Here is a 71,433-nt window from a genome sequence, read left to right on the forward strand (position 1 = left end):
TGCAGGGCCTCTGTCAGTCCTGGGTTTGTTGGACTAGCGCCAGACATGAGAAGTGCGCCTTTGTGGGACAGGTGAATAGTGCGGATCCTGTTTCAGTCTAAAGACTGAAACAGGATCCGCACTTTTCACCGTTCCTTTCAGAATCATTTGATTCATCAGCTAGGAATGCCGTTTGCTTCTCCAGACCAATGGAAGGCTAGGCCAAAGTAACTCGATCTTTCCAAGAGGTGTGTGGCCCAACTTTTGAAAGAACCGCTAAGTGGAGAACTATTTGGTTTTTTTCCGAAGCACTTTTCACCGTAATTGTCCTAAGGTTGGTCTCTGCATCCTTAAGCATACCAGTGTCTTCACAGACGAAACTGGCTGAGGCCCAGTAATCTTGGCATTTCCAATAGTTGGTCCTAGAGACTACCAAGAAAGTGTTCTTTTAAGTATTATTCCATTGTGGTTTCAGCATTATTTTCAGAACCCGAGCAGGGTTCTCGCATTAGCATAAGAATCCTGCCTGGTAGGTGAGATTTCTGGGTGGGGTGTAGGTGCGGGGCTTCTGTCAGCCCTGCCTTTGATTTGTTTACCTCCAGAGTTGGAAAGTGCATATTTGCGTGAGATGGGAAAAGTGTGGATCGTGCTTCAGATTTCATCCTGACACTTTGAAATGACCAGTGTGTTGGTAATTATTTGCCATTTCCATGGCGTTTGGCCCCGTAATAGTCATGAGGTCGGTCTCTGCATCCTGAAGCCTATGATGCTTTTTGCAGAGAAACCTCTGCTGAGGCCCAGGTAACTTGCTATTTCCCATAGCTGGCACAGGAGCCTTGGAAGATAGGATTGTTTTCAGTATTATTTCACCATTTTTTCACCACTGTTTGAAGAACGGGAGCCCTTTTCAACCGTTAGCGGAAGAATCCTTCTTTGGAGATGAGATATTATTCTGGGGTGGCAAGTGCAGGGCCTCTGTCAGTCCTGGGTTTGTAGGACTAGCGCCAGACATGAGAAGTGCGCCTTTGTGGGACAGGTGAATAGTGCGGATCCTGTTTCAGTCTAAAGACTGAAACAGGATCCGCACTTTTCACCGTTCCTTTCAGAATCATTTGATTCATCAGCTAGGAATGGCGATTGCTTCTCCAGACCAATCGAAGGCTAGGCCAAAGTAACTCGATCTTTCCAAGAGGTGTGTGGCCCAACTTTTGAAAGAACCGCTAAGTGGAGAACTATTTGGTTTTTTTCCGAAGCACTTTTCACCGTAATTGTCCTAAGGTTGGTCTCTGCATCCTTAAGCATACCAGAGTTTTCACAGACGAAACAGGCTGAGGCCCATTAATCTTGGCATTTCCAATAGTTGGTCCTAGAGACTACCAAGAAAGTGTTCTTTTAAGTATTATTCCGTTGTGGTTTCAGCATTATTTTCAGAACCCGAGCAGGGTTCTCGCATTAGCATAAGAATCCTGCCTGGTAGTTGAGATTTCATGGTGGGGTGTAAGTGCGCGGCTTCTGTCAGCCCTGCCTTTGATTTGTTTACCTCCACAGTTGGAAAGTGCATAGTTGCGTGAGATGGGAAAAGTGTGGATCGTGCTTCAGATTTCATCCTGACACTTTGAAATGACCAGTGTGTTGGTAATTATTTGCCATTTCCATGGCGTTTGGCCCCGTAATAGTCATGAGGTCGGTCTCTGCATCCTGAAGCCTATGATGCTTTTTGCAGAGAAACCTCTGCTGAGGCCCAGGTAACTTGCTATTTCCCATAGCTGGCACAGGAGCCTTGGAAGATAGGATTGTTTTCAGTATTATTTCACCATTTTTTCTCCACTGTTTCAAGAACGGGAGCCCTTTTCAACCGTTAGCGGAAGAATCCTTCTTTGGAGATGAGATATTTTTCTGGGGTGGCAAGTGCAGGGCCTCTGTCAGTCCTGGGTTTGTTGGACTAGCGCCAGACATGAGAAGTGCGCCTTTGTGGGACAGGTGAATAGTGCGGATCCTGTTTCAGTCTAAAGACTGAAACAGGATCCGCACTTTTCACCGTTCCTTTCAGAATCATTTGATTCATCAGCTAGGAATGCCGTTTGCTTCTCCAGACCAATGGAAGGCTAGGCCAAAGTAACTCGATCTTTCCAAGAGGTGTGTGGCCCAACTTTTGAAAGAACCGCTAAATGGAGAACTTTTTGGTTTTTTTCCGAAGCACTTTTCACCGTAATTGTCCTAAGGTTGGTCTCTGCATCCTTAAGCATACCAGAGTTTTCACAGACGAAACAGGCTGAGGCCCAGTAATCTTGGCATTTCCAATAGTTGGTCCTAGAGACTACCAAGAAAGTGTTCTTTTAAGTATTATTCTGTTGTGGTTTCAGCATTATTTTCAGTACCCGAGCAGGGTTCTCGCATTAGCATAAGAATCCTGCCTGGTAGTTGAGATTTCTGGGTGGGGTGTAGGTGCGGGGCTTCTGTCAGCCCTGCCTTTGATTTGTTTACCTCCAGAGTTGGAAAGTGCATAGTTGCCTGAGATGGGAAAAGTGTGGATCGTGCTTCAGATTTCATCCTGACACTTTGAAATGACCAGTGTGTTGGTAATTATTTGCCATTTCCATGGCGTTTGGCCCCGTAATAGTCATGAGGTCGGTCTCTGCATCCTGAAGCCTATGATGCTTTTTGCAGAGAAACCTCTGCTGAGGCCCAGGTAACTTGCTATTTCCCATAGCTGGCACAGGAGCCTTGGAAGATAGGATTGTTTTCAGTATTATTTCACCAATTTTTCACCACTGTTTGAAGAACGGGAGCCCTTTTCAACTGGTAGCGGAAGAATCCTTCTTTCGAGATGAGATATTTTTCTGGGGTGGCAAGTGCAGGGCCTCTGTCAGTCCTGGGTTTGTTGGACTAGCGCCACACATGAGAAGTGCGCCTTTGTTTGACAGGGGAATAGTGCGGATGCTGTTTCAGTCTAAAGACTGAAACAGGATCCGCACTTTTCACCGTTCCTTTTAGAATCATTTGATTCATCAGCTAGGAATGCCGATTGCTTCTCCAGACCAATCGAAGGCTAGGCCAAAGTAACTCGATCTTTCCAAGAAGTGTGTGGCCCAACTTTTGAAAGAACCGCTAAGTGGAGAACTATCTGGTTTTTTTCCGAAGCACTTTTCACCGTAATTGTCCTAAGGTTGGTCTCTGCATCCTTAAGCATACCAGTGTCTTCACAGACGAAACTGGCTGAGGCCCAGTAATCTTGGCATTTCCAATAGTTGGTCCTAGAGACTACCAAGAAAGTGTTCTTTTAAGTATTATTCTATTGTGGTTTCAGCATTATTTTCAGAACCCGAGCAGGGTTCTCGCGTTAGCATAAGAATCCTGCCTGGTAGTTGAGATTTCTGGGTTGGGTGTAGGTGCGGGGCTTCTGTCAGCCCTGCCTTTGATTTGTTTACCTCCAGAGTTGGAAAGTGCATAGTTGCCTGAGATGGGAAAAGTGTGGATCGTGCTTCAGATTTCATCCAGACACTTTGAAATGACCAGTGTGTTGGTAATTATTTGCCATTTCCATGGCGTTTGGCCCCGTAATAGTCATGAGGTCGGTCTCTGCATCCTGAAGCCTATGGTGCTTTTTGCAGAGAAACCTCTGCTGAGGCCCAGGTAACTTGCTATTTCCCATAGCTGGCACAGGAGCCTTGGAAGATAGGATTGTTTTCAGTATTATTTCACCATTTTTTCACCACTGTTTCAAGAACGGGAGCCCTTTTCAACCGTTAGCGGAAGAATCCTTCTTTGGAGATGAGATATTTTTCTGGGGTGGCAAGTGCAGGGCCTCTGTCAGTCCTGGGTTTGTTGGACTAGCGCCAGACATGAGAAGTGCGCCTTTGTGGGACAGGTGAATAGTGCGGATCCTGTTTCAGTCTAAAGACTGAAACAGGATCCGCACTTTTCACCGTTCCTTTCAGAATCATTTGATTCATCAGCTAGGAATGCCGTTTGCTTCTCCAGACCAATGGAAGGCTAGGCCAAAGTAACTCGATCTTTCCAAGAGGTGTGTGGCCCAACTTTTGAAAGAACCGCTAAGTGGAGAACTATTTGGTATTTTTCCTAAGCACTTTTCACCGTAATTGTCCTAAGGTTGGTCTCTGCATCCTTAAGCATACCAGAGTTTTCACAGACGAAACAGGCTGAGGCCCATTAATCTTGGCATTTCCAATAGTTGGTCCTAGAGACTACCAAGAAAGTGTTCTTTTAAGTATTATTCTGTTGTGGTTTCAGCATTATTTTCAGTACCCGAGCAGGGTTCTCGCATTAGCATAAGAATCCTGCCTGGTAGTTGAGATTTCATGGTGGGGTGTAAGTGCGCGGCTTCTGTCAGCCCTGCCTTTGATTTGTTTACCTCCACATTTGGAAAGTGCATAGTTGCGTGAGATGGGAAAAGTGTGTATCGTGCTTCAGATTTCATCCTGACACTTTGAAATGACCAGTGTGTTGGTAATTATTTGCCATTTCCATGGCGTTTGGCCCCGTAATAGTCATGAGGTCGGTCTCTGCATCCTGAAGCCTATGATGCTTTTTGCAGAGAAACCTCTGCTGAGGCCCAGGTAACTTGCTATTTCCCATAGCTGGCACAGGAGCCTTGGAAGATAGGATTGTTTTCAGTATTATTTCACCAATTTTTCACCACTGTTTGAAGAACGGGAGCCCTTTTCAACTGGTAGCGGAAGAATCCTTCTTTCGAGATGAGATATTTTTCTGGGGTGGCAAGTGCAGGGCCTCTGTCAGTCCTGGGTTTGTTGGACTAGCGCCAGACATGAGAAGTGCGCCTTTGTTTGACAGGGGAATAGTGCGGATGCTGTTTCAGTCTAAAGACTGAAACAGGATCCGCACTTTTCACCGTTCCTTTCAGAATCATTTGATTCATCAGCTAGGAATGGCGATTGCTTCTCCAGACCAATCGAAGGCTAGGCCAAAGTAACTCGATCTTTCCAAGAGGTGTGTGGCCCAACTTTTGAAAGAACCGCTAAGTGGAGAACTATTTGGTTTTTTTCCGAAGCACTTTTCACCGTAATTGTCATAAGGTTGGTCTCTGCATCCTTAAGCATACCAGTGTCTTCACAGACGAAACTGGCTGAGGCCCAGTAATCTTGGCATTTCCAATAGTTGGTCCTAGAGACTACCAAGAAAGTGTTCTTTTAAGTATTATTCTATTGTGGTTTCAGCATTATTTTCAGAACCCGAGCAGGGTTCTCGCATTAGCATAAGAATCCTGCCTGGTAGTTGAGATTTCTGGGTGGGGTGTAGGTGCGGGGCTTCTGTCAGCCCTGCCTTTGATTTGTTTACCTCCAGAGTTGGAAAGTGCATAGTTGCCTGAGATGGGAAAAGTGTGGATCGTGCTTCAGATTTCATCCTGACACTTTGAAATGACCAGTGTGTTGGTAATTATTTGCCATTTCCATGGCGTTTGGCCCCGTAATAGTCATGAGGTCGGTCTCTGCATCCTGAAGCCTATGATGCTTTTTGCAGAGAAACCTCTGCTGAGGCCCAGGTAACTTGCTATTTCCCATAGCTGGCACAGGAGCCTTGGAAGATAGGATTGTTTTCAGTATTATTTCACCATTTTTTCACCACTGTTTGAAGAACGGGAGCCCTTTTCAACTGGTAGCGGAAGAATCCTTCTTTCGAGATGAGATATTTTTCTGGGGTGGCAAGTGCAGGGCCTCTGTCAGTCCTGGGTTTGTTGGACTAGCGCCAGACATGAGAAGTGCGCCTTTGTTTGACAGGGGAATAGTGCGGATGCTGTTTCAGTCTAAAGACTGAAACAGGATCCGCACTTTTCACCGTTCCTTTCAGAATCATTTGATTCATCAGCTAGGAATGGCGATTGCTTCTCCAGACCAATCGAAGGCTAGGCCAAAGTAACTCGATCTTTCCAAGAGGTGTGTGGCCCAACTTTTGAAAGAACCGCTAAGTGGAGAACTATTTGGTTTTTTTCCGAAGCACTTTTCACCGTAATTGTCCTAAGGTTGGTCTCTGCATCCTTAAGCATACCAGTGTCTTCACAGACGAAACTGGCTGAGGCCCAGTAATCTTGGCATTTCCAATAGTTGGTCCTAGAGACTACCAAGAAAGTGTTCTTTTAAGTATTATTCCATTGTGGTTTCAGCATTATTTTCAGAACCCGAGCAGGGTTCTCGCATTAGCATAAGAATCCTGCCTGGTAGTTGAGATTTCTGGGTGGGGTGTAGGTGCGGGGCTTCTGTCAGCCCTGCCTTTGATTTGTTTACCTCCAGAGTTGGAAAGTGCATAGTTGCCTGAGATGGGAAAAGTGTGGATCGTGCTTCAGATTTCATCCTGACACTTTGAAATGACCAGTGTGTTGGTAATTATTTGCCATTTCCATGGCGTTTGGCACCGTAATAGTCATGAGGTCGGTCTCTGCATCCTGAAGCCTATGATGCTTTTTGCAGAGAAACCTCTGCTGAGGCCCAGGTAACTTGCTATTTCCCATAGCTGGCACAGGAGCCTTGGAAGATAGGATTGTTTTCAGTATTATTTCACCATTTTTTCACCACTGTTTGAAGAACGGGAGCCCTTTTCAACCGTTAGCGGAAGAATCCTTCTTTGGAGATGAGATATTATTCTGGGGTGGCAAGTGCAGGGCCTCTGTCAGTCCTGGGTTTGTAGGACTAGCGCCAGACCTGAGAAGTGCGCCTTTGTGGGACAGGTGAATAGTGCGGATCCTGTTTCAGTCTAAAGACTGAAACAGGATCCGCACTTTTCACCGTTCCTTTCAGAATCATTTGATTCATCAGCTAGGAATGGCGATTGCTTCTCCAGACCAATCGAAGGCTAGGCCAAAGTAACTCGATCTTTCCAAGAGGTGTGTGGCCCAACTTTTGAAAGAACCGCTAAGTGGAGAACTATTTGGTTTTTTTCCGAAGCACTTTTCACCGTAATTGTCCTAAGGTTGGTCTCTGCATCCTTAAGCATACCAGAGTTTTCACAGACGAAACAGGCTGAGGCCCATTAATCTTGGCATTTCCAATAGTTGGTCCTAGAGACTACCAAGAAAGTGTTCTTTTAAGTATTATTCTGTTGTGGTTTCAGCATTATTTTCAGTACCCGAGCAGGGTTCTCGCATTAGCATAAGAATCCTGCCTGGTAGTTGAGATTTCTGGGTGGGGTGTAGGTGCGGGGCTTCTGTCAGCCCTGCCTTTGATTTGTTTACCTCCAGAGTTGGAAAGTGCATAGTTGCCTGAGATGGGAAAAGTGTGGATCGTGCTTCAGATTTCATCCTGACACTTTGAAATGACCAGTGTGTTGGTAATTATTTGCCATTTCCATGGCGTTTGGCCCCGTAATAGTCATGAGGTCGGTCTCTGCATCCTGAAGCCTATGATGCTTTTTGCAGAGAAACCTCTGCTGAGGCCCAGGTAACTTGCTATTTCCCATAGCTGGCACAGGAGCCTTGGAAGATAGGATTGTTTTCAGTATTATTTCACCAATTTTTCACCACTGTTTGAAGAACGGGAGCCCTTTTCAACTGGTAGCGGAAGAATCCTTCTTTCGAGATGAGATATTTTTCTGGGGTGGCAAGTGCAGGGCCTCTGTCAGTCCTGGGTTTGTTGGACTAGCGCCACACATGAGAAGTGCGCCTTTGTTTGACAGGGGAATAGTGCGGATGCTGTTTCAGTCTAAAGACTGAAACAGGATCCGCACTTTTCACCGTTCCTTTTAGAATCATTTGATTCATCAGCTAGGAATGCCGATTGCTTCTCCAGACCAATCGAAGGCTAGGCCAAAGTAACTCGATCTTTCCAAGAAGTGTGTGGCCCAACTTTTGAAAGAACCGCTAAGTGGAGAACTATCTGGTTTTTTTCCGAAGCACTTTTCACCGTAATTGTCCTAAGGTTGGTCTCTGCATCCTTAAGCATACCAGTGTCTTCACAGACGAAACTGGCTGAGGCCCAGTAATCTTGGCATTTCCAATAGTTGGTCCTAGAGACTACCAAGAAAGTGTTCTTTTAAGTATTATTCTATTGTGGTTTCAGCATTATTTTCAGAACCCGAGCAGGGTTCTCGCATTAGCATAAGAATCCTGCCTGGTAGTTGAGATTTCTGGGTGGGGTGTAGGTGCGGGGCTTCTGTCAGCCCTGCCTTTGATTTGTTTACCTCCAGAGTTGGAAAGTGCATAGTTGCCTGAGATGGGAAAAGTGTGGATCGTGCTTCAGATTTCATCCAGACACTTTGAAATGACCAGTGTGTTGGTAATTATTTGCCATTTCCATGGCGTTTGGCCCCGTAATAGTCATGAGGTCGGTCTCTGCATCCTGAAGCCTATGGTGCTTTTTGCAGAGAAACCTCTGCTGAGGCCCAGGTAACTTGCTATTTCCCATAGCTGGCACAGGAGCCTTGGAAGATAGGATTGTTTTCAGTATTATTTCACCATTTTTTCACCACTGTTTCAAGAACGGGAGCCCTTTTCAACCGTTAGCGGAAGAATCCTTCTTTGGAGATGAGATATTTTTCTGGGGTGGCAAGTGCAGGGCCTCTGTCAGTCCTGGGTTTGTTGGACTAGCGCCAGACATGAGAAGTGCGCCTTTGTGGGACAGGTGAATAGTGCGGATCCTGTTTCAGTCTAAAGACTGAAACAGGATCCGCACTTTTCACCGTTCCTTTCAGAATCATTTGATTCATCAGCTAGGAATGCCGTTTGCTTCTCCAGACCAATGGAAGGCTAGGCCAAAGTAACTCGATCTTTCCAAGAGGTGTGTGGCCCAACTTTTGAAAGAACCGCTAAGTGGAGAACTATTTGGTATTTTTCCTAAGCACTTTTCACCGTAATTGTCCTAAGGTTGGTCTCTGCATCCTTAAGCATACCAGAGTTTTCACAGACGAAACAGGCTGAGGCCCATTAATCTTGGCATTTCCAATAGTTGGTCCTAGAGACTACCAAGAAAGTGTTCTTTTAAGTATTATTCTGTTGTGGTTTCAGCATTATTTTCAGTACCCGAGCAGGGTTCTCGCATTAGCATAAGAATCCTGCCTGGTAGTTGAGATTTCATGGTGGGGTGTAAGTGCGCGGCTTCTGTCAGCCCTGCCTTTGATTTGTTTACCTCCACATTTGGAAAGTGCATAGTTGCGTGAGATGGGAAAAGTGTGTATCGTGCTTCAGATTTCATCCTTACACTTTGAAATGACCAGTGTGTTGGTAATTATTTGCCATTTCCATGGCGTTTGGCCCCGTAATAGTCATGAGGTCGGTCTCTGCATCCTGAAGCCTATGATGCTTTTTGCAGAGAAACCTCTGCTGAGGCCCAGGTAACTTGCTATTTCCCATAGCTGGCACAGGAGCCTTGGAAGATAGGATTGTTTTCAGTATTATTTCACCAATTTTTCACCACTGTTTGAAGAACGGGAGCCCTTTTCAACTGGTAGCGGAAGAATCCTTCTTTCGAGATGAGATATTTTTCTGGGGTGGCAAGTGCAGGGCCTCTGTCAGTCCTGGGTTTGTTGGACTAGCGCCAGACATGAGAAGTGCGCCTTTGTTTGACAGGGGAATAGTGCGGATGCTGTTTCAGTCTAAAGACTGAAACAGGATCCGCACTTTTCACCGTTCCTTTCAGAATCATTTGATTCATCAGCTAGGAATGGCGATTGCTTCTCCAGACCAATCGAAGGCTAGGCCAAAGTAACTCGATCTTTCCAAGAGGTGTGTGGCCCAACTTTTGAAAGAACCGCTAAGTGGAGAACTATTTGGTTTTTTTCCGAAGCACTTTTCACCGTAATTGTCCTAAGGTTGGTCTCTGCATCCTTAAGCATACCAGTGTCTTCACAGACGAAACTGGCTGAGGCCCAGTAATCTTGGCATTTCCAATAGTTGGTCCTAGAGACTACCAAGAAAGTGTTCTTTTAAGTATTATTCTATTGTGGTTTCAGCATTATTTTCAGAACCGGAGCAGGGTTCTCGCATTAGCATAAGAATCCTGCCTGGTAGTTGAGATTTCTGGGTGGGGTGTAGGTGCGGGGCTTCTGTCAGCCCTGCCTTTGATTTGTTTACCTCCAGAGTTGGAAAGTGCATAGTTGCCTGAGATGGGAAAAGTGTGGATCGTGCTTCAGATTTCATCCTGACACTTTGAAATGACCAGTGTGTTGGTAATTATTTGCCATTTCCATGGCGTTTGGCCCCGTAATAGTCATGAGGTCGGTCTCTGCATCCTGAAGCCTATGATGCTTTTTGCAGAGAAACCTCTGCTGAGGCCCAGGTAACTTGCTATTTCCCATAGCTGGCACAGGAGCCTTGGAAGATAGGATTGTTTTCAGTATTATTTCACCAATTTTTCACCACTGTTTGAAGAACGGGAGCCCTTTTCAACTGGTAGCGGAAGAATCCTTCTTTCGAGATGAGATATTTTTCTGGGGTGGCAAGTGCAGGGCCTCTGTCAGTCCTGGGTTTGTTGGACTAGCGCCAGACATGAGAAGTGCGCCTTTGTTTGACAGGGGAATAGTGCGGATGCTGTTTCAGTCTAAAGACTGAAACAGGATCCGCACTTTTCACCGTTCCTTTCAGAATCATTTGATTCATCAGCTAGGAATGGCGATTGCTTCTCCAGACCAATCGAAGGCTAGGCCAAAGTAACTCGATCTTTCCAAGAGGTGTGTGGCCCAACTTTTGAAAGAACCGCTAAGTGGAGAACTATTTGGTTTTTTTCCGAAGCACTTTTCACCGTAATTGTCCTAAGGTTGGTCTCTGCATCCTTAAGCATACCAGTGTCTTCACAGACGAAACTGGCTGAGGCCCAGTAATCTTGGCATTTCCAATAGTTGGTCCTAGAGACTACCAAGAAAGTGTTCTTTTAAGTATTATTCCATTGTGGTTTCAGCATTATTTTCAGAACCCGAGCAGGGTTCTCGCATTAGCATAAGAATCCTGCCTGGTAGTTGAGATTTCTGGGTGGGGTGTAGGTGCGGGGCTTCTGTCAGCCCTGCCTTTGATTTGTTTACCTCCAGAGTTGGAAAGTGCATAGTTGCCTGAGATGGGAAAAGTGTGGATCGTGCTTCAGATTTCATCCTGACACTTTGAAATGACCAGTGTGTTGGTAATTATTTGCCATTTCCATGGCGTTTGGCACCGTAATAGTCATGAGGTCGGTCTCTGCATCCTGAAGCCTATGATGCTTTTTGCAGAGAAACCTCTGCTGAGGCCCAGGTAACTTGCTATTTCCCATAGCTGGCACAGGAGCCTTGGAAGATAGGATTGTTTTCAGTATTATTTCACCATTTTTTCACCACTGTTTGAAGAACGGGAGCCCTTTTCAACCGTTAGCGGAAGAATCCTTCTTTGGAGATGAGATATTATTCTGGGGTGGCAAGTGCAGGGCCTCTGTCAGTCCTGGGTTTGTAGGACTAGCGCCAGACCTGAGAAGTGCGCCTTTGTGGGACAGGTGAATAGTGCGGATCCTGTTTCAGTCTAAAGACTGAAACAGGATCCGCACTTTTCACCGTTCCTTTCAGAATCATTTGATTCATCAGCTAGGAATGGCGATTGCTTCTCCAGACCAATCGAAGGCTAGGCCAAAGTAACTCGATCTTTCCAAGAGGTGTGTGGCCCAACTTTTGAAAGAACCGCTAAGTGGAGAACTATTTGGTTTTTTTCCGAAGCACTTTTCACCGTAATTGTCCTAAGGTTGGTCTCTGCATCCTTAAGCATACCAGAGTTTTCACAGACGAAACAGGCTGAGGCCCATTAATCTTGGCATTTCCAATAGTTGGTCCTAGAGACTACCAAGAAAGTGTTCTTTTAAGTATTATTCCGTTGTGGTTTCAGCATTATTTTCAGAACCCGAGCAGGGTTCTCGCATTAGCATAAGAATCCTGCCTGGTAGTTGAGATTTCATGGTGGGGTGTAAGTGCGCGGCTTCTGTCAGCCCTGCCTTTGATTTGTTTACCTCCACAGTTGGAAAGTGCATAGTTGCGTGAGATGGGAAAAGTGTGGATCGTGCTTCAGATTTCATCCTGACACTTTGAAATGACCAGTGTGTTGGTAATTATTTGCCATTTCCATGGCGTTTGGCCCCGTAATAGTCATGAGGTCGGTCTCTGCATCCTGAAGCCTATGATGCTTTTTGCAGAGAAACCTCTGCTGAGGCCCAGGTAACTTGCTATTTCCCATAGCTGGCACAGGAGCCTTGGAAGATAGGATTGTTTTCAGTATTATTTCACCATTTTTTCTCCACTGTTTCAAGAACGGGAGCCCTTTTCAACCGTTAGCGGAAGAATCCTTCTTTGGAGATGAGATATTTTTCTGGGGTGGCAAGTGCAGGGCCTCTGTCAGTCCTGGGTTTGTTGGACTAGCGCCAGACATGAGAAGTGCGCCTTTGTGGGACAGGTGAATAGTGCGGATCCTGTTTCAGTCTAAAGACTGAAACAGGATCCGCACTTTTCACCGTTCCTTTCAGAATCATTTGATTCATCAGCTAGGAATGCCGTTTGCTTCTCCAGACCAATGGAAGGCTAGGCCAAAGTAACTCGATCTTTCCAAGAGGTGTGTGGCCCAACTTTTGAAAGAACCGCTAAGTGGAGAACTTTTTGGTTTTTTTCCGAAGCACTTTTCACCGTAATTGTCCTAAGGTTGGTCTCTGCATCCTTAAGCATACCAGAGTTTTCACAGACGAAACAGGCTGAGGCCCATTAATCTTGGCATTTCCAATAGTTGGTCCTAGAGACTACCAAGAAAGTGTTCTTTTAAGTATTATTCTGTTGTGGTTTCAGCATTATTTTCAGTACCCGAGCAGGGTTCTCGCATTAGCATAAGAATCCTGCCTGGTAGTTGAGATTTCTGGGTGGGGTGTAGGTGCGGGGCTTCTGTCAGCCCTGCCTTTGATTTGTTTACCTCCAGAGTTGGAAAGTGCATAGTTGCCTGAGATGGGAAAAGTGTGGATCGTGCTTCAGATTTCATCCTGACACTTTGAAATGACCAGTGTGTTGGTAATTATTTGCCATTTCCATGGCGTTTGGCCCCGTAATAGTCATGAGGTCGGTCTCTGCATCCTGAAGCCTATGATGCTTTTTGCAGAGAAACCTCTGCTGAGGCCCAGGTAACTTGCTATTTCCCATAGCTGGCACAGGAGCCTTGGAAGATAGGATTGTTTTCAGTATTATTTCACCAATTTTTCACCACTGTTTGAAGAACGGGAGCCCTTTTCAACTGGTAGCGGAAGAATCCTTCTTTCGAGATGAGATATTTTTCTGGGGTGGCAAGTGCAGGGCCTCTGTCAGTCCTGGGTTTGTTGGACTAGCGCCACACATGAGAAGTGCGCCTTTGTTTGACAGGGGAATAGTGCGGATGCTGTTTCAGTCTAAAGACTGAAACAGGATCCGCACTTTTCACCGTTCCTTTTAGAATCATTTGATTCATCAGCTAGGAATGCCGATTGCTTCTCCAGACCAATCGAAGGCTAGGCCAAAGTAACTCGATCTTTCCAAGAAGTGTGTGGCCCAACTTTTGAAAGAACCGCTAAGTGGAGAACTATCTGGTTTTTTTCCGAAGCACTTTTCACCGTAATTGTCCTAAGGTTGGTCTCTGCATCCTTAAGCATACCAGTGTCTTCACAGACGAAACTGGCTGAGGCCCAGTAATCTTGGCATTTCCAATAGTTGGTCCTAGAGACTACCAAGAAAGTGTTCTTTTAAGTATTATTCTATTGTGGTTTCAGCATTATTTTCAGAACCCGAGCAGGGTTCTCGCATTAGCATAAGAATCCTGCCTGGTAGTTGAGATTTCTGGGTGGGGTGTAGGTGCGGGGCTTCTGTCAGCCCTGCCTTTGATTTGTTTACCTCCAGAGTTGGAAAGTGCATAGTTGCCTGAGATGGGAAAAGTGTGGATCGTGCTTCAGATTTCATCCAGACACTTTGAAATGACCAGTGTGTTGGTAATTATTTGCCATTTCCATGGCGTTTGGCCCCGTAATAGTCATGAGGTCGGTCTCTGCATCCTGAAGCCTATGGTGCTTTTTGCAGAGAAACCTCTGCTGAGGCCCAGGTAACTTGCTATTTCCCATAGCTGGCACAGGAGCCTTGGAAGATAGGATTGTTTTCAGTATTATTTCACCATTTTTTCACCACTGTTTCAAGAACGGGAGCCCTTTTCAACCGTTAGCGGAAGAATCCTTCTTTGGAGATGAGATATTTTTCTGGGGTGGCAAGTGCAGGGCCTCTGTCAGTCCTGGGTTTGTTGGACTAGCGCCAGACATGAGAAGTGCGCCTTTGTGGGACAGGTGAATAGTGCGGATCCTGTTTCAGTCTAAAGACTGAAACAGGATCCGCACTTTTCACCGTTCCTTTCAGAATCATTTGATTCATCAGCTAGGAATGCCGTTTGCTTCTCCAGACCAATGGAAGGCTAGGCCAAAGTAACTCGATCTTTCCAAGAGGTGTGTGGCCCAACTTTTGAAAGAACCGCTAAGTGGAGAACTATTTGGTATTTTTCCTAAGCACTTTTCACCGTAATTGTCCTAAGGTTGGTCTCTGCATCCTTAAGCATACCAGAGTTTTCACAGACGAAACAGGCTGAGGCCCATTAATCTTGGCATTTCCAATAGTTGGTCCTAGAGACTACCAAGAAAGTGTTCTTTTAAGTATTATTCTGTTGTGGTTTCAGCATTATTTTCAGTACCCGAGCAGGGTTCTCGCATTAGCATAAGAATCCTGCCTGGTAGTTGAGATTTCTGGGTGGGGTGTAGGTGCAGGGCTTCTGTCAGCCCTGCCTTTGATTTGTTTACCTCCAGAGTTGGAAAGTGCATAGTTGCCTGAGATGGGAAAAGTGTGGATCGTGCTTCAGATTTCATCCTGACACTTTGAAATGACCAGTGTGTTGGTAATTATTTGCCATTTCCATGGCGTTTGGCCCCGTAATAGTCATGAGGTCGGTCTCTGCATCCTGAAGCCTATGATGCTTTTTGCAGAGAAACCTCTGCTGAGGCCCAGGTAACTTGCTATTTCCCATAGCTGGCACAGGAGCCTTGGAAGATAGGATTGTTTTCAGTATTATTTCACCAATTTTTCACCACTGTTTATAGAACGGGAGCCCTTTTCAACTGGTAGCGGAAGAATCCTTCTTTCGAGATGAGATATTTTTCTGGGGTGGCAAGTGCAGGGCCTCTGTCAGTCCTGGGTTTGTTGGACTAGCGCCAGACATGAGAAGTGCGCCTTTGTTTGACAGGGGAATAGTGCGGATGCTGTTTCAGTCTAAAGACTGAAACAGGATCCGCACTTTTCACCGTTCCTTTCAGAATCATTTGATTCATCAGCTAGGAATGGCGATTGCTTCTCCAGACCAATCGAAGGCTAGGCCAAAGTAACTCGATCTTTCCAAGAGGTGTGTGGCCCAACTTTTGAAAGAACCGCTAAGTGGAGAACTATTTGGTTTTTTTCCGAAGCACTTTTCACCGTAATTGTCCTAAGGTTGGTCTCTGCATCCTTAAGCATACCAGTGTCTTCACAGACGAAACTGGCTGAGGCCCAGTAATCTTGGCATTTCCAATAGTTGGTCCTAGAGACTACCAAGAAAGTGTTCTTTTAAGTATTATTCTATTGTGGTTTCAGCATTATTTTCAGAACCGGAGCAGGGTTCTCGCATTAGCATAAGAATCCTGCCTGGTAGTTGAGATTTCTGGGTGGGGTGTAGGTGCGGGGCTTCTGTCAGCCCTGCCTTTGATTTGTTTACCTCCAGAGTTGGAAAGTGCATAGTTGCCTGAGATGGGAAAAGTGTGGATCGTGCTTCAGATTTCATCCTGACACTTTGAAATGACCAGTGTGTTGGTAATTATTTGCCATTTCCATGGCGTTTGGCACCGTAATAGTCATGAGGTCGGTCTCTGCATCCTGAAGCCTATGATGCTTTTTGCAGAGAAACCTCTGCTGAGGCCCAGGTAACTTGCTATTTCCCATAGCTGGCACAGGAGCCTTGGAAGATAGGATTGTTTTCAGTATTATTTCACCATTTTTTCACCACTGTTTCAAGAACGGGAGCCCTTTTCAACCGTTAGCGGAAGAATCCTTCTTTGGAGATGAGATATTTTTCTGGGGTGGCAAGTGCAGGGCCTCTGTCAGTCCTGGGTTTGTTGGACTAGCGCCAGACATGAGAAGTGCGCCTTTGTGGGACAGGTGAATAGTGCGGATCCTGTTTCAGTCTAAAGACTGAAACAGGATCCGCACTTTTCACCGTTCCTTTCAGAATCATTTGATTCATCAGCTAGGAATGCCGTTTGCTTCTCCAGACCAATGGAAGGCTAGGCCAAAGTAACTCGATCTTTCCAAGAGGTGTGTGGCCCAACTTTTGAAAGAACCGCTAAGTGGAGAACTATTTGGTATTTTTCCGAAGCACTTTTCACCGTAATTGTCCTATGGTTGGTGTCTGCATCCTTAAGCATACCAGAGTTTTCACAGACGAAACAGGCTGAGGCCCATTAATCTTGGCATTTCCAATAGTTGGTCTTAGAGACTACCAAGAAAGTGTTCTTTTAAGTATTATTCTGTTGTGGTTTCAGCATTATTTTCAGTACCCGAGCAGGGTTCTCGCATTAGCATAAGAATCCTGCCTGGTAGTTGAGATTTCATGGTGGGGTGTAAGTGCGCGGCTTCTGTCAGCCCTGCCTTTGATTTGTTTACCTCCACAGTTGGAAAGTGCATAGTTGCGTGAGATGGGAAAAGTGTGTATCGTGCTTCAGATTTCATCCTGACACTTTGAAATGACCAGTGTGTTGGTAATTATTTGCCATTTCCATGGCGTTTGGCCCCGTAATAGTCATGAGGTCGGTCTCTGCATCCTGAAGCCTATGATGCTTTTTGCAGAGAAACCTCTGCTGAGGCCCAGGTAACTTGCTATTTCCCATAGCTGGCACAGGAGCCTTGGAAGATAGGATTGTTTTCAGTATTATTTCACCAATTTTTCACCACTGTTTGAAGAACGGGAGCCCTTTTCAACTGGTAGCGGAAGAATCCTTCTTTCGAGATGAGATATTTTTCTGGGGTGGCAAGTGCAGGGCCTCTGTCAGTCCTGGGTTTGTTGGACTAGCGCCAGACATGAGAAGTGCGCCTTTGTTTGACAGGGGAATAGTGCGGATGCTGTTTCAGTCTAAAGACTGAAACAGGATCCGCACTTTTCACCGTTCCTTTCAGAATCATTTGATTCATCAGCTAGGAATGGCGATTGCTTCTCCAGACCAATCGAAGGCTAGGCCAAAGTAACTCGATCTTTCCAAGAGGTGTGTGGCCCAACTTTTGAAAGAACCGCTAAGTGGAGAACTATTTGGTTTTTTTCCGAAGCACTTTTCACCGTAATTGTCCTAAGGTTGGTGTCTGCATCCTTAAGCATACCAGAGTTTTCACAGACGAAACAGGCTGAGGCCCATTAATCTTGGCATTTCCAATAGTTGGTCCTAGAGACTACCAAGAAAGTGTTCTTTTAAGTATTATTCCTTTGTGGTTTCAGCATTATTTTCAGAACCCGAGCAGGGTTCTCGCATTAGCATAAGAATCCTGCCTCGTAGTTGAGATTTCTGGGTGGGGTGTAGGTGCGGGGCTTCTGTCAGGCCTGCCTTTGATTTGTTTACCTCCAGAGTTGGAAAGTGCATATTTGCGTGAGATGGGAAAAGTGTGGATCGTGCTTCAGATTTCATCCAGACACTTTGAAATGACCAGTGTGTTGGTAATTATTTGCCATTTCCATGGCGTTTGGCCCCGTAATAGTCATGAGGTCGGTCTCTGCATCCTGAAGCCTATGATGCTTTTTGCAGAGAAACCTCTGCTGAGGCCCAGGTAACTTGCTATTTCCCATAGCTGGCACAGGAGCCTTGGAAGATAGGATTGTTTTCAGTATTATTTCACCATTTTTTCACCACTGTTTCAAGAACGGGAGCCCTTTTCAACCGTTAGCGGAAGAATCCTTCTTTGGAGATGAGATATTATTCTGGGGTGGCAAGTGCAGGGCCTCTGTCAGTCCTGGGTTTGTTGGACTAGCGCCAGACATGAGAAGTGCGCCTTTGTGGGACAGGTGAATAGTGCGGATCCTGTTTCAGTCTAAAGACTGAAACAGGATCCGCACTTTTCACCGTTCCTTTCAGAATCATTTGATTCATCAGCTAGGAATGCCGTTTGCTTCTCCAGACCAATGGAAGGCTAGGCCAAAGTAACTCGATCTTTCCAAGAGGTGTGTGGCCCAACTTTTGAAAGAACCGCTAAGTGGAGAACTATTTGGTATTTTTCCGAAGCACTTTTCACCGTAATTGTCCTATGGTTGGTGTCTGCATCCTTAAGCATACCAGAGTTTTCACAGACGAAACAGGCTGAGGCCCATTAATCTTGGCATTTCCAATAGTTGGTCCTAGAGACTACCAAGAAAGTGTTCTTTTAAGTATTATTCCGTTGTGGTTTCAGCATTATTTTCAGTACCCGAGCAGGGTTCTCGCATTAGCATAAGAATCCTGCCTGGTAGTTGAGATTTCATGGTGGGGTGTAAGTGCGCGGCTTCTGTCAGCCCTGCCTTTGATTTGTTTACCTCCACAGTTGGAAAGTGCATAGTTGCGTGAGATGGGAAAAGTGTGTATCGTGCTTCAGATTTCATCCTGACACTTTGAAATGACCAGTGTGTTGGTAATTATTTGCCATTTCCATGGCGTTTGGCCCCGTAATAGTCATGAGGTCGGTCTCTGCATCCTGAAGCCTATGATGCTTTTTGCAGAGAAACCTCTGCTGAGGCCCAGGTAACTTGCTATTTCCCATAGCTGGCACAGGAGCCTTGGAAGATAGGATTGTTTTCAGTATTATTTCACCAATTTTTCACCACTGTTTGAAGAACGGGAGCCCTTTTCAACTGGTAGCGGAAGAATCCTTCTTTCGAGATGAGATATTTTTCTGGGGTGGCAAGTGCAGGGCCTCTGTCAGTCCTGGGTTTGTTGGACTAGCGCCAGACATGAGAAGTGCGCCTTTGTTTGACAGGGGAATAGTGCGGATGCTGTTTCAGTCTAAAGACTGAAACAGGATCCGCACTTTTCACCGTTCCTTTCAGAATCATTTGATTCATCAGCTAGGAATGGCGATTGCTTCTCCAGACCAATCGAAGGCTAGGCCAAAGTAACTCGATCTTTCCAAGAGGTGTGTGGCCCAACTTTTGAAAGAACCGCTAAGTGGAGAACTATGTGGTTTTTTTCCGAAGCACTTTTCACCGTAATTGTCCTAAGGTTGGTCTCTGCATCCTTAAGCATACCAGTGTCTTCACAGACGAAACTGGCTGAGGCCCAGTAATCTTGGCATTTCCAATAGTTGGTCCTAGAGACTACCAAGAAAGTGTTCTTTTAAGTATTATTCTATTGTGGTTTCAGCATTATTTTCAGAACCCGAGCAGGGTTCTCGCATTAGCATAAGAATCCTGCCTGGTAGTTGAGATTTCTGGGTGGGGTGTAGGTGCGGGGCTTCTGTCAGCCCTGCCTTTGATTTGTTTACCTCCAGAGTTGGAAAGTGCATAGTTGCCTGAGATGGGAAAAGTGTGGATCGTGCTTCAGATTTCATCCAGACACTTTGAAATGACCAGTGTGTTGGTAATTATTTGCCATTTCCATGGCGTTTGGCCCCGTAATAGTCATGAGGTCGGTCTCTGCATCCTGAAGCCTATGATGCTTTTTGCAGAGAAACCTCTGCTGAGGCCCAGGTAACTTGCTATTTCCCATAGCTGGCACAGGAGCCTTGGAAGATAGGATTGTTTTCAGTATTATTTCACCATTTTTTCACCACTGTTTCAAGAACGGGAGCCCTTTTCAACCGTTAGCGGAAGAATCCTTCTTTGGAGATGAGATATTTTTCTGGGGTGGCAAGTGCAGGGCCTCTGTCAGTCCTGGGTTTGTTGGACTAGCGCCAGACATGAGAAGTGCGCCTTTGTGGGACAGGTGAATAGTGCGGATCCTGTTTCAGTCTAAAGACTGAAACAGGATCCGCACTTTTCACCGTTCCTTTCAGAATCATTTGATTCATCAGCTAGGAATGCCGTTTGCTTCTCCAGACCAATGGAAGGCTATGCCAAAGTAACTCGATCTTTCCAAGAGGTGTGTGGCCCAACTTTTGAAAGAACCGCTAAGTGGAGAACTATTTGGTATTTTTCCGAAGCACTTTTCACCGTAATTGTCCTAAGGTTGGTGTCTGCATCCTTAAGCATACCAGAGTTTTCACAGACGAAACAGGCTGAGGCCCATTAATCTTGGCATTTCCAATAGTTGGTCCTAGAGACTACCAAGAAAGTGTTCTTTTAAGTATTATTCTGTTGTGGTTTCAGCATTATTTTCAGAACCCGAGCAGGGTTCTCGCATTAGCATAAGAATCCTGCCTGGTAGTTGAGATTTCATGGTGGGGTGTAAGTGCGCGGCTTCTGTCAGCCCTGCCTTTGATTTGTTTACCTCCACAGTTGGAAAGTGCATAGTTGCGTGAGATGGGAAAAGTGTGGATCGTGCTTCAGATTTCATCCTGACACTTTGAAATGACCAGTGTGTTGGTAATTATTTGCCATTTCCATGGCGTTTGGCCCCGTAATAGTCATGAGGTCGGTCTCTGCATCCTGAAGCCTATGATGCTTTTTGCAGAGAAACCTCTGCTGAGGCCCAGGTAACTTGCTATTTCCCATAGCTGGCACAGGAGCCTTGGAAGATAGGATTGTTTTCAGTATTATTTCACCATTTTTTCACCACTGTTTCAAGAACGGGAGCCCTTTTCAACCGTTAGCGGAAGAATCCTTCTTTGGAGATGAGATATTATTCTGGCGTGGCAAGTGCAGGGCCTCTGTCAGTCCTGGGTTTGTAGGACTAGCGCCAGACATGAGAAGTGCGCCTTTGTGGGACAGGTGAATAGTGCGGATCCTGTTTCAGTCTAAAGACTGAAACAGGATCCGCACTTTTCACCGTTCCTTTCAGAATCATTTGATTCATCAGCTAGGAATGGCGATTGCTTCTCCAGACCAATCGAAGGCTAGGCCAAAGTAACTCGATCTTTCCAAGAGGTGTGTGGCCCAACTTTTGAAAGAACCGCTAAGTGGAGAACTATTTGGTATTTTTCCGAAGCACTTTTCACCGTAATTGTCCTAAGGTTGGTCTCTGCATCCTTAAGCATACGAGAGTTTTCACAGACGAAACAGGCTGAGGCCCAGTAATCTTGGCATTTCCAATAGTTGGTGCTAGAGACTACCAAGAAAGTGTTTTTTTATGTATTATTCTGTTGTGGTTTCAGCATTATTTTCAGAACCCGAGCAGGGTTCTCGCATTAGCATAAGAATCCTGCCTGGTAGTTGAGATTTCTGGGTGGGGTGTAGGTGCGGGGCTTCTGTCAGCCCTGCCTTTGATTTGTTTACCTCCAGAGTTGGAAAGTGCATATTTGCGTGAGATGGGAAAAGTGTGGATCGTGCTTCAGATTTCATCCAGACACTTTGAAATGACCAGTGTGTTGGTAATTATTTGCCATTTCCATGGCGTTTGGCCCCGTAATAGTGATGAGGTCGGTCTCTGCATCCTGAAGCCTATGATGCTTCTTGCAGAGAAACCTCTGCTGAGGCCCAGGTAACTTGCTATTTCCCATAGCTGGCACAGGAGCCTTGGAAGATAGGATTGTTTTCAGTATTATTTCACCATTTTTTCACCACTGTTTCAAGAACGGGAGCCCTTTTCAACCGTTAGCGGAAGAATCCTTCTTTGGAGATGAGATATTTTTCTGGGGTGGCAAGTGCAGGGCCTCTGTCAGTCCTGGGTTTGTTGGACTAGCGCCAGACATGAGAAGTGCGCCTTTGTGGGACAGGTGAATAGTGCGGATCCTGTTTCAGTCTAAAGACTGAAACAGGATCCGCACTTTTCACCGTTCCTTTCAGAATCATTTGATTCATCAGCTAGGAATGGCGATTGCTTCTCCAGACCAATCGAAGGCTAGGCCAAAGTAACTCGATCTTTCCAAGAGGTGTGTGGCCCAACTTTTGAAAGAACCGCTAAGTGGAGAACTATTTGGTATTTTTCCGAAGCACTTTTCACCGTAATTGTCCTAAGGTTGGTCTCTGCATCCTTAAGCATACCAGAGTTTTCACAGACGAAACAGGCTGAGGCCCATTAATCTTGGCATTTCCAATAGTTGGTCCTAGAGACTACCAAGAAAGTGTTCCTTTAAGTATTATTCCGTTGTGGTTTCAGCATTATTTTCAGAACCCGAGCAGGGTTCTCGCATTAGCATAAGAATCCTGCCTGGTAGTTGAGATTTCTGGGTGGGGTGTAGGTGCGGGGCTTCTGTCAGCCCTGCCTTTGATTTGTTTACCTCCAGAGTTGGAAAGTGCATATTTACGTGAGATGGGAAAAGTGTGGATCGTGCTTCAGATTTCATCCAGACACTTTGAAATGACCAGTGTGTTGGTAATTATTTGCCATTTCCATGGCGTTTGGCCCCGTAATAGTCATGAGGTCGGTCTCTGCATCCTGAAGCCTATGATGCTTTTTGCAGAGAAACCTCTGCTGAGGCCCAGGTAACTTGCTATTTCCCATAGCTGGCACAGGAGCCTTGGAAGATAGGATTCTTTTCAGTATTATTTCACCATTTTTTCACCACTGTTTCAAGAACGGGAGCCCTTTTCAACCGTTAGCGGAAGAATCCTTCTTTGGAGATGAGATATTTTTCTGGGGTGGCAAGTGCAGGGCCTCTGTCAGTCCTGGGTTTGTTGGACTAGCGCCAGACATGAGAAGTGGGCCTTTGTGGGACAGGTGAATAGTGCAGATCCTGTTTCAGTCTAAAGACTGAAACAGGATCCGCACTTTTCACCGTTCCTTTCAGAATCATTTGATTCATCAGCTAGGAATGCCGTTTGCTTCTCCAGACCAATGGAAGGCTAGGCCAAAGTAACTCGATCTTTCCAAGAGGTGTGTGGCCCAACTTTTGAAAGAACCGCTAAGTGGAGAACTATTTGGTATTTTTCCGAAGCACTTTTCACCGTAATTGTCCTAAGGTTGGTGTCTGCATCCTTAAGCATACCAGAGTTTTCACAGACGAAACAGGCTGAGGCCCATTAATCTTGGCATTTCCAATAGTTGGTCCTAGAGACTACCAAGAAAGTGTTCTTTTAAGTATTATTCTGTTGTGGTTTCAGCATTATTTTCAGAACCCGAGCAGGGTTCTCGCATTAGCATAAGAATCCTGCCTGGTAGTTGAGATTTCATGGTGGGGTGTAAGTGCGCGGCTTCTGTCAGCCCTGCCTTTGATTTGTTTACCTCCACATTTGGAAAGTGCATAGTTGCGTGAGATGGGAAAAGTGTGTATCGTGCTTCAGATTTCATCCTTACACTTTGAAATGACCAGTGTGTTGGTAATTATTTGCCATTTCCATGGCGTTTGGCCCCGTAATAGTCATGAGGTCGGTCTCTGCATCCTGAAGCCTATGATGCTTTTTGCAGAGAAACCTCTGCTGAGGCCCAGGTAACTTGCTATTTCCCATAGCTGGCACAGGAGCCTTGGAAGATACGATTGTTTTCAGTATTATTTCACCAATTTTTCACCACTGTTTGAAGAACGGGAGCACTTTTCAACTGGTAGCGGAAGAATCCTTCTTTCGAGATGAGATATTTTTCTGGGGTGGCAAGTGCAGGGCCTCTGTCAGTCCTGGGTTTGTTGGACTAGCGCCAGACATGAGAAGTGCGCCTTTGTTTGACAGGGGAATAGTGCGGATGCTGTTTCAGTCTAAAGACTGAAACAGGATCCGCACTTTTCACCGTTCCTTTCAGAATCATTTGATTCATCAGCTAGGAATGGCGATTGCTTCTCCAGACCAATCGAAGGCTAGGCCAAAGTAACTCGATCTTTCCAAGAGGTGTGTGGCCCAACTTTTGAAAGAACCGCTAAGTGGAGAACTATCTGGTTTTTTTCCGAAGCACTTTTCACCGTAATTGTCCTAAGGTTGGTCTCTGCATCCTTAAGCATACCAGTGTCTTCACAGACGAAACTGGCTGAGGCCCAGTAATCTTGGCATTTCCAATAGTTGGTCCTAGAGACTACCAAGAAAGTGTTCTTTTAAGTATTATTCTATTGTGGTTTCAGCATTATTTTCAGAACCCGAGCAGGGTTCTCGCATTAGCATAAGAATCCTGCCTGGTAGTTGAGATTTCTGGGTGGGGTGTAGGTGCGGGGCTTCTGTCAGCCCTGCCTTTGATTTGTTTACCTCCAGAGTTGGAAAGTGCATAGTTGCCTGAGATGGGAAAAGTGTGGATCGTGCTTCAGATTTCATCCAGACACTTTGAAATGACCAGTGTGTTGGTAATTATTTGCCATTTCCATGGCGTTTGGCCCCGTAATAGTCATGAGGTCGGTCTCTGCATCCTGAAGCCTATGATGCTTTTTGCAGAGAAACCTCTGCTGAGGCCCAGGTAACTTGCTATTTCCCATAGCTGGCACAGGAGCCTTGGAAGATAGGATTGTTTTCAGTATTATTTCACCATTTTTTCACCACTGTTTCAAGAACGGGAGCCCTTTTCAACCGTTAGCGGAAGAATCCTTCTTTGGAGATGAGATATTTTTCTGGGGTGGCAAGTGCAGGGCCTCTGTCAGTCCTGGGTTTGTTGGACTAGCGCCAGACATGAGAAGTGCGCCTTTGTGGGACAGGTGAATAGTGCGGATCCTGTCTCAGTCTAAAGACTGAAACAGGATCCGCACTTTTCACCGTTCCTTTCAGAATCATTTGATTCATCAGCTAGGAATGCCGTTTGCTTCTCCAGACCAATGGAAGGCTAGGCCAAAGTAACTCGATCTTTCCAAGAGGTGTGTGGCCCAACTTTTGAAAGAACCGCTAAGTGGAGAACTATTTGGTATTTTTCCGAAGCACTTTTCACCGTAATTGTCCTAAGGTTGGTGTCTGCATCCTTAAGCATACCAGAGTTTTCACAGACGAAACAGGCTGAGGCCCATTAATCTTGGCATTTCCAATAGTTGGTCCTAGAGACTACCAAGAAAGTGTTCTTTTAAGTATTATTCTGTTGTGGTTTCAGCATTATTTTCAGTACCCGAGCAGGGTTCTCGCATTAGCATAAGAATCCTGCCTGGTAGTTGAGATTTCATGGTGGGGTGTAAGTGCGCGGCTTCTGTCAGCCCTGCCTTTGATTTGTTTACCTCCACAGTTGGAAAGTGCATAGTTGCGTGAGATGGGAAAAGTGTGTATCGTGCTTCAGATTTCATCCTGACACTTTGAAATGACCAGTGTGTTGGTAATTATTTGCCATTTCCATGGGGTTTGGCCCCGTAATAGTCATGAGGTCGGTCTCTGCATCCTGAAGCCTATGATGCTTTTTGCAGAGAAACCTCTGCTGAGGCCCAGGTAACTTGCTATTTCCCATAGCTGGCACAGGAGCCTTGGAAGATAGGATTGTTTTCAGTATTATTTCACCAATTTTTCACCACTGTTTGAAGAACGGGAGCCCTTTTCAACTGGTAGCGGAAGAATCCTTCTTTCGAGATGAGATATTTTTCTGGGGTGGCAAGTGCAGGGCCTCTGTCAGTCCTGGGTTTGTTGGACTAGCGCCAGACATGAGAAGTGCGCCTTTGTTTGACAGGGGAATAGTGCGGATGCTGTTTCAGTCTAAAGACTGAAACAGGATCCGCACTTTTCACCGTTCCTTTCAGAATCATTTGATTCATCAGCTAGGAATGGCGATTGCTTCTCCAGACCAATCGAAGGCTAGGCCAAAGTAACTCGATCTTTCCAAGAGGTGTGTGGCCCAACTTTTGAAAGAACCGCTAAGTGGAGAACTATTTGGTTTTTTTCCGAAGCACTTTTCACCGTAATTGTCCTAAGGTTGGTCTCTGCATCCTTAAGCATACCAGAGTTTTCACAGACGAAACAGGCTGAGGCCCATTAATCTTGGCATTTCCAATAGTTGGTCCTAGAGACTACCAAGAAAGTGTTCTTTTAAGTATTATTCTATTGTGGTTTCAGCATTATTTTCAGAACCCGAGCAGGGTTCTCGCATTAGCATAAGAATCCTGCCTGGTAGTTGAGATTTCTGGGTGGGGTGTAGGTGCGGGGCTTCTGTCAGCCCTGCCTTTGATTTGTTTACCTCCAGAGTTGGAAAGTGCATAGTTGCCTGAGATGGGAAAAGTGTGGATCGTGCTTCAGATTTCATCCTGACACTTTGAAATGACCAGTGTGTTGGTAATTATTTGCCATTTCCATGGCGTTTGGCACCGTAATAGTCATGAGGTCGGTCTCTGCATCCTGAAGCCTATGATGCTTTTTGCAGAGAAACCTCTGCTGAGGCCCAGGTAACTTGCTATTTCCCATAGCTGGCACAGGAGCCTTGGAAGATAGGATTGTTTTCAGTATTATTTCACCATTTTTTCACCACTGTTTGAAGAACGGGAGCCCTTTTCAACCGTTAGCGGAAGAATCCTTCTTTGGAGATGAGATATTATTCTGGGGTGGCAAGTGCAGGGCCTCTGTCGGTCCTGGGTTTGTAGGACTAGCGCCAGACATGAGAAGTGCGCCTTTGTGGGACAGGTGAATAGTGCGGATCCTGTTTCAGTCTAAAGACTGAAACAGGATCCGCACTTTTCACCGTTCCTTTCAGAATCATTTGATTCATCAGCTAGGAATGGCGATTGCTTCTCCAGACCAATCGAAGGCTAGGCCAAAGTAACTCGATCTTTCCAAGAGGTGTGTGGCCCAACTTTTGAAAGAACCGCTAAGTGGAGAACTATTTGGTATTTTTCCGAAGCACTTTTCACCGTAATTGTCCTAAGGTTGGTGTCTGCATCCTTAAGCATACCAGAGTTTTCACAGACGAAACAGGCTGAGGCCCATTAATCTTGGCATTTCCAATAGTTGGTCCTAGAGACTACCAAGAAAGTGTTCTTTTAAGTATTATTCTGTTGTGGTTTCAGCATTATTTTCAGTACCCGAGCAGGGTTCTCGCATTAGCATAAGAATCCTGCCTGGTAGTTGAGATTTCATGGTGGGGTGTAAGTGCGCAGCTTCTGTCAGCCCTGCCTTTGATTTGTTTACCTCCACAGTTGGAAAGTGCATAGTTGCGTGAGATGGGAAAAGTGTGTATCGTGCTTCAGATTTCATCCTGACACTTTGAAATGACCAGTGTGTTGGTAATTATTTGCCATTTCCATGGCATTTGGCCCCGTAATAGTCATGAGGTCGGTCTCTGCATCCTGAAGCCTATGATGCTTTTTGCAGAGAAACCTCTGCTGAGGCCCAGGTAACTTGCTATTTCCCAAGCTGGCACAGGAGCCTTGGAAGATAGGATTGTTTTCAGTATTATTTCACCAATTTTTCACCACTGTTTGAAGAACGGGAGCCCTTTTCAACTGGTAGCGGAAGAATCCTTCTTTCGAGATGAGATATTTTTCTGGGGTGGCAAGTGCAGGGCCTCTGTCAGTCCTGGGTTTGTTGGACTAGCGCCAGACATGAGAAGTGCGCCTTTGTGGGACAGGTGAATAGTGCGGATCCTGTTTCAGTCTAAAGACTGAAACAGGATCCGCACTTTTCACCGTTCCTTTCAGAATCATTTGATTCATCAGCTAGGAATGGCGATTGCTTCTCCAGACCAATCGAAGGCTAGGCCAAAGTAACTCGATCTTTCCAAGAGGTGTGTGGCCCAACTTTTGAAAGAACCGCTAAGTGGAGAACTATCTGGTTTTTTTCCGAAGCACTTTTCACCGTAATTGTCCTAAGGTTGGTCTCTGCATCCTTAAGCATACCAGAGTTTTCACAGACGAAACAGGCTGAGGCCCATTAATCTTGGCATTTCCAATAGTTGGTCCTAGAGACTACCAAGAAAGTGTTCTTTTAAGTATTATTCCGTTGTGGTTTCAGCATTATTTTCAGAACCCGAGCAGGGTTCTCGCATTAGCATAAGAATCCTGCCTGGTAGTTGAGATTTCATGGTGGGGTGTAAGTGCGCGGCTTCTGTCAGCCCTGCCTTTGATTTGTTTACCTCCACAGTTGGAAAGTGCATAGTTGCGTGAGATGGGAAAAGTGTGGATCGTGCGTCAGATTTCATCCAGACACTTTGAAATGACCAGTGTGTTGGTAATTATTTGCCATTTCCATGGCGTTTGGCACCGTAATACTCATGAGGTCGGTCTCTGCATCCTGAAGCCTATGATGCTTTTTGCAGAGAAACCTCTGCTGAGGCCCAGGTAACTTGCTATTTCCCATAGCTGGCACAGGAGCCTTGGAAGATAGGATTGTTTTCAATATTATTTCACCATTTTTTCACCACTGTTTCAAGAACGGGAGACCTTTTCAACCGTTAGCGGAAGAATCCTTCTTTGGAGATGAGATATTTTTCTGGGGTGGCAAGTGCAGGGCCTCTGTCAGTCCAGGGTTTGTTGGACTAGCGCCAGACATGAGAAGTGCGCCTTTGTGGGACAGGTGAATAGTGCGGATCCTGTTTCAGTCTAAAGACTGAAACAGGATCCGCACTTTTCACCGTTCCTTTCAGAATCATTTGATTCATCAGCTAGGAATGGCGATTGCTTCTCCAGACCAATCGAAGGCTAGGCCAAAGTAACTCGATCTTTCCAAGAGGTGTGTGGCCCAACTTTTGAAAGAACCGCTAAGTGGAGAACTATTTGGTATTTTTCCGAAGCACTTTTCACCGTAATTGTCATAAGGTTGGTCTCTGCATCCTTAAGCATACCAGAGTTTTCACAGACGAAACAGGCTGAGGCCCAGTAATCTTGGCATTTCCAATAGTTGGTCCTAGAGACTACCAAGAAAGTGTTTTTTTAAGTATTATTCAGTTGTGGTTTCAGCATTATTTTCAGAAACCGCGCAGGGTTCTCGCATTAGCATAAGAATCCTGCCTGGTAGTTGAGATTTCTGGGTGGGGTGTAGGTGTGGGGCTTCTGTCAGCCCTGCCTTTGATTTGTTTACCTCCAGAGTTGGAAAGTGCATATTTGCGTGAGATGGGAAAAGTGTGGATCGTGCTTCAGATTTCATCCAGACACTTTGAAATGACCAGTGTGTTGGTAATTATTTGCCATTTCCATGGCGTTTGGCACCGTAATACTCATGAGGTCGGTCTCTGCATCCTGAAGCCTATGATGCTTTTTGCAGAGAAACCTCTGCTGAGGCCCAGGTAACTTGCTATTTCCCATAGCTGGCACAGGAGCCTTGGAAGATAGGATTGTTTTCAGTATTATTTCACCATTTTTTCACCACTGTTTCAAGAACGGGAGCCCTTTTCAACCGTTAGCGGAAGAATCCTTCTTTGGAGATGAGATATTTTTCTGGGGTGGCAAGTGCAGGGCCTCTGTCAGTCCTGGGTTTGTTGGACTAGCGCCAGACATGAGAAGTGCGCCTTTGTGGGACAGGTGAATAGTGCGGATCCTGTTTCAGTCTAAAGACTGAAACAGGATCCGCACTTTTCACCGTTCCTTTCAGAATCATTTGATTCATTAGCTAGGAATGCCGATTGCTTCTCCAGACCAATCGAAGGCTAGGCCAAAGTAACTCGATCTTTCCAAGAGGTGTGTGGCCCAACTTTTGAAAGAACCGCTAAGTGGAGAACTATTTGGTATTTTTCCGAAGCACTTTTCACCGTAATTGTCATAAGGTTGGTCTCTGCATCCTAAAGCATACCAGAGTTTTCACAGACGAAACAGGCTGAGGCCCAGTAATCTTGGCATTTCCAATAGTTGGTCCTAGAGACTACCAAGAAAGTGTTTTTTTAAGTATTATTCCGTTGTGGTTTCAGCATTATTTTCAGAACCCGCGCAGGGTTCTCGCATTAGCATAAGAATCCTGCCTGGTAGTTGAGATTTCTGGGTGGGGTGTAGGTGCGGGGCTTCTGTCAGCCCTGCCTTTGATTTGTTTACCTCCAGAGTTGGAAAGTGCATATTTGCGTGAGATGGGAAAAGTGTGGATCGTGCTTCAGATTTCATCCAGACACTTTGAAATGACCAGTGTGTTGGTAATTATTTGCCATTTCCATGGCGTTTGGCACCGTAATACTCATGAGGTCGGTCTCTGCATCCTGAAGCCTATGATGCTTTTTGCAGAGAAACCTCTGCTGAGGCCCAGGTAACTTGCTATTTCCCATAGCTGGCACAGGAGCCTTGGAAGATAGGATTGTTTTCAGTATTATTTCACCATTTTTTCACCACTGTTTCAAGAACGGGAGCCCTTTTCAACCGTTAGCGGAAGAATCCTTCTTTGGAGATGAGATATTTTTCTGGGGTGGCAAGTGCAGGGCCTCTGTCAGTCCTGGGTTTGTTGGACTAGCGCCAGACATGAGAAGTGCGCCTTTGTGGGACAGGTGAATAGTGCGGATCCTGTTTCAGTCTAAAGACTGAAACAGGATCCGCACTTTTCACCGTTCCTTTCAGAATCATTTGATTCATTAGCTAGGAATGCCGATTGCTTCTCCAGACCAATCGAAGGCTAGGCCAAAGTAACTCGATCTTTCCAAGAGGTGTGTGGCCCAACTTTTGAAAGAACCGCTAAGTGGAGAACTATTTGGTATTTTTCCGAAGCACTTTTCACCGTAATTGTCATAAGGTTGGTCTCTGCATCCTAAAGCATACCAGAGTTTTCACAGACGAAACAGGCTGAGGCCCAGTAATCTTGGCATTTCCAATAGTTGGTCCTAGAGACTACCAAGAAAGTGTTTTTTTAAGTATTATTCCGTTGTGGTTTCAGCATTATTTTCAGAACCCGCGCAGGGTTCTCGCATTAGCATAAGAATCCTGCCTGGTAGTTGAGATTTCTGGGTGGGGTGTAGGTGCGGGGCTTCTGTCAGCCCTGCCTTTGATTTGTTTACCTCCAGAGTTGGAAAGTGCATATTTGCGTGAGATGGGAAAAGTGTGGATCGTGCTTCAGATTTCATCCAGACACTTTGAAATGACCAGTGTGTTGTTAATTATTTGCCATTTCCATGGCGTTTGGCACCGTAATACTCATGAGGTCGGTCTCTGCATCCTGAAGCCTATGATGCTTTTTGCAGAGAAACCTCTGCTGAGGCCCAGGTAACTTGCTATTTCCCATAGCTGGCACAGGAGCCTTGGAAGATAGGATTGTTTTCAGTATTATTTCACCGTTTTTTCACCACTGTTTCAAGAACGGGAGCCCTTTTCAACCGTTAGCGGAAGAATCCTTCTTTGGAGATGAGATATTTTTCTGGGGTGGCAAGTGCAGGGCCTCTGTCAGTCCTGGGTTTGTTGGACTAGCGCCAGACATGAGAAGTGCGCCTTTGGGGGACAGGTGAATAGTGCGGATCCTGTTTCAGTCTAAAGACTGAAACAGGATCCGCACTTTTCACCGTTCCTTTCAGAATCATTTGATTCATCAGCTAGGAATGGCGATTGCTTCTCCAGACCAATCGAAGGCTAGGCCAAAGTACCTCGATCTTTCCAAGAGGTGTGTGGCCCAACTTTTGAAAGAAACGCTAAGTGGAGAACTATTTGGTATTTTTCCGAAGCACTTTTCACCGTAGTTGTCATAAGGTTGGTCTCTGCATCCTTAAGCATACGGGAGTTTTCACAGACGAAACAGGCTGAGGCCCATCAATCTTGGCATTTCCAGTAGTTGGTCCTAGAGACTACCAAGAAAGTGTTTTTTTAAGTATTATTCTGTTGTGGTTTCAGCATTATTTTCAGAACCCGAGCAGGGTTCTCGCATTAGCATAAGAATCCTGCCTGGTAGTTGAGATTTCTGGATGGGGTGTAGGTGCGGGGCTTCTGTCAGCCCTGCGTTTGATATGTTTACCTCCAGAGTTGGAAAGTGCATATTTGCGTGAGATGGGAAAAGTGTGGATCGTGCTTCAGAATTCATCTTGACACTTTGAAATGACCAGTGTGTTGGTAATTATTTGCCATTTCCATGGCGTTTGGCACCGTAAGAGTCATGAGGTCGGTCTCTGCATCCTGAAGCCTATGATGCTTTTTGCAGAGAAACCTCTGCTGAGGCCCAGGTAACTTGCTATTTCCCATAGCTGGCACAGGAGCCTTGGAAGATAGCATTGTTTGCAGTATTATTTCACCATTTTTTCACCACTGTTTCAAGAACGGGAGCCCTTTTCAACCGTTAGCGGAAGAATCCTTCTTTGGAGATGAGATATTTTTCTGGGGTGGCAAGTGCAGGGCCTCTGTCAGTCCTGGGTTTGTTGGACTAGCGCCAGACATGAGAAGTGCGCCTTTGTGGGACAGGTGAATAGAGCGGATCCTGTTTCAGTCTAAAGACTGAAACAGGATCCGCACTTTTCACCGTTCCTTTCAGAATCATTTGATTCATCAGCCTGGAATGGCGATTGCTTCTCCAGACCAATCGAAGGCTAGGCCAAAGTAACTCGATCTTTCCAAGAGGTGTGTGGCCCAACTTTTGAAAGAACCGCTAAGTGCAGAACTATTTGGTATTTTTCCGAAGCACTTTTCACCGTAATTGTCATAAGGTTGGTCTCTGCATCCTAAAGCATACCAGAGTTTTCACAGACGAAACAGGCTGAGGCCCAGTAATCTTGGCATTTCCAATAGTTGGTCCTAGAGACTACCAAGAAAGTGTTTTTTTAAGTATTATTCCGTTGTGGTTTCAGCATTATTTTCAGAACCCGCGCAGGGTTCTCGCATTAGCATAAGAATCCTGCCTGGTAGTTAAGATTTCTGGGTGGGGTGTAGGTGCGGGGCTTCTGTCAGCCCTGCCTTTGATTTGTTTACCTCCATAGTTGGAAAGTGCATATTTGCGTGAGATGGGAAAAGTGTGGATCGTGCTTCAGATTTCATCCAGACACTTTGAAATGACCAGTGTGTTGGTAATTATTTGCCATTTCCATGGCGTTTGGCACCGTAAGAGTCATGAGGTCGGTCTCTGCATCCTGAAGCCTATGATGCTTTTTGCAGAGAAACCTCTGCTGAGGCCCAGGTAACTTGCTATTTCCCATAGCTGGCACAGGAGCCTTGGAAGATAGGATTGTTTTCAGTATTATTTCACCATTTTTTCACCACTGTTTCAAGAACGGGAGCCCTTTTCAACCGTTAGCGGAAGAATCCTTCTTTGGAGATGAGATATTTTTCTGGGGTGGCAAGTGCAGGGCCTCTGTCATTCCTGGGTTTGTTGGACTAGCGCCAGACATGAGAAGTGCGCCTTTGTGGGACAGGTGAATAGAGCGGATCCTGTTTCAGTCTAAAGACTGAAACAGGATCCGCACTTTTCACCGTTCCTTTCAGAATCATTTGATTCATCAGCCTGGAATGGCGATTGCTTCTCCAGACCAATCGAAGGCTAGGCCAAAGTAACTCGATCTTTCCAAGAGGTGTGTGGCCCAACTTTTGAAAGAACCGCTAAGTGGAGAACTATTTGGTATTTTTCCGAAGCACTTTTCACCGTAATTGTCATAAGGTTGGTCTCTGCATCCTAAAGCATACCAGAGTTTTCACAGACGAAACAGGCTGAGGCCCAGTAATCTTGGCATTTCCAATAGTTGGTCCTAGAGACTACCAAGAAAGTGTTTTTTTAAGTATTATTCTGTTGTGGTTTCAGCATTATTTTCAGAACCCGCGCAGGGTTCTCGCATTAGCATAAGAATCCTGCCTGGTAGTTCAGATTTCTGGGTGGGGTGTAAGTGCGGGGCTTCTGTCAGCCCTGCCTTTGATTTGTTTACCTCCATAGTTGGAAAGTGCATATTTGCGTGAGATGGGAAAAGTGTGGATCGTGCTTCAGATTTCATCCAGACACTTTGAAATGACCAGTGTGTTGGTAATTATTTGCCATTTCCATGGCGTTTGGCCCCGTAATAGTCATGAGGTCGGTCTCTGCATCCTGAAGCCTATGATGCTTTTTGCAGAGAAACCTCTGCTGAGGCCCAGGTAACTTGCTATTTCCCATAGCTGGCACAGGAGCCTTGGAAGATAGGATTGTTTGCAGTATTATTTCAGCATTTTTTCACCACTGTTTCAAGAACGGGAGCCCTTTTCAACCGTTAGCGGAAGAATCCTTCTTTGGAGATGAGATATTTTTCTGGGGTGGCAAGTGCAGGGCCACTGTCAGTCCTGGGTTTGTTGGACTAGCGCCAGACATGAGAAGTGCGCCTTTGGGGGACAGGTGAATAGTGCGGATCCTGTTTCAGTCTAAAGACTGAAACAGGATCCGCACTTTTCACCGTTCCTTTCAGAATCATTTGATTCATCAGCTAGGAATGGCGATTGCTTCTCCAGACCAATCGAAGGCTAGGCCAAAGTACCTCGATCTTTCCAAGAGGTGTGTGGCCCAACTTTTGAAAGAACAGCTAAGTGGAGACCTATTTGGTATTTTTCCGAAGCACTTTTCACCGTAATTGTCATAAGGTTGGTCTCTGCATCCTAAAGCATACCAGAGTTTTCACAGACGAAACAGGCTGAGGCCCAGTAATCTTGGCATTTCCAATAGTTGGTCCTAGAGACTACCAAGAAAGTGTTTTTTTAAGTATTATTCCGTTGTGGTTTCAGCATTATTTTCAGAACCCGCGCAGGGTTCTCGCATTAGCATAAGAATCCTGCCTGGTAGTTAAGATTTCTGGGTGGGGTGTAGGTGCGGGGCTTCTGTCAGCCCTGCCTTTGATTTGTTTACCTCCAGAGTTGGAAAGTGCATATTTGCGTGAGATGGGAAAAGTGTGGATCGTGCTTCAGATTTCATCCAGACACTTTGAAATGACCAGTGTGTTGGTAATTATTTGCCATTTCCATGGCGTTTGGCACCGTAATACTCATGAGGTCGGTCTCTGCATCCTGAAGCCTATGATGCTTTTTGCAGAGAAACCTCTGCTGAGGCCCAGGTAACTTGCTATTTCCCATAGCTGGCACAGGAGCCTTGGAAGATAGGATTGTTTTCAGTATTATTTCACCATTTTTTCACCACTGTTTCAAGAACGGGAGCGCTTTTCAACCGTTAGCGGAAGAATCCTTCTTTGGAGATGAGATATTTTTCTGGGGTGGCAAGTGCAGGGCCTCTGTCAGTCCTGGGTTTGTTGGACTAGCGCCAGACATGAGAAGTGCGCCTTTGTGGGACAGGTGAATAGTGCGGATCCTGTTTCAGTCTAAAGACTGAAACAGGATCCGCACTTTTCACCGTTCCTTTCAGAATCATTTGATTCATCAGCTAGGAATGGCGATTGCTTCTCCAGACCAATCGAAGGCTAGGCCAAAGTACCTCGATCTTTCCAAGAGGTGTGTGGCCCAACTTTTGAAAGAACTGCTAAGTGGAGAACTATTTGGTTTGTTTCCGAAGCACTTTTCACCGTAATTGTCATAAGGTTGGTCTCTGCATCCTTAAGCATACCAGAGTTTTCACAGACGAAACAGGCTGAGGCCCAGTAATCTTGGCATTTCCAATAGTTGGTCCTAGAGACTACCAAGAAAGTGTTTTTTTAAGTATTATTCCGTTGTGGTTTCAGCATTATTTTCAGAACCGGAGCAGGGTTCTCGCATTAGCATAAGAATCCTGCCTGGTAGTTGAGATTTCTGGGTGGGGTTTAGGTGCAGGGCTTCTGTCAGCCCTGCCTTTGATTTGTTTACCTCCAGAATTGGAAAGTGCATATTTGCGTGAGATGGGAAAAGTGTGGATCGTGCTTCAGATTTCATCCAGACACTTTGAAATGACCAGTGTGTTGGTAATTATTTGCCATTTCCATGGCGTTTGGCACCCTAAGAGTCATGAGGTCGGTCTCTGCATCCTGAAGCCTATGATGCTTTTTGCAGAGAAACCTCTGCTGAGCCCCAGGTAACTTGCTATTTCCCATAGCTGGCACAGGAGCCTTGGAAGATAGGATTGTTTTCAGTATTATTTCACCATTTTTTCACCACTGTTTCAAGAACGGGAGCCCTTTTCAACCGTTAGCGGAAGAATCCTTCTTTGGAGATGAGATATTTTTCTGGGGTGGCAAGTGCAGGGCCTCTGTCAGTCCTGGGTTTGTTGGACTAGCGCCAGACATGAGAAGTGCGCCTTTGTGGGACAGGTGAATAGTGCGGATCCTGTTTCAGTCTAAAGACTGAAACAGGATCCGCACTTTTCACCGTTCCTTTCAGAATCATTTGATTCATCAGCTAGGAATGGCGATTGCTTCTCCAGACAAATCGAAGGCTAGGCCAAAGTACCTCGATCTTTCCAAGAGGTGTGTGGCCCAACTTTTGAAAGAACAGCTAAGTGGAGACCTATTTGGTATTTTTCCGAAGCACTTTTCACCGGAATTGTCATAAGGTTGGTCTCTGCATCCTAAAGCATACCAGAGTTTTCACAGACGAAACAGGCTGAGGCCCAGTAATCTTGGCATTTCCAATAGTTGGTCCTAGAGACTACCAAGAAAGTGTTTTTTTAAGTATTATTCCGTTGTGGTTTCAGCATTATTTTCAGAACCCGCGCAGGGTTCTCGCATTAGCATAAGAATCCTGCCTGGTAGTTAAGATTTCTGGGTGGGGTGTAGGTGCGGGGCTTCTGTCAGCCCTGCCTTTGATTTGTTTACCTCCATAGTTGGAAAGTGCATATTTGCGTGAGATGGGAAAAGTGTGGATCGTGCTTCAGATTTCATCCAGACACTTTGAAATGACCAGTGTGTTGGTAATTATTTGCCATTTCCATGGCGTTTGGCACCGTAAGAGTCATGAGGTCGGTCTCTGCATCCTGAAGCCTATGATGCTTTTTGCAGAGAAACCTCTGCTGAGGCCCAAGTAACTTGCTATTTCCCATAGCTGGCACAGGAGCCTTGGAAGATAGGATTGTTTTCAGTATTATTTCACCATTTTTTCACCACTGTTTCAAGAACGGGAGTCCTTTTCAACCGTTAGCGGAAGAATCCTTCTTTGGAGATGAGATATTTTTCTGGGGTGGCAAGTGCAGGGCCTCTGTCAGTCCTGGGTTTGTTGGACTAGCGCCAGACATGAGAAGTGCGCCTTTGTGGGACAGGTGAATAGAGCGGATCCTGTTTCAGTCTAAAGACTGAAACAGGATCCGCACTTTTCACCGTTCCTTTCAGAATCATTTGATTCATCAGCCTGGAATGGCGATTGCTTCTCCAGACCAATCGAAGGCTAGGCCAAAGTAACTCGATCTTTCCAAGAGGTGTGTGCCCCAACTTTTGAAAGAACCGCTAAGTGGAGAACTATTTGGTATTTTTCCCAAGCACTTTTAACCTTAATTGTCCTAGTGTTGGTCTCTGCATCCTTAAGCATACCAGAGTTTTCACAGACGAAACAGGCTGAGGCCCATTAATCTTGGCATTTCCAATAGTTGGTCCTAGAAACTACCAAGACAGTGTTCTTTTAAGTATTATTCTGTTGTGGTTTCAGCATTATTTTCAGAACCCAAGCAGGGTTCTCGCATTAGCATAAGAATCCTGCCTGGTAGTTGAGATTTCATGGTGGGGTGTAAGTGCGGGGCTTCTGTCAGCCCTGCCTTTGATTTGTTTACCTCCAGAGTTGGAAAGTGCATATTTGCGTGAGATGGGAAAAGTGTGGATCGTGCTTCAGATTTCATCCTGACACTTTAAAATGACCAGTGTGTTGGTAATTATTTGCCATTTCCGTGGCGTTTGGCACCGTAATAGTCATGAGGTCGGTCTCTGCATCCTGAAGCCTATGATGCTTTTTGCAGAGAAACCTCTGCTGAGGCCCAGGTAACTTGCTATTTCCCATAGCTGGCACAGGAGCCTTGGAAGATAGGATTGTTTTCAGTATTATTTCACCATTTTTTCACCACTGTTTCAAGAACAGGAGTCCTTTTCAACCGTTAGCGGAAGAACCCTTCTTTGGAGATGAGATATTTTTCTGGGGTGGCAAGTGCAGGGCCTCTGTCAGTCCTGGGTTTGTTGGACTAGCGCCAGACATGAGAAGTGCGCCTTTGTGGGACAGGTGAATAGTGCGGATCCTGTTTCAGTCTAAAGACTGAAACAGGATCCGCACTTTTCACCGTTCCTTTCAGAATCATTTGATTCATCAGCTAGGAATGGCGATTGCTTCTCCAGACCAATCGAAGGCTAGGCCAAAGTAACTCGATCTTTCCAAGAGGTGTGTGGCCCAACTTTTGAAAGAACCGCTAAGTGGAGAACTATTTGGTATTTTTCCGAAGCACTTTTCACCGTAATTGTCATAAGGTTGGTCTCTGCATCCTTAAGCATACCAGAGTTTTCACAGACGAAACAGGCTGAGGCCCAGTAATCTTGGCATTTCCAATAGTTGGTCCTAGAGACTACCAAGAAAGTGTTTTTTTAAGTATTATTCAGTTGTGGTTTCAGCATTATTTTCAGAACCCGAGCAGGGTTCTCGCATTAGCATAAGAATCCTGCCTGGTAGTTGAGATTTCTGGGTGGGGTGTAGGTGCAGGGCTTCTGTCAGGCCTGCCTTTGATTTGTTTACCTCCAGAGTTGGAAAGTGCATATTTGCGTGAGATGGGAAACGTGTGGATCGTGCTTCAGATTTCATCCAGACACTTTGAAATGACCAGTGTGTTGGTAATTATTTGCCATTTCCATGGCGTTTGGCACCGTAAGAGTCATGAGGTCGGTCTCTGCATCCTGAAGCCTATGATGCTTTTTGCAGAGAAACCTCTGCTGAGGCCCAGGTAACTTGCTATTTCCCATAGCTGGCACAGGAGCCTTGGAAGATAGGATTGTTTTCAGTATTATTTCACCATTTTTTCACCACTGTTTCAAGAACGGGAGCCCTTTTCAACCGTTAGCGGAAGAATCCTTCTTTGGAGATGAGATATTTTTCTGGGGTGGCAAGTGCAGGGCCTCTGTCAGTCCTGGGTTTGTTGGACTAGCGCCAGACATGAGAAGTGCGCCTTTGTGGGACAGGTGAATAGTGCGGATCCTGTTTCAGTCTAAAGACTGAAACAGGATCCGCACTTTTCACCGTTCCTTTCAGAATCATTTGATTCATCAGCTAGGAATGGCGATTGCTTCTCCAGACCAATCGAAGGCTAGGCCAAAGTAACTCGATCTTTCCAAGAGGTGTGTGGCCCAACTTTTGAAAGAACCGCTAAGTGGAGAACTATTTGGTATTTTTCCGAAGCACTTTTCACCGTAATTGTCCTAACGTTGGTCTCTGCATCCTTAAGCATACCAGAGTTTTCACAGACGAAACAGGCTGAGGCCCATTAATCTTGGCATTTCCAATAGTTGGTCCTAGAGACTACCAAGAAAGTGTTCTTTTAAGTATTATTCTGTTGTGGTTTCAGCATTATTTTCAGAACCCGAGCAGGGTTCTCGCATTAGCATAAGAATCCTGCCTGGTAGTTGAGATTTCTGGGTGGGGTGTAAGTGTGGGGCTTCTGTCAGCCCTGCCTTTGATTTGTTTACCTCCAGAGTTGGAAAGTGCATAGTTGCGTGAGATGGGAAAAGTGTGGATCGTGCTTCAGATTTCATCCTGACACTTTGAAATGACCAGTGTGTTGGTAATTATTTGCCATTTCCATGGCATTTGGCACCGTAATAGTGATGAGGTCGGTCTCTGCATCCTGAAGCCTATGATGCTTTTTGCAGAGAAACCTCTGCTGAGGCCCAGGTAACTTGCTATTTCCCATAGCTGGCACAGGAGCCTTGGAAGATAGGATTGTTTTCAGTATTATTTCACCATTTTTTCACCACTGTTTCAAGAACGGGAGCCCTTTTAAACCGTTAGCGGAAGAATCCTTCTTTGGAGATGAGATATTTTTCTGGGGTGGCAAGTGCAGGGCCTCTGTCAGTCCTGGGTTTGTTGGACTAGCGCCAGACATGAGAAGTGCGCCTTTGTGGGACAGGTGAATAGTGCGGATCCTGTTTCAGTCTAAAGACTGAAACAGGATCCGCACTTTTCACCGTTCCTTTCAGAATCATTTGATTCATCAGCTAGGAATGGCGATTGCTTCTCCAGACCAATCGAAGGCTAGGCCAAAGTAACTCGATCTTCCCAAGAGGTGTGTGGCCCAAGTTTTGAAAGAACCGCTAAGTGGAGAACTATTTGGTTTTTTTCCGAAGCACTTTTCACCGTAATTGTCATAAGGTTGGTCTCTCCATCCTTAAGCATACCAGAGTTTTCACAGACGAAACAGGCTGAGGCCCAGTAATCTTGGCATTTCCAATAGTTGGTCCTAGAGACTACCAAGAAAGTGTTTTTTTAAGTATTATTCCGTTGTGGTTTCAGCATTATTTTCAGAACCCGAGCAGGGTTCTCGCATTAGCATAAGAATCCTGCCTGGTAGTTGAGGTTTCTGGGTGGGGTTTAGGTGCAGGGCTTCTGTCAGCCCTGCCTTTGATTTGTTTACCTCCAGAGTTGGAAAGTGCATATTTGCGTGAGATGGGAAAAGTGTGGATCGTGCTTCAGATTTCATCCAGACACTTTGAAATGACCAGTGTGTTGGTAATTATTTGCCATTTCCATGGCGTTTGGCCCCGTAATAGTCAATAGGTCGGTCTCTGCATCCTGAAGCCTATGATGCTTTTTGCAGAGAAACCTCTGCTGAGGCCCAGGTAACTTGCTATTTCCCATAGCCTGCACAGGAGCCTTGGAAGATAGGATTGTTTTCAGTATTATTTCACCATTTTTTCACCACTGTTTGAAGAACGGGAGACCTTTTCAACCGTTAGCGGAAGAATCCTTCTTTGGAGATGAGATATTTTTCTGGGGTGGCAAGTGCAGGGCCTCTGTCAGTCCTGGGTTTGTTGGACTAGCGCCAGACATGAGAAGTGCGCCTTTGTGGGACAGGTGAATAGTGCGGATCCTGTTTCAGTCTAAAGACTGAAACAGGATCCGCACTTTTCACCGTTCCTTTCAGAATCATTTGATTCATTAGCTAGGAATGCCGATTGCTTCTCCAGACCAATCGAAGGCTAGGCCAAAGTAACTCGATCTTTCCAAGAGGTGTGTGGCCCAACTTTTGAAAGAACCGCTAAGTGGAGAACTATTTGGTATTTTTCCAAAGCACTTTTCACCGTAATTGTCCTAAGGTTGGTCTCTGCATCCTTAAGCATACCAGAGTTTTCACAGACGAAACAGGCTGAGGCCCATTAATCTTGGCATTTCCAATAGTTGGTCCTAGAGACTACCAAGAAAGTGTTCTTTTAAGTATTATTCTGTTGTGGTTTCAGCATTATTTTCAGAACCTGAGCAGGGTTCTCGCATTAGCATAAGAATCCTGCCTGGTAGTTGAGATTTCTGGGTGGGGTGTAAGTGTGGGGCTTCTGTCAGCCCTGCCTTTGATTTGTTTACCTCCACAGTTGGAAAGTGCATATTTGCGTGAGATGGGAAAAGTGTGGATCGTGCTTCAGATTTCATCCTGACACTTTGAAATGACCAGTGTGTTGGTAATTATTTGCCATTTCCATGGCGTTTGGCCCCGTAATAGTCATGAGGTCGGTCTCTGCATCCTGAAGCCTATGATGCTTTTTGCAGAGAAACCTCTACTGAGGCCTAGGTAACTTGCTATTTCCCATAGCTGGCACAGGAGCCTTGGAAGATAGGATTGTTTTCAGTATTATTTCACCATTTTTTCACCACTGTTTCAAGAACGGGAGCCCTTTTAAACCGTTAGCGGAAGAATCCTTCTTTGGAGATGAGATATTTTTCTGGGGTGGCAAGTGCAGGGCCTCTGTCAGTCCTGGGTTTGTTGGACTAGCGCCAGACATGAGTTGTGGGCCTTTGTGGGACAGGTGAATAGTGCGGATCCTGTTTCAGTCTAAAGACTGAAACAGGATCCGAACTTTTCACCGTTCCTTTCAGAATCATTTGATTCATCAGCTAGGAATGGCGATTGCTTCTCCAGGCCAATCGAAGGCTAGGCCAAAGTAACTCGATCTTCCCAAGAGGTGTGTGGCCCAACTTTTGAAAGAACCGCTAAGTGGAGAACTATTTGGTTTTTTTCCGAAGCACTTTTCACCGTAATTGTCATAAGGTTGGTCTCTGCATCCTTAAGCATACCAGAGTTTTCACAGACGAAACAGGCTGAGGCCCACCAATCTTGGCATTTCCAATAGTTGGTCCTAGAGACTACCAAGAAAGTGTTCTTTTAAGTATTATTCCGTTGTGGTTTCAGCATTATTTTCAGAACCCGAGCAGGGTTCTCGCATTAGCATAAGAATCCTGCCTGGTAGTTGAGGTTTCTGGGTGGGGTTTAGGTGCAGGGCTTCTGTCAGCCCTGCCTTTGATTTGTTTACCTCCAGAGTTGGAAAGTGCATATTTGCGTGAGATGGGAAAAGTGTGGATCGTGCTTCAGATTTCATCCAGACACTTTGAAATGACCAGTGTGTTGGTAATTATTTGCCATTTCCATGGCGTTTGGCACCCTAAGAGTCATGAGGTCGGTCTCTGCATCCTGAAGCCTATGATGCTTTTTGCAGAGAAACCTCTGCTGAGCCCCAGGTAACTTGCTATTTCCCATAGCTGGCACAGGAGCCTTGGAAGATAGGATTGTTTTCAGTATTATTTCACCATTTTTTCACCACTGTTTCAAGAACGGGAGCCCTTTTCAACCGTTAGCGGAAGAATCCTTCTTTGGAGATGAGATATTTTTCTGGGGTGGCAAGTGCAGGGCCTCTGTCAGTCCTGGGTTTGTTGGACTAGCGCCAGACATGAGAAGTGCGCCTTTGTGGGACAGGTGAATAGTGCGGATCCTGTTTCAGTCTAAAGACTGAAACAGGATCCGCACTTTTCACCGTTCCTTTCAGAATCATTTGATTCATCAGCTAGGAATGGCGATTGCTTCTCCAGACAAATCGAAGGCTAGGCCAAAGTACCTCGATCTTTCCAAGAGGTGTGTGGCCCAACTTTTGAAAGAACAGCTAAGTGGAGACCTATTTGGTATTTTTCCGAAGCACTTTTCACCGGAATTGTCATAAGGTTGGTCTCTGCATCCTAAAGCATACCAGAGTTTTCACAGACGAAACAGGCTGAGGCCCAGTAATCTTGGCATTTCCAATAGTTGGTCCTAGAGACTACCAAGAAAGTGTTTTTTTAAGTATTATTCCGTTGTGGTTTCAGCATTATTTTCAGAACCCGCGCAGGGTTCTCGCATTAGCATAAGAATCCTGCCTGGTAGTTAAGATTTCTGGGTGGGGTGTAGGTGCGGGGCTTCTGTCAGCCCTGCCTTTGATTTGTTTACCTCCATAGTTGGAAAGTGCATATTTGCGTGAGATGGGAAAAGTGTGGATCGTGCTTCAGATTTCATCCAGACACTTTGAAATGACCAGTGTGTTGGTAATTATTTGCCATTTCCATGGCGTTTGGCACCGTAAGAGTCATGAGGTCGGTCTCTGCATCCTGAAGCCTATGATGCTTTTTGCAGAGAAACCTCTGCTGAGGCCCAGGTAACTTGCTATTTCCCATAGCTGGCACAGGAGCCTTGGAAGATAGGATTGTTTTCAGTATTATTTCACCATTTTTTCACCACTGTTTCAAGAACGGGAGTCCTTTTCAACCGTTAGCGGAAGAATCCTTCTTTGGAGATGAGATATTTTTCTGGGGTGGCAAGTGCAGGGCCTCTGTCAGTCCTGGGTTTGTTGGACTAGCGCCAGACATGAGAAGTGCGCCTTTGTGGGACAGGTGAATAGAGCGGATCCTGTTTCAGTCTAAAGACTGAAACAGGATCCGCACTTTTCACCGTTCCTTTCAGAATCATTTGATTCATCAGCCTGGAATGGCGATTGCTTCTCCAGACCAATCGAAGGCTAGGCCAAAGTAACTCGATCTTTCCAAGAGGTGTGTGCCCCAACTTTTGAAAGAACCGCTAAGTGGAGAACTATTTGGTATTTTTCCCAAGCACTTTTAACCTTAATTGTCCTAGTGTTGGTCTCTGCATCCTTAAGCATACCAGAGTTTTCACAGACGAAACAGGCTGAGGCCCATTAATCTTGGCATTTCCAATAGTTGGTCCTAGAAACTACCAAGACAGTGTTCTTTTAAGTATTATTCTGTTGTGGTTTCAGCATTATTTTCAGAACCCAAGCAGGGTTCTCGCATTAGCATAAGAATCCTGCCTGGTAGTTGAGATTTCATGGTGGGGTGTAAGTGCGGGGCTTCTGTCAGCCCTGCCTTTGATTTGTTTACCTCCAGAGTTGGAAAGTGCATATTTGCGTGAGATGGGAAAAGTGTGGATCGTGCTTCAGATTTCATCCTGACACTTTAAAATGACCAGTGTGTTGGTAATTATTTGCCATTTCCGTGGCGTTTGGCACCGTAATAGTCATGAGGTCGGTCTCTGCATCCTGAAGCCTATGATGCTTTTTGCAGAGAAACCTCTGCTGAGGCCCAGGTAACTTGCTATTTCCCATAGCTGGCACAGGAGCCTTGGAAGATAGGATTGTTTTCAGTATTATTTCACCATTTTTTCACCACTGTTTCAAGAACAGGAGTCCTTTTCAACCGTTAGCGGAAGAACCCTTCTTTGGAGATGAGATATTTTTCTGGGGTGGCAAGTGCAGGGCCTCTGTCAGTCCTGGGTTTGTTGGACTAGCGCCAGACATGAGAAGTGCGCCTTTGTGGGACAGGTGAATAGTGCGGATCCTGTTTCAGTCTAAAGACTGAAACAGGATCCGCACTTTTCACCGTTCCTTTCAGAATCATTTGATTCATCAGCTAGGAATGGCGATTGCTTCTCCAGACCAATCGAAGGCTAGGCCAAAGTAACTCGATCTTTCCAAGAGGTGTGTGGCCCAACTTTTGAAAGAACCGCTAAGTGGAGAACTATTTGGTATTTTTCCGAAGCACTTTTCACCGTAATTGTCATAAGGTTGGTCTCTGCATCCTTAAGCATACCAGAGTTTTCACAGACGAAACAGGCTGAGGCCCAGTAATCTTGGCATTTCCAATAGTTGGTCCTAGAGACTACCAAGAAAGTGTTTTTTTAAGTATTATTCAGTTGTGGTTTCAGCATTATTTTCAGAACCCGAGCAGGGTTCTCGCATTAGCATAAGAATCCTGCCTGGTAGTTGAGATTTCTGGGTGGGGTGTAGGTGCAGGGCTTCTGTCAGGCCTGCCTTTGATTTGTTTACCTCCAGAGTTGGAAAGTGCATATTTGCGTGAGATGGGAAACGTGTGGATCGTGCTTCAGATTTCATCCAGACACTTTGAAATGACCAGTGTGTTGGTAATTATTTGCCATTTCCATGGCGTTTGGCACCGTAAGAGTCATGAGGTCGGTCTCTGCATCCTGAAGCCTATGATGCTTTTTGCAGAGAAACCTCTGCTGAGGCCCAGGTAACTTGCTATTTCCCATAGCTGGCACAGGAGCCTTGGAAGATAGGATTGTTTTCAGTATTATTTCACCATTTTTTCACCACTGTTTCAAGAACGGGAGCCCTTTTCAACCGTTAGCGGAAGAATCCTTCTTTGGAGATGAGATATTTTTCTGGGGTGGCAAGTGCAGGGCCTCTGTCAGTCCTGGGTTTGTTGGACTAGCGCCAGACATGAGAAGTGCGCCTTTGTGGGACAGGTGAATAGTGCGGATCCTGTTTCAGTCTAAAGACTGAAACAGGATCCGCACTTTTCACCGTTCCTTTCAGAATCATTTGATTCATCAGCTAGGAATGGCGATTGCTTCTCCAGACCAATCGAAGGCTAGGCCAAAGTAACTCGATCTTTCCAAGAGGTGTGTGGCCCAACTTTTGAAAGAACCGCTAAGTGGAGAACTATTTGGTATTTTTCCGAAGCACTTTTCACCGTAATTGTCCTAACGTTGGTCTCTGCATCCTTAAGCATACCAGAGTTTTCACAGACGAAACAGGCTGAGGCCCATTAATCTTGGCATTTCCAATAGTTGGTCCTAGAGACTACCAAGAAAGTGTTCTTTTAAGTATTATTCTGTTGTGGTTTCAGCATTATTTTCAGAACCCGAGCAGGGTTCTCGCATTAGCATAAGAATCCTGCCTGGTAGTTGAGATTTCTGGGTGGGGTGTAAGTGTGGGGCTTCTGTCAGCCCTGCCTTTGATTTGTTTACCTCCAGAGTTGGAAAGTGCATAGTTGCGTGAGATGGGAAAAGTGTGGATCGTGCTTCAGATTTCATCCTGACACTTTGAAATGACCAGTGTGTTGGTAATTATTTGCCATTTCCATGGCATTTGGCACCGTAATAGTGATGAGGTCGGTCTCTGCATCCTGAAGCCTATGATGCTTTTTGCAGAGAAACCTCTGCTGAGGCCCAGGTAACTTGCTATTTCCCATAGCTGGCACAGGAGCCTTGGAAGATAGGATTGTTTTCAGTATTATTTCACCATTTTTTCACCACTGTTTCAAGAACGGGAGCCCTTTTAAACCGTTAGCGGAAGAATCCTTCTTTGGAGATGAGATATTTTTCTGGGGTGGCAAGTGCAGGGCCTCTGTCAGTCCTGGGTTTGTTGGACTAGCGCCAGACATGAGAAGTGCGCCTTTGTGGGACAGGTGAATAGTGCGGATCCTGTTTCAGTCTAAAGACTGAAACAGGATCCGCACTTTTCACCGTTCCTTTCAGAATCATTTGATTCATCAGCTAGGAATGGCGATTGCTTCTCCAGACCAATCGAAGGCTAGGCCAAAGTAACTCGATCTTCCCAAGAGGTGTGTGGCCCAAGTTTTGAAAGAACCGCTAAGTGGAGAACTATTTGGTTTTTTTCCGAAGCACTTTTCACCGTAATTGTCATAAGGTTGGTCTCTCCATCCTTAAGCATACCAGAGTTTTCACAGACGAAACAGGCTGAGGCCCAGTAATCTTGGCATTTCCAATAGTTGGTCCTAGAGACTACCAAGAAAGTGTTTTTTTAAGTATTATTCCGTTGTGGTTTCAGCATTATTTTCAGAACCCGAGCAGGGTTCTCGCATTAGCATAAGAATCCTGCCTGGTAGTTGAGGTTTCTGGGTGGGGTTTAGGTGCAGGGCTTCTGTCAGCCCTGCCTTTGATTTGTTTACCTCCAGAGTTGGAAAGTGCATATTTGCGTGAGATGGGAAAAGTGTGGATCGTGCTTCAGATTTCATCCAGACACTTTGAAATGACCAGTGTGTTGGTAATTATTTGCCATTTCCATGGCGTTTGGCCCCGTAATAGTCAATAGGTCGGTCTCTGCATCCTGAAGCCTATGATGCTTTTTGCAGAGAAACCTCTGCTGAGGCCCAGGTAACTTGCTATTTCCCATAGCCTGCACAGGAGCCTTGGAAGATAGGATTGTTTTCAGTATTATTTCACCATTTTTTCACCACTGTTTGAAGAACGGGAGACCTTTTCAACCGTTAGCGGAAGAATCCTTCTTTGGAGATGAGATATTTTTCTGGGGTGGCAAGTGCAGGGCCTCTGTCAGTCCTGGGTTTGTTGGACTAGCGCCAGACATGAGAAGTGCGCCTTTGTGGGACAGGTGAATAGTGCGGATCCTGTTTCAGTCTAAAGACTGAAACAGGATCCGCACTTTTCACCGTTCCTTTCAGAATCATTTGATTCATTAGCTAGGAATGCCGATTGCTTCTCCAGACCAATCGAAGGCTAGGCCAAAGTAACTCGATCTTTCCAAGAGGTGTGTGGCCCAACTTTTGAAAGAACCGCTAAGTGGAGAACTATTTGGTATTTTTCCAAAGCACTTTTCACCGTAATTGTCCTAAGGTTGGTCTCTGCATCCTTAAGCATACCAGAGTTTTCACAGACGAAACAGGCTGAGGCCCATTAATCTTGGCATTTCCAATAGTTGGTCCTAGAGACTACCAAGAAAGTGTTCTTTTAAGTATTATTCTGTTGTGGTTTCAGCATTATTTTCAGAACCTGAGCAGGGTTCTCGCATTAGCATAAGAATCCTGCCTGGTAGTTGAGATTTCTGGGTGGGGTGTAAGTGTGGGGCTTCTGTCAGCCCTGCCTTTGATTTGTTTACCTCCACAGTTGGAAAGTGCATATTTGCGTGAGATGGGAAAAGTGTGGATCGTGCTTCAGATTTCATCCTGACACTTTGAAATGACCAGTGTGTTGGTAATTATTTGCCATTTCCATGGCGTTTGGCCCCGTAATAGTCATGAGGTCGGTCTCTGCATCCTGAAGCCTATGATGCTTTTTGCAGAGAAACCTCTACTGAGGCCTAGGTAACTTGCTATTTCCCATAGCTGGCACAGGAGCCTTGGAAGATAGGATTGTTTTCAGTATTATTTCACCATTTTTTCACCACTGTTTCAAGAACGGGAGCCCTTTTAAACCGTTAGCGGAAGAATCCTTCTTTGGAGATGAGATATTTTTCTGGGGTGGCAAGTGCAGGGCCTCTGTCAGTCCTGGGTTTGTTGGACTAGCGCCAGACATGAGTTGTGGGCCTTTGTGGGACAGGTGAATAGTGCGGATCCTGTTTCAGTCTAAAGACTGAAACAGGATCCGAACTTTTCACCGTTCCTTTCAGAATCATTTGATTCATCAGCTAGGAATGGCGATTGCTTCTCCAGGCCAATCGAAGGCTAGGCCAAAGTAACTCGATCTTCCCAAGAGGTGTGTGGCCCAACTTTTGAAAGAACCGCTAAGTGGAGAACTATTTGGTTTTTTTCCGAAGCACTTTTCACCGTAATTGTCATAAGGTTGGTCTCTGCATCCTTAAGCATACCAGAGTTTTCACAGACGAAACAGGCTGAGGCCCACCAATCTTGGCATTTCCAATAGTTGGTCCTAGAGACTACCAAGAAAGTGTTCTTTTAAGTATTATTCCGTTGTGGTTTCAGCATTATTTTCAGAACCCGAGCAGGGTTCTCGCATTAGCATAAGAATCCTGCCTGGTAGTTGAGGTTTCTGGGTGGGGTTTAGGTGCAGGGCTTCTGTCAGCCCTGCCTTTGATTTGTTTACCTCCAGAGTTGGAAAGTGCATATTTGCGTGAGATGGGAAAAGTGTGGATCGTGCTTCAGATTTCATCCAGACACTTTGAAATGACCAGTGTGTTGGTAATTATTTGCCATTTCCATGGCGTTTGGCACCCTAAGAGTCATGAGGTCGGTCTCTGCATCCTGAAGCCTATGATGCTTTTTGCAGAGAAACCTCTGCTGAGGCCCAGGTAACTTGCTATTTCCCATAGCTGGCACAGGAGCCTTGGAAGATAGGATTGTTTTCAGTATTATTTCACCATTTTTTCACCACTGTTTCAAGAACGGGAGCCCTTTACAACCGTTAGCGGAAGAATCCTTCTTTGGAGATGAGATATTTTTCTGGGGTGGCAAGTGCAGGGCCTCTGTCAGTCCTGGGTTTGTTGGACTAGCGCCAGACATGAGAAGTGCGCCTTTGTTGGACAGGTGAATAGTGCGGATCCTGTTTCAGTCTAAAGACTGAAACAGGATCCGCACTTTTCACCGTTCCTTTCAGAATCATTTGATTCATCAGCTAGGAATGGCGATTGCTTCTCCAGACCAATCGAAGGCTAGGCCAAATTAACTCGATCTTTCCAAGAGGTGTGTGGCCCAACTTTTGAAAGAACCGCTAAGTGGAGAACTATTTGGTATTTTTCCGAAGCACTTTTCACCGTAATTGTCCTAAGGTTGGTCTCTGCATCCTTAAGCATAGGAGAGTTTTCACAGACGAAACAGGCTGAGGCCCAGTAATCTTGGCATTTCCAATAGTTGGTCCTAGAGACTACCAAGAAAGTGTTCTTTTAAGTATTATTCCATTGTGGTTTCAGCATTATTTTCAGAACCCGAGCAGGGTTCTCGCATTAGCATAAGAATCCTGCCTGGTAGTTGAGATTTCTGGGTGGGGTGTAAGTGCAGGGCTTCTGTCAGCCCTGCCTTTGATTTGTTTACCTCTAGAGTTGGAAAGTTCATAGTTGCGTGAGATGGGAAAAGTGTGGATCGTGCTTCAGATTTCATCCTGACACTTTGAAATGACCAGGGTGTTGGTAATTATTTGCCATTTCCATGGCGTTTGGCACCGTAATAGTCATGAGGTCTGTCTCTGCATCCTGAAGCCTATGATGCTTTTTCCAGAGAAACCTCTGCTGAGGCCCAGGTAACTTGCTATTTCCCATAGCTGGCACAGGAGCCTTGGAAGATAGGATTGTTTTCAGTATTATTTCACCAATTTTTCACCACTGTTTCAAGAACGGGAGCCCTTTTCAACTGGTAGCGGAAGAATCCTTCTTTGGAGATGAGATATTTTTCTGGGGTGGCAAGTGCAGGGCCTCTGTCAGTCCTGGGTTTGTTGGACTAGCGCCAGACATGAGAAGTGCGCCTTTGTTTGACAGGGGAATAGTGCGGATGCTGTTTCAGTCTAAAGACTGAAACAGGATCCGCACTTTTCACCGTTCCTTTCAGAATTATTTGATTCATCAGCTAGGAATGGCGATTGCTTCTCCAGACCAATCGAAGGCTAGGCCAAAGTACCTCGATCTTTCAAAGACGTGTGTGGCCCAACTTTTGAAAGAACCGCTAAGTGGAGAACTATTTGGTATTTTTCCTAAGCACTTTTCACCGTAATTTTCCTAAGGTTGGTCTCTGCAACCTTAAGCATACCAGTGTCTTCACAGACGAAACAGGCTGAGGCCCAGTGGCATTTCCAATAGTTGGTCCTAGAGACTACCAAGAAAGTGTTCTTTTAAGTATTATTCCTTTGTGGTTTCAGCATTATTTTCAGAACCCGAGCAGGGTTCTCGCATTAGCATAAGAATCCTGCCTGGTAGTTGAGATTTCATGGTGGGGTGTAAGTGCGGGGCTTCTGTCAGCCCTGCCTTTGATTTGTTTACCTCCAGAGTTGGAAAGTGCATATTTGCGTGAGATGGGAAAAGTGTGGATCGTGCTTCAGATTTCATCCAGACACTTTGAAATGACCAGTGTATGGTAATTATTTGCCATTTCCATGGCGTTTGGCCCCGTAATAGTCATGAGGTCGGTCTCTGCATCCTGAAGGCTATGATGCTTTTTGCAGAGAAACCTCTGCTGAGGCCCAGGTAACTTGCTATTTCCCATAGCTGGCACAGGAGCCTTGGAAGATAGGATTGTTTTCAGTATTATTTCACCATTTTTTCACCACTGTTTCAAGAACGGGAGCCCTTTTCAACCGTTAGCGGAAGAATCCTTCTTTGGAGATGAGATATTTTTCTGGGGTGGCAAGTGCAGGGCCTCTGTCAGTCCTGGGTTTGTTGGACTAGCGCCAGACATGAGAAGTGCGCCTTTGTGGGACAGGTGAATAGTGCGGATCCTGTTTCAGTCTAAAGACTGAGACAGGATCCGAACTTTTCACCGTTCCTTTCAGAATCATTTGATTCATCAGCTAGGAATGGCGATTGCTTCTCCAGACCAATCGAAGGCTAGGACAAAGTAACTCGATCTTTCCAAGAGGTGTGTGGCCCAACTTTTGAAACAACCGCTAAGTGGAGAACTATTTGGTATTTTTCCTAAGCACTTTTCACCGTAATTGTCCTAAGGTTGGTCTCTGCATCCTTAAGCATACCAGAGTTTTCAAAGACGAAACAGGCTGAGGCCCAGTAATCTTGGCATTTCCAATAGTTGGTCCTAGAGACTACCAAGAAAGTGTTCTTTTAAGTATTATTCTGTTGTGGTTTCAGCATTCTTTTCAGTACCCGAGCAGGGTTCTCGCATTAGCATAAGAATCCTGCCTGGTAGTTGAGTTTTCTGGGTGGGGTATAAGTTGGGGGATTCTGTCAGCCCTGCCTTTGATTTGTTTACCTCCAGAGTTGGAAAGTGCATAATTGCGTGAGATGGGAAAAGTGTGGATCGTGTTTCAGATTTCATACTGACATTTGAAATGATCAGTGTGTTGGTAATTATTTGCCATTTCCATGGCGTTTGGCACCATAATAGTCATGAGGTCGGTCTCTGCATCCTGAAGCCTATGACACTTTTTGCAGAGAAACCTCTGCTGAGGTCCCGGTAACTTGCTATTTCCCATAGCTGGCACAGGAGCCTTGGAAGATAGGATTGTTTTCAGTATTATTTTACCATTTTTTCACCACTGTTTCAAGAACGGGAGCCCTTTTAAACCATTAGCGGAAGAATCCTTCTTTGGAGATGACATATTTTTCTGGGGTGGCAAGTGCAGGGCCTCTGTCAGTCCTGGGTTTGTTGGACTAGCGCCAGACATGAGAAGTGCGCCTTTGTGGGACAGGTGAATAGTGCGGATCCTGTTTCAGTCTAAAGACTGAAACAGGATCCGCACTTTTCACCGTTCCTTTCAGAATCATTTGATTCATCAGCTAGGAATGGCGATTGCTTCTCCAGACCAATCGAAGGCTAGGCCAAAGTAACTCGATCTTTCCAAGAGGTGTGTGGCCCAACTTTTGAAAGAACCGCTAAGTGGAGAAATATTTGGTGTTTTTCCTAAGCACTTTTCATCGTAATTTTCCTAAGGTTGGTCTCTGCTTCCTTTAGCATACCAGAGTTATCACAGACGAAACAGGCTGAGGCCCATTAACCTTGGCATTTCCAATAGTTGGTCCTAGAGACTACCAAGAAAGTGTTCTTTTAAGTATTATTCTGTTGTGGTTTCAGCATTATTTTCAGTACCCGAGCAGGGTTCTCGCATTAGCATAAGAATCCTGCCTGGTAGTTGAGATTTCATGGTGGGGTGTAAGTGCAGGGCTTCTGTCAGCCCTGCCTTTGATTTGTTTACCTCCAGAGTTGGAAAGTGCATAGATGCGTGAGATGGGAAAAGTGTGGATCGTGCTTCAGATTTCATCCTGACACTTTGAAATGACCAGTGTGTTGGTAATTATTTGCCATTTCCATGGCGTTTGGCACCGTAATAGTCATGAGGTCGGTCTCTGCATCCTGAAGCCTATGATGCTTTTTGCAGAGAAACCTCTGCTGAGGCCCAGGTAACTTGCTATTTCCCATAGCTGGCACAGGAGCCTTGGAAGATAGGATTGTTTGCAGTATTATTTCACCATTTTTTCACCACTGTTTCAAGAACGGGAGCACTTTTCAACCGGTAGCGGAAGAATCCTTCTTTGGAGATGAGATATTTTTCTGGGGTGGCAAGTGCAGGGCCTCTGTCAGTCCTGGGTTTGTTGGACTAGCGCCAGACATGAGAAGTGCGCCTTTGTGGGACAGGTGAATAGTGCGGATCCTGTTTCAGTCTAAAGACTGAGACAGGATCCGCACTTTTCACGGTTCCTTTCAGAATCATTTGATTCCTCAGCTAGGAATGGCGATTGCTTCTCCAGACCAATCGAAGGCCAGGCCAAAGTAACTCGATCTTTCCAAGAGGTGTGTGGCCCAACTTTTGAAAGAACCGCTAAGTGGAGAACTATTTGGTATTTTTCCTAAGCACTTTTCACCGTAATTGTCCTAAGGTTGGTCTCTGCATCCTTAAGCATACCAGAGTTTTCACAGACGAAACAGGCTGAGGCCCATTAATCTTGGCATTTCCAATAGTTGGTCCTAGAGACTACCAAGAAAGTGTTCTTTTAAGTATTATTCTGTTGTGGTTTCAGCATTATTTTCAGTACCCGAGCAGGGTTCTCGCATTAGCATAAGAATCCTGCCTGGTAGTTGAGATTTCATGGTGGGGTGTAAGTGCAGGGATTCTGTCAGCCCTGCCTTTGATTTGTTTACCTCCAGAGTTGGAAAGTGCATATTTGCGTGAGATCGGAAGAGTGTGGATCGTGCTTCAGATTTCATCCAGACACTTTGAAATGACCAGTGTGTTGGTAATTATTTGCCATTTCCATGGCGTTTGGCACCCTAAGAGTCATGAGGTCGGTCTCTGCATCCTGAAGCCTATGATGCTTTTTGCAGAGAAACCTCTGCTGAGGCCCAGGTAACTTGCTATTTCCCATAGCTGGCACAGGAGCCTTGGAAGATAGGATTGTTTTCAGTATTATTTCACCATTTTTTCACCACTGTTTCAAGAACGGGAGCCCTTTACAACCGTTAGCGGAAGAATCCTTCTTTGGAGATGAGATATTTTTCTGGGGTGGCAAGTGCAGGGCCTCTGTCAGTCCTGGGTTTGTTGGACTAGCGCCAGACATGAGAAGTGCGCCTTTGTTGGACAGGTGAATAGTGCGGATCCTGTTTCAGTCTAAAGACTGAAACAGGATCCGCACTTTTCACCGTTCCTTTCAGAATCATTTGATTCATCAGCTAGGAATGGCGATTGCTTCTCCAGACCAATCGAAGGCTAGGCCAAATTAACTCGATCTTTCCAAGAGGTGTGTGGCCCAACTTTTGAAAGAACCGCTAAGTGGAGAACTATTTGGTATTTTTCCGAAGCACTTTTCACCGTAATTGTCCTAAGGTTGGTCTCTGCATCCTTAAGCATAGGAGAGTTTTCACAGACGAAACAGGCTGAGGCCCAGTAATCTTGGCATTTCCAATAGTTGGTCCTAGAGACTAGCAAGAAAGTGTTCTTTTAAGTATTATTCCATTGTGGTTTCAGCATTATTTTCAGAACCCGAGCAGGGTTCTCGCATTAGCATAAGAATCCTGCCTGGTAGTTGAGATTTCTGGGTGGGGTGTAAGTGCAGGGCTTCTGTCAGCCCTGCCTTTGATTTGTTTACCTCTAGAGTTGGAAAGTTCATAGTTGCGTGAGATGGGAAAAGTGTGGATCGTGCTTCAGATTTCATCCTGACACTTTGAAATGACCAGGGTGTTGGTAATTATTTGCCATTTCCATGGCGTTTGGCACCGTAATAGTCATGAGGTCTGTCTCTGCATCCTGAAGCCTATGATGCTTTTTCCAGAGAAACCTCTGCTGAGGCCCAGGTAACTTGCTATTTCCCATAGCTGGCACAGGAGCCTTGGAAGATAGGATTGTTTTCAGTATTATTTCACCAATTTTTCACCACTGTTTCAAGAACGGGAGCCCTTTTCAACTGGTAGCGGAAGAATCCTTCTTTGGAGATGAGATATTTTTCTGGGGTGGCAAGTGCAGGGCCTCTGTCAGTCCTGGGTTTGTTGGACTAGCGCCAGACATGAGAAGTGCGCCTTTGTTTGACAGGGGAATAGTGCGGATGCTGTTTCAGTCTAAAGACTGAAACAGGATCCGCACTTTTCACCGTTCCTTTCAGAATTATTTGATTCATCAGCTAGGAATGGCGATTGCTTCTCCAGACCAATCGAAGGCTAGGCCAAAGTACCTCGATCTTTCAAAGACGTGTGTGGCCCAACTTTTGAAAGAACCGCTAAGTGGAGAACTATTTGGTATTTTTCCTAAGCACTTTTCACCGTAATTTTCCTAAGGTTGGTCTCTGCAACCTTAAGCATACCAGTGTCTTCACAGACGAAACAGGCTGAGGCCCAGTGGCATTTCCAATAGTTGGTCCTAGAGACTACCAAGAAAGTGTTCTTTTAAGTATTATTCCTTTGTGGTTTCAGCATTATTTTCAGAACCCGAGCAGGGTTCTCGCATTAGCATAAGAATCCTGCCTGGTAGTTGAGATTTCATGGTGGGGTGTAAGTGCGGGGCTTCTGTCAGCCCTGCCTTTGATTTGTTTACCTCCAGAGTTGGAAAGTGCATATTTGCGTGAGATGGGAAAAGTGTGGATCGTGCTTCAGATTTCATCCAGACACTTTGAAATGACCAGTGTATGGTAATTATTTGCCATTTCCATGGCGTTTGGCCCCGTAATAGTCATGAGGTCGGTCTCTGCATCCTGAAGGCTATGATGCTTTTTGCAGAGAAACCTCTGCTGAGGCCCAGGTAACTTGCTATTTCCCATAGCTGGCACAGGAGCCTTGGAAGATAGGATTGTTTTCAGTATTATTTCACCATTTTTTCACCACTGTTTCAAGAACGGGAGCCCTTTTCAACCGTTAGCGGAAGAATCCTTCTTTGGAGATGAGATATTTTTCTGGGGTGGCAAGTGCAGGGCCTCTGTCAGTCCTGGGTTTGTTGGACTAGCGCCAGACATGAGAAGTGCGCCTTTGTGGGACAGGTGAATAGTGCGGATCCTGTTTCAGTCTAAAGACTGAGACAGGATCCGAACTTTTCACCGTTCCTTTCAGAATCATTTGATTCATCAGCTAGGAATGGCGATTGCTTCTCCAGACCAATCGAAGGCTAGGACAAAGTAACTCGATCTTTCCAAGAGGTGTGTGGCCCAACTTTTGAAACAACCGCTAAGTGGAGAACTATTTGGTATTTTTCCTAAGCACTTTTCACCGTAATTGTCCTAAGGTTGGTCTCTGCATCCTTAAGCATACCAGAGTTTTCAAAGACGAAACAGGCTGAGGCCCAGTAATCTTGGCATTTCCAATAGTTGGTCCTAGAGACTACCAAGAAAGTGTTCTTTTAAGTATTATTCTGTTGTGGTTTCAGCATTCTTTTCAGTACCCGAGCAGGGTTCTCGCATTAGCATAAGAATCCTGCCTGGTAGTTGAGTTTTCTGGGTGGGGTATAAGTTGGGGGATTCTGTCAGCCCTGCCTTTGATTTGTTTACCTCCAGAGTTGGAAAGTGCATAATTGCGTGAGATGGGAAAAGTGTGGATCGTGTTTCAGATTTCATACTGACATTTGAAATGATCAGTGTGTTGGTAATTATTTGCCATTTCCATGGCGTTTGGCACCATAATAGTCATGAGGTCGGTCTCTGCATCCTGAAGCCTATGACACTTTTTGCAGAGAAACCTCTGCTGAGGTCCCGGTAACTTGCTATTTCCCATAGCTGGCACAGGAGCCTTGGAAGATAGGATTGTTTTCAGTATTATTTTACCATTTTTTCACCACTGTTTCAAGAACGGGAGCCCTTTTAAACCATTAGCGGAAGAATCCTTCTTTGGAGATGACATATTTTTCTGGGGTGGCAAGTGCAGGGCCTCTGTCAGTCCTGGGTTTGTTGGACTAGCGCCAGACATGAGAAGTGCGCCTTTGTGGGACAGGTGAATAGTGCGGATCCTGTTTCAGTCTAAAGACTGAAACAGGATCCGCACTTTTCACCGTTCCTTTCAGAATCATTTGATTCATCAGCTAGGAATGGCGATTGCTTCTCCAGACCAATCGAAGGCTAGGCCAAAGTAACTCGATCTTTCCAAGAGGTGTGTGGCCCAACTTTTGAAAGAACCGCTAAGTGGAGAAATATTTGGTGTTTTTCCTAAGCACTTTTCATCGTAATTTTCCTAAGGTTGGTCTCTGCTTCCTTTAGCATACCAGAGTTATCACAGACGAAACAGGCTGAGGCCCATTAACCTTGGCATTTCCAATAGTTGGTCCTAGAGACTACCAAGAAAGTGTTCTTTTAAGTATTATTCTGTTGTGGTTTCAGCATTATTTTCAGTACCCGAGCAGGGTTCTCGCATTAGCATAAGAATCCTGCCTGGTAGTTGAGATTTCATGGTGGGGTGTAAGTGCAGGGCTTCTGTCAGCCCTGCCTTTGATTTGTTTACCTCCAGAGTTGGAAAGTGCATAGATGCGTGAGATGGGAAAAGTGTGGATCGTGCTTCAGATTTCATCCTGACACTTTGAAATGACCAGTGTGTTGGTAATTATTTGCCATTTCCATGGCGTTTGGCACCGTAATAGTCATGAGGTCGGTCTCTGCATCCTGAAGCCTATGATGCTTTTTGCAGAGAAACCTCTGCTGAGGCCCAGGTAACTTGCTATTTCCCATAGCTGGCACAGGAGCCTTGGAAGATAGGATTGTTTGCAGTATTATTTCACCATTTTTTCACCACTGTTTCAAGAACGGGAGCACTTTTCAACCGGTAGCGGAAGAATCCTTCTTTGGAGATGAGATATTTTTCTGGGGTGGCAAGTGCAGGGCCTCTGTCAGTCCTGGGTTTGTTGGACTAGCGCCAGACATGAGAAGTGCGCCTTTGTGGGACAGGTGAATAGTGCGGATCCTGTTTCAGTCTAAAGACTGAGACAGGATCCGCACTTTTCACGGTTCCTTTCAGAATCATTTGATTCCTCAGCTAGGAATGGCGATTGCTTCTCCAGACCAATCGAAGGCCAGGCCAAAGTAACTCGATCTTTCCAAGAGGTGTGTGGCCCAACTTTTGAAAGAACCGCTAAGTGGAGAACTATTTGGTATTTTTCCTAAGCACTTTTCACCGTAATTGTCCTAAGGTTGGTCTCTGCATCCTTAAGCATACCAGAGTTTTCACAGACGAAACAGGCTGAGGCCCAGTAATCTTGGCATTTCCAATAGTTGGTCCTAGAGACTACCAAGAAAGTGTTCTTTTAAGTATTATTCTGTTGTGGTTTCAGCATTATTTTCAGTACCCGAGCAGGGTTCTCGCATTAGCATAAGAATCCTGCCTGGTAGTTGAGATTTCATGGTGGGGTGTAAGTGCAGGGATTCTGTCAGCCCTGCCTTTGATTTGTTTACCTCCAGAGTTGGAAAGTGCATATTTGCGTGAGATCGGAAGAGTGTGGATCGTGCTTCAGATTTCATCCTGACACTTTGAAATGGCCAGTGTGTTGGTAATTATTTGCCATTTCCATGCCGTTTGGCACCGTAATAGTCATGAGGTCGGTCTCTGCACCCTGAAGCCTATGATGCTTTTTGCAGAGAAACCTATGCTGAGGCCCAGGTAACTTGCTATTTCCCATAGCTGGCACAGGAGCCTTGGAAGATAGGATTGCTTTCAGTATTATTTCAGCATTTTTTCACCACTGTTTCAAGAACGGGAGCCCTTTTCAACCGTTAGCGGAAGAATCCTTCTTTGGAGATGAGACATTTTTCTGGGGTGGCAAGTGCAGGGCCTCTGTCAGTCCTGGGTTTGTTGGACTAGCGCCAGACATGAGAAGTGCGCCTTTGTGGGACAGGTGAATAGTGCGGATCCTGTTTCAGTCTAAAGACTGAAACAGGATCCGCACTTTTCACCGTTCCTTTCAGAATCATTTGATTCATCAGCTAGGAATGGCGATTGCTTCTCCAGACCAATGGAAGGCTAGGCCAAAGTAACTCGATCTTTCCAAGAGGTGTGTGGCCCAACTTTTGAAAGAACCGCTAAGTGGAGAACTATTTGGTATTTTTCCGAAGCACTTTTCACCGTAATTGTCCTAAGGTTGGTCTCTGCATCCTTAAGCATACCAGAGTTTTCACAGACGAAACAGGCTGAGGCCCATTAATCTTGCCATTTCCAATAGTTGGTCCTAGAGACTACCAAGAAAGTGTTCTTTTAAGTATTATTCCGTTGTGGTTTCAGCATTATTTTCAGAACCCGAGCATGGTTCTCGCATTAGCACAAGAATCCTGCCTGGTAGTTGAGATTTCTGGGTGGGGTGTAAGTGCGGGGCTTCTGTCAGCCCTGCCTTTGATTTGTTTACCTCCAGAGTTGGAAAGTGCATAGTTGCGTGAGATGGGAAAAGTGTGGATCGTGCTTCAGATTTCATCCTGACACTTTGAAATGACCAGTGTGTTGGTAATTATTTGCCATTTCCATGGCGTTTCGCACCGTAATAGTCATGAGGTCGGTCTCTGCATCCTGAAGCCTATGATGCTTTTTGCAGAGAAACCTCTGCTGAGGCCCAGGTAACTTGCTATTTCCCATAGCTGGCACAGGAGCCTTGGAAGATAGGATTGTTTTCAGTATTATTTCACCATTTTTTCACCACTGTATCAAGAACGGGAGCCCTTTTCAACCGTTAGCGGAAGAATCCTTCTTTGGAGATGAGATATTTTTCTGGGGTGGCAAGTGCAGGGCCTCTGTCAGTCCTGGGTTTGTTGGACTAGCGCCAGACATGAGAAGTGCGCCTTTGTGGGACAGGTGAATAGTGCGGATCCTGTTTCAGTCTAAAGAGTGAGACAGGATCCGAACTTTTCACCGTTCCTTTCAGAATCATTTGATTCATCAGCTAGGAATGGCGATTGCTTCTCCAGACCAATCGAAGGCTAGGACAAAGTAACTCGATCTTTCCAAGAGGTGTGTGGCCCAACTTTTGAAAGAACCGCTAAGTGGAGAACTATTTGGTATTTTTCCAAAGCACTTTTCACCGTAATTGTCCTAAGGTTGGTCTCTGCATCCTTAAGCATACCAGAGTTTTCACAGACGAAACAGGCTGAGGCCCAGTAATCTTGGCATTTCCAATAGTTGGTCCTAGAGACTACCAAGAAAGTGTTCTTTTAAGTATTATTCTGTTGTGGTTTCAGCATTCTTTTCAGTACCCGAGCAGGGTTCTCGCATTAGCATAAGAATCCTGCCTGGTAGTTGAGTTTTCTGGGTGGGGTATAAGTTGGGGGATTCTGTCAGCCCTGCCTTTGATTTGTTTACCTCCAGAGTTGGAAAGTGCATAATTGCGTGAGATGGGAAAAGTGTGGATCGTGTTTCAGATTTCATACTGACATTTGAAATGATCAGTGTGTTGGTAATTATTTGCCATTTCCATGGCGTTTGGCACCATAATAGTCATGAGGTCGGTCTCTGCATCCTGAAGCCTATGACGCTTTTTGCAGAGAAACCTCTGCTGAGGTCCAGGTAACTTGCTATTTCCCATAGCTGGCACAGGAGCCTTGGAAGATAGGATTGTTTTCAGTATTATTTCACCATTTTTTCACCACTGTTTCAAGAACGGGAGCCCTTTTAAACCATTAGCGGAAGAATCCTTCTTTGGAGATGACATATTTTTCTGGGGTGGCAAGTGCAGGGCCTCTGTCAGTCCTGGGTTTGTTGGACTAGCGCCAGACATGAGAAGTGCGCCTTTGTGGGACAGGTGAATAGTGCGGATCCTGTTTCAGTCTAAAGACTGAAACAGGATCCGCACTTTTCACCGTTCCTTTCAGAATCATTTCATTCATCAGCTAGGAATGGCGATTGCTTCTCCAGACCAATCGAAGGCTAGGCCAAAGTAACTCGATCTTTCCAAGAGGTGTGTGGCCCAACTTTTGAAAGAACTGCTAAGTGGAGAACTATTTGGTATTGTTCCGAAGCACTTTTCACCGTAATTGTCATAAGGTTGGTCTCTGCATCCTTAAGCATACGAGTGTTCTCACAGACGAAACAGGCTGAGGCCCAGTAATCTTGGCATTTCCAATAGTTGGTCCTAGAGACTACCAAGAAAGTGTTTTTTTAAGTATTATTCCATTGTGGCTTCAGCATTATTTTCAGAACCGGAGCAGGGTTCTCGCATTAGCATAAGAATCCTGCCTGGTAGTTGAGATTTCTGGGTGGGGTGTAGGTGCCGGGCTTCTGTCAGCCCTGCCTTTGATTTGTTTACCTCCAGAGTTGGAAAGTGCATATTTGCGTGAGATGGGAAAAGTGTGGATTGTGCTTCAGATTTCCTCCAGACACTTTGAAATGACCAGTGTGTTGGTAATTACTTGCCATTTCCATGGCGTTTGGCACCGTAATAGTCATGAGGTCGGTCTCTGCATCCTGAAGGCTATGATGCTTTTTGCAGAGAAACCTCTGCTGAGGCCCAGGTAACTTGCTATTTCCCATAGCTGGCACAGGAGCCTTGGAAGATAGGATTGTTTTCAGTATTATTTCACCATTTTTTCACCACTGTTTCAAGAACGGGAGCCCTTTTCAACCGTTAGCGGAAGAATACTTCTTTGGAGATGAGATATTTTTCTGGGGTGGCAGGTACAGGGCCTCTCTCAGTCCTGGGTTTGTTGGACTAGCGCCAGACATGAGAAGTGCGCCTTTGTGGGACAGGTGAATAGTGCGGATCCTGTTTCAGTCTAAAGACTGAACCAGGATCCGCACTTTTCACCGTTCCTTTCAGAATCATTTGATTCATCAGCTAGGAATGGCGATTGCTTTTCCAGACCAATCGAAGGCTAGGCCAAAGTAACTCGATCTTTCCAAGAGGTGTGTGGCCCAACTTTTGAAGGAACCTCTAAGTGGAGAACTATTTGGTATTTTTCCTAAGCACTTTTCACCGTAATTGTCCTAAGGTTGGTCTCTGCATCCTTAAGCATACGAGAGTTTTCACAGACGAAACAGGCTGAGTCCCAGTAATCTCTTCATTTACAATAGTTGGTCCTAGAGACTACCAAGAAAGTGTTCTTTTAAGTATTATTCTGTTGTGGTTTCAGCATTATTTTCAGAACCCGAGCAGGGTTCTCGCATTAGCATAAGAATCCTGCCTGGTAGTTGAGATTTCATGGTGGGGTGTAAGTGCGGGGCTTCTGTCAGCCCTGCCTTTGATTTCTTTACTTCCAGAGTTGGAAAGTGCATATTTGCGTGACATGGGAAAAGTGTGGATCGTGCTTCAGATTTCATCCTGACACTTTGAAATGACCTGGCGTTGGTAATTATTTGCCATTTCCATGGCGTTTGGCACCGTAATAGTCTTGAGGTCGGTCTCTGCATCCTGAAGACTATGATGCTTTTTGCAGAGAAACCTCTGCTGAGGCCCAGGTAACTTGCTATTTCCCATAGCTGGCACAGGAGCCTTGGAAGATAGGATTGTTTTCTGTATTATTTCACCATTTTTTCACCACTGTTTCAAGAACGGGAGCCCTTTTCAACCGTTAGCGGAAGAATCCTTCTTTGGAGATGAGATATTTTTCTGGGGTGGCAAGTGCAGGGCCTCTGTCAGTCCTGGGTTTGTTGGACTAGCGCCAGACATGAGAAGTGCGCCTTTGTGGGACAGGTGAATAGTGCGGATCCTGTTTCAGTCTAAAGACTGAAACAGGATCCGCACTTTTCACCGTTCCTTTCAGAATCATTTGATTCATCAGCTAGGAATGGCGATTGCTTCTCCAGACCAATCGAAGGCTAGGCCAAAGTAACTCGATCTTTCCAAGAGGTGTGTGGCCCAACTTTTGAAAGAACCGCTAAGTGGAGAAATATTTGGTGTTTTTCCTAAGCACTTTTCATCGTAATTTTCCTAAGGTTGGTCTCTGCTTCCTTTAGCATACCAGAGTTATCACAGACGAAACAGGCTGAGGCCCATTAACCTTGGCATTTCCAATAGTTGGTCCTAGAGACTACCAAGAAAGTGTTCTTTTAAGTATTATTCTGTTGTGGTTTCAGCATTATTTTCAGTACCCGAGCAGGGTTCTCGCATTAGCATAAGAATCCTGCCTGGTAGTTGAGATTTCATGGTGGGGTGTAAGTGCAGGGCTTCTGTCAGCCCTGCCTTTGATTTGTTTACCTCCAGAGTTGGAAAGTGCATAGATGCGTGAGATGGGAAAAGTGTGGATCGTGCTTCAGATTTCATCCTGACACTTTGAAATGACCAGTGTGTTGGTAATTATTTGCCATTTCCATGGCGTTTGGCACCGTAATAGTCATGAGGTCGGTCTCTGCATCCTGAAGCCTATGATGCTTTTTGCAGAGAAACCTCTGCTGAGGCCCAGGTAACTTGCTATTTCCCATAGCTGGCACAGGAGCCTTGGAAGATAGGATTGTTTGCAGTATTATTTCACCATTTTTTCACCACTGTTTCAAGAACGGGAGCACTTTTCAACCGGTAGCGGAAGAATCCTTCTTTGGAGATGAGATATTTTTCTGGGGTGGCAAGTGCAGGGCCTCTGTCAGTCCTGGGTTTGTTGGACTAGCGCCAGACATGAGAAGTGCGCCTTTGTGGGACAGGTGAATAGTGCGGATCCTGTTTCAGTCTAAAGACTGAGACAGGATCCGCACTTTTCACGGTTCCTTTCAGAATCATTTGATTCCTCAGCTAGGAATGGCGATTGCTTCTCCAGACCAATCGAAGGCCAGGCCAAAGTAACTCGATCTTTCCAAGAGGTGTGTGGCCCAACTTTTGAAAGAACCGCTAAGTGGAGAACTATTTGGTATTTTTCCTAAGCACTTTTCACCGTAATTGTCCTAAGGTTGGTCTCTGCATCCTTAAGCATACCAGAGTTTTCACAGACGAAACAGGCTGAGGCCCAGTAATCTTGGCATTTCCAATAGTTGGTCCTAGAGACTACCAAGAAAGTGTTCTTTTAAGTATTATACTGTTGTGGTTTCAGCATTATTTTCAGTACCCGAGCAGGGTTCTCGCATTAGCATAAGAATCCTGCCTGGTAGTTGAGATTTCATGGTGGGGTGTAAGTGCAGGGATTCTGTCAGCCCTGCCTTTGATTTGTTTACCTCCAGAGTTGGAAAGTGCATATTTGCGTGAGATCGGAAGAGTGTGGATCGTGCTTCAGATTTCATCCTGACACTTTGAAATGACCAGTGTGTTGGTAATTATTTGCCATTTCCATGCCGTTTGGCACCGTAATAGTCATGAGGTCGGTCTCTGCACCCTGAAGCCTATGATGCTTTTTGCAGAGAAACCTATGCTGAGGCCCAGGTAACTTGCTATTTCCCATAGCTGGCACAGGAGCCTTGGAAGATAGGATTGCTTTCAGTATTATTTCAGCATTTTTTCACCACTGTTTCAAGAACGGGAGCCCTTTTCAACCGTTAGCGGAAGAATCCTTCTTTGGAGATGAGACATTTTTCTGGGGTGGCAAGTGCAGGGCCTCTGTCAGTCCTGGGTTTGTTGGACTAGCGCCAGACATGAGAAGTGCGCCTTTGTGGGACAGGTGAATAGTGCGGATCCTGTTTCAGTCTAAAGACTGAAACAGGATCCGCACTATTCACCGTTCCTTTCAGAATCATTTGATTCATCAGCTAGGAATGGCGATTGCTTCTCCAGACCAATGGAAGGCTAGGCCAAAGTAACTCGATCTTTCCAAGAGGTGTGTGGCCCAACTTTTGAAAGAACCGCTAAGTGGAGAACTATTTGGTATTTTTCCGAAGCACTTTTCACCGTAATTGTCCTAAGGTTGGTCTCTGCATCCTTAAGCATACCAGAGTTTTCACAGACGAAACAGGCTGAGGCCCATTAATCTTGCCATTTCCAATAGTTGGTCCTAGAGACTACCAAGAAAGTGTTCTTTTAAGTATTATTCCGTTGTGGTTTCAGCATTATTTTCAGAACCCGAGCATGGTTCTCGCATTAGCACAAGAATCCTGCCTGGTAGTTGAGATTTCTGGGTGGGGTGTAAGTGCGGGGCTTCTGTCAGCCCTGCCTTTGATTTGTTTACCTCCAGAGTTGGAAAGTGCATATTTGCGTGACATGGGAAAAGTGTGGATCGTGCTTCAGATTTCATCCAGACACTTTGAAATGACCAGTGTGTTGGTAATTATTTGCCGTTTCCACGGCGTTTGGCACCGTAATAGTCATGAGGTCGGTCTCTGCATCCTGAAGCCTATGATGCTTTTTACAGAGAAACCTCTGCTGAGGCCCAGGTAACTTGCTATTTCCCATAGCTGGCACAGGAGCCTTGGACGATAGGATTGTTTGCAGTATTATTTCAGCATTTTTTCACCACTGTTTCAAGAACGGGAACCCTTTTCAACCGTTAGCGGAAGAATCCTTCTTTGGAGATGAGATATTTTTCTGGGGTGGCAAGTGCAGGGCCTCTGTCAGTCCTGGGTTTGTTTGACTAGCGCCAGACAGGAGAAGTGCGCCTTTGTGGGACAGGTGAATAGTGCGGATCCTGTTTCAGTCTAAAGACTGAAACAGGATCCGCACTTTTCACCGTTCCTTTCAGAATCATTTGATTCATCAGCTAGGAAGGGCGATTGCTTCTCCAGACCAATCGAAGGCTAGGCCAAAGTACCTCGATCTTTCCAAGACGTGTGTGGCCCAACTTTTGAAAGAACCGCTAAGTGGAGAACTATTTGGTATTTTTCCTAAGCACTTTTCACCGTAATTGTCCTAAGGTTGGTCTCTGCATCCTTAAGCATACCAGTGTATTCACAGACGAAACATGCTGAGGCCCAGTAATCTTGGCATTTCCAATAGTTGGTCTTAGGGACTACCAAGAAAGTGTTCTTTTAAGTATTATTCCTTTGTGTTTTCAGCATTATTTTAAGAACCCCAGCAGGGTTCTCGCATTAGCATAAGAATCCTGCCTGGTAGTTGAGATTTCAGGGTGGGGTGTAAGTGCGGGGCTTCTGTCAGCCCTGCCTTTGATTTGTTTACCTCCAGAGTTGGAAAGTGCATAGTTGCGTGAGATGGGAAAAGTGCGGATCGTGCTTCAGATTTCATCCTGACACATTGAAATGACCAGTGTGTTGGTAATTATTTGCCATTTCCATGGCGTTTGGCCCCGTAATAGTCATGAGGTCGGTCTCTGCATCCTGAAGCCTATGATGCTTTTTGCAGAGAAACCTCTGCTGAGGCCCAGGTAACTTGCTATTTCCCATAGCTGGCACAGGAGCCTTGGAAGATAGGATTGTTTTCAGTATTATTTCACCATTTTTTCACCACTGTTTCAAGAACGGGAGCCCTGTTCAACCGTTAGCGGAAGAATCCTTCTTTGGAGATGAGATATTTTTCTGGGGTGGCAAGTGCAGGGCCTCTGTCAGTCCTGGGTTTGTTGGACTAGCGCCAGACATGAGAAGTGCGCCTTTGTGGGACAGGTGAATAGTGCGGATCCCGTTTCAGTCTAAAGACTGAAACAGGATCCGCACTTTTCACCGTTCCTTTCAGAATCATTTGATTCATCAGCTAGGAATGGCGATTGCTTCTCCAGACCAATCGAAGGCTAGGCCAAAGTAACTCGATCTTTCCAAGAGATGTGTGGCCCAACTTTTGAAAGAACCGCTAAGTGGAGAACTATTTGGTATTTTTCCTAAGCACTTTTCACCGTAATTGTCATAAGGTTGGTCTCTGCATCCTTAAGCATACGAGAGTTTTCACAGACGAAACAGGCTGAGGTCCAGTAATCTTGGCATTTCCAATAGTTTGTCCTAGAGACTAGCAAGAAAGTGTTCTTTAAGTATTATTCCATTGTGGTTTCAGCATTATTTTCAGAACCAGAGAAGGGTTCTCGCATTAGCATAAGAATCCTGCCTGGTAGTTGAGATTTCTGGGTGGGGTGTAAGTGCAGGGCTTCTGTCAGCCCTGCCTTTGATTTGTTTACCTCCAGAGTTGGAAAGTGCATAGTTGCGTGAGATGGGAAAAGTGTGGATCGTGCTTCAGATTTCATCCTGACACTTTGAAATGACCAGGGTGTTGGTAATTATTTGCCATTTCCATGGCGTTTGGCCCCGTAATAGTCATGAGGTCGGTCTCTGCATCCTGAAGCCTATGATGCTTTTTGCAGAGAAACCTCTGCTGAGGCCCAGGTAACTTGCTATTTCCCATAGCTGGCACAGGAGCATTGGAAGATAGGATTGTTTTCAGTATTATTTCACAAATTTTTCACCACTGTATCAAGAACGGGAGCCTTTTCAACTGGTAGCGGAAGAATCCTTCTTTGGAGATGAGATATTTTTCTGGGGTGGCAAGTGCAGGGCCTCTGTCAGTCCTGGGTTTGTTGGACTAGCGCCAGACATGAGAAGTGCGCCTTTGTTTGACAGGGGAATAGTGCAGATGCTGTTTCAGTCTAAAGACTGAAACAGGATCCGCACTTTTCACCGTTCCTTTCAGATTCATTTGATTCATCAGCTAGGAATGGCGATTGCTTCTCCAGACCAATCGAAGGCTAGGCCAAAGTACCTCGATCTTTCCAAGACGTGTGTGGCCCAACTTTTGAAAGAACCGCTAAGTGGAGAACTATTTGGTATTTTTCCTAAGCACTTTTCACCGTAATTGTCCTAAGGTTGGTCTCTGCATCCTTAAGCATACCAGTGTATTCACAGACGAAACATGCTGAGGCCCAGTAATCTTGGCATTTCCAATAGTTGGTCTTAGGGACTACCAAGAAAGTGTTCTTTTAAGTATTATTCCTTTGTGTTTTCAGCATTATTTTCAGAACCCCAGCAGGGTTCTCGCATTAGCATAAGAATCCTGCCTGGTAGTTGAGATTTCAGGGTGGGGTGTAAGTGCCGGGCTTCTGTCAGCCCTGCCTTTGATTTGTTTACCTCCAGAGTTGGAAAGTGCATAGTTGCGTGAGATGGGAAAAGTGCGGATCGTGCTTCAGATTTCATCCTGACACATTGAAATGACCAGTGTGTTGGTAATTATTTGCCATTTCCATGGCGTTTGGCCCCGTAATAGTCATGAGGTCGGTCTCTGCATCCTGAAGCCTATGATGCTTTTTGCAGAGAAACCTCTGCTGAGGCCCAGGTAACTTGCTATTTCCCATAGCTGGCACAGGAGCCTTGGAAGATAGGATTGTTTTCAGTATTATTTCACCATTTTTTCACCACTGTTTCAAGAACGGGAGCCCTGTTCAACCGTTAGCGGAAGAATCCTTCTTTGGAGATGAGATATTTTTCTGGGGTGGCAAGTGCAGGGCCTCTGTCAGTCCTGGGTTTGTTGGACTAGCGCCAGACATGAGAAGTGCGCCTTTGTGGGACAGGTGAATAGTGCGGATCCCGTTTCAGTCTAAAGACTGAAACAGGATCCGCACTTTTCACCGTTCCTTTCAGAATCATTTGATTCATCAGCTAGGAATGGCGATTGCTTCTCCAGACCAATCGAAGGCTAGGCCAAAGTAACTCGATCTTTCCAAGAGGTGTGTGGCCCAACTTTTGAAAGAACCGCTAAGTGGAGAACTATTTGGTATTTTTCCTAAGCACTTTTCACCGTAATTGTCATAAGGTTGGTCTCTGCATCCTTAAGCATACGAGAGTTTTCACAGACGAAACAGGCTGAGGTCCAGTAATCTTGGCATTTCCAATAGTTTGTCCTAGAGACTAGCAAGAAAGTGTTCTTTAAGTATTATTCCATTGTGGTTTCAGCATTATTTTCAGAACCGGAGCAGGGTTCTCGCATTAGCATAAGAATCCTGCCTGGTAGTTGAGATTTCTGGGTGGGGTGTAAGTGCAGGGCTTCTGTCAGCCCTGCCTTTGATTTGTTTACCTCCAGAGTTGGAAAGTGCATAATTGCGTGAGATGGGAAAAGTGTGGATCGTGTTTCAGATTTCATACTGACATTTGAAATGATCAGTGTGTTGGTAATTATTTGCCATTTCCATGGCGTTTGGCACCATAATAGTCATGAGGTCGGTCTCTGCATCCTGAAGCCTATGACGCTTTTTGCAGAGAAACCTCTGCTGAGGCCCAGGTAACTTGCTATTTCCCATAGCGGGCACAGGAGCCTTGGAAGATAGGATTGTTTTCAGTATTATTTTACCATTTTTTCACCACTGTTTCAAGAACGGGAGCCCTTTTAAACCATTAGCTGAAGAACCCTTCTTTGGAGATGACATATTTTTCTGGGGTGGCAAGTGCAGGGCCTCTGTGAGTCCTGGGTTTGTTGGACTAGCGCCAGACATGAGAAGTGCGCCTTTGTGGGACAGGTGAATAGTGCGGATCCTGTTTCAGTCTAAGGACTGAAACAGGATCCGCACTTTTCACCGTTCCTTTCAGAATCATTTGATTCATCAGCTAGGAATGGCGATTGCTTCTCCAGACCAATCGAAGGCTAGGCCAAAGTAACTCGATCTTTCCAAGAGGTGTGTGGCCCAACTTTTGAAAGAACTGCTAAGTGGAGAACTATTTGGTATTTTTCCGAAGCACTTTTCACCGTAATTGTCATAAGGTTGGTCTCTGCATCCTTAAGCATACGAGAGTTTTCACAGACGAAACAGGCTGAGTCCCAGTAATCTCTTCATTTACAATAGTTGGTCCTAGAGACTACCAAGAAAGTGTTCTTTTAAGTATTATTCTGTTGTGGTTTCAGCATTATTTTCAGAACCCGAGCAGGGTTCTCGCATTAGCATAAGAATCCTGCCTGGTAGTTGAGATTTCATGGTGGGGTGTAAGTGCGGGGCTACTGTCAGCCCTGCCTTTGATTTCTTTACCTCCAGAGTTGGAAAGTGCATATTTGCGTGACATGGGAAAAGTGTGGATCGTGCTTCAGATTTCATCCTGACACTTTGAAATGACCTGGCGTTGGTAATTATTTGCCATTTCCATGGCGTTTGGCCCCGTAATAGTCATGAGGTCGGTCTCTGCATCCTGAAGCCTATGATGCTTTTTGCAGAGAAACCTCTGCTGAGGCCCAGGTAACTTGCTATTTCCCATAGCTGGTACAGGAGCCTTGGAAGATAGGATTGTTTTCAGTACTATTTCACCATTTTTTCACCACTGTTTCAAGAACGGGAGCCCTTTTCAACCGTTAGCGGAAGAATCCTTCTTTGGAGATGAGATATTTTTCTGGGGTGGCAAGTGAAGTGCCTCTGTCAGTCCTGGGTTTGTTGGACTAGCGCCAGACATGAGAATTGCGCCTTTTTGGGACAGGTGATTAGTGCGGATCCTGTTTCAGTCTAAAGAGTGAAACAGGATCCTCACTTTTCACCGTTCCTTTCAGAATCATTTGATTCATCAGCTAGGAATGGCGATTGCTTCTCCAGACCAATCGAAGGCTAGGCCAAAGTAACTCGATCTTTCCAAGAGGTGTGTGGCCCAACTTTTGAAAGAACCGCTAAGTGGAGAACTATTTGGTATTTTTCCGAAGCACTTTTCACCGTAATTGTCATAAGGTTGGTCTCTGCATCCTTAAGCATACGAGAGTTTTCACAGACCAAACAGGCTGAGGCCCAGTAATCTTGGCATTTCCAATAGTTGGTCCTAGAGACTACCAAGAAAGTGTTTTTTTAAGTATTATTCCATTGCGGTTTCAGCATTATTTTCAGAACCCGAGCAGGGTTCTCGCATTAGCATAAGAATCCTGCCTGGTAGTTGAGATTTCTGGGTGGCGTGTAAGTGCGGGGCTACTGTCAGCCCTGCCTTTGATTTGTTTACCTCCAGAGTTGGAAAGTGCATATTTGCGTGAGATGGGAAAAGTGTGGAACGTGCTTCAGATTTCATCCTGACACTTTGAAATGACCAGTGTGTTGGTAATTATTTGCCATTTCCATGGCGTTTGGCACCGTAATAGTCATAATGTCGGTCTCTGCATCTTGAAGCCTATGATGCTTTTTGCAGAGAAACCTCTGCTGAGGCCCAGGAACTTGCTATTTCCCAAAGCTGGCACAGGAGCCTTGGAAGATAGGATTGTTTTCAGTATTATTTCGCCATTTTTTCACCACTGTTTCAAGAACGGGAGCCCTTTTCAACCGTTAGCGGAAGAATCCTTCTTTGGAGATGAGATATTTCTTGGGGTGGCAAGTGCAGGGCCTCTGTCATTCCTTGGTTTGTTGGACTAGCGCCAGACATGAGAAGTGCGCCTTTGTGGGACAGGTGAATAGTGCGGATCCTGTTTCAGTCTAAAGACTGAAACAGGACCCGCACTTTTCACCGTTCCTTTCAGAATCATTTGATTCATCAGCTAGGAATGGCGATTGCTTCTCCAGACCAATCGAAGGCTATCCCAAAGTAACTCGATCTTTCCAAGAGGTGTGTGGCCCTACTTTTGAAAGAACCGCTAAGTGGAGAACTATTTGGTATTTTTCCGAAGCACTTTTCACCGTAATTGTCATAAGGTTGGTCTCTGCATCCTTAAGCATACGAGAGTTTTCACAGACGAAACAGGCTGAGGCCCAGTAATCTTGGCATTTCCAATAGTTGGTCCTAGAGACTACCAAGAAACTGTTTTTTTAAGTATTATTCCATTGTGGTTTCAGCATTATTTTCAGAACACGAGCAGGGTTCTCGCATTAGCATAAGAATCCTGCCTGGTAGTTGAGATTTCTGGGTGGGGTGTAAGTTCAGGGCTTCTGTCAGCCCTGCCTTTGATTTGTTTACCTCCAGAGTTGGAAAGTGCATATTTGCGTGAGATGGGAAAAGTGTGGATCGTGCTTCAGATTTCATCCAGACACTTTGAAATGA

The sequence above is a fragment of the Lemur catta genome, chromosome 3 (assembly GCF_020740605.2).
Source record: "Lemur catta isolate mLemCat1 chromosome 3, mLemCat1.pri, whole genome shotgun sequence".
NCBI classification, from domain to species: Eukaryota; Metazoa; Chordata; class Mammalia; order Primates; family Lemuridae; genus Lemur; species Lemur catta.